The following is a 72,089-nucleotide window of genomic DNA, read 5'->3' as shown; positions in this document are numbered from 1 at the left end:
TTCCTAATCACTTCCGGTTCATTACATAACACCCAATGCAGCATACATAGAAACATAGAAATCCTACAGCACAATACAGGCCTTTCTGCCCACTAAGTTGTGCAGAGCATGTCCCTACCTTAGAAATTACTAGGCTTACCTATAGCCCTCTACTTTACTAAGCTCCATGTACCTATCTAAAAACTTCTTAAAGGACCCTACCATATCCGCCTCCACCGCCGCTTCCGGCATCCCATTCCATGAACGCACCACTCTCTGTGTAGAAAACTTATCCCTGACATCTCCTCTGTTGTTACTCCCCAGATCCTTCAAGCTGTGTCCTCTTGTGGCAACAATTTCAGCCTTGAGAAAAAAAATACCTCTGACTATCCATACGATCAAGGCCTCTCATCATCTATCAGGTCACCTCTCATATTCCTTCGCTCTGAGGAGAAAAGACCGAGTTCACTCAACCGATTCTCTTAAGGCATGCTCCCCAATCCAGGCAACATCCTTGTAAATCACCTCTGCACCCTTTCTATGGCTTCCACATCCATCCTGTATTGAGGCAACCAGAACTGAGCACAGTATTCTAGATGGGGTCTGACTAGTGTCCTATATAGCTGCAACATTACCGCTCTGCTCCTAATGTCAATTCCACGATTGATGAAGGCCAATACACCATATGCCCGTAACCACAGACTCAACCTGCGCAACTGCTTTGTGCGTCCTATCGACTCGGAGCCCAAGCACCCTCTGATCCACCACACTGCCAAGTTTCTTACCATTAATACTATATTTTGCCTGATAGAAAAGAACGCTGAACGACAAACTCCTATGAAAAGCTATTTCGGAAGAGTTCAACAAGCTCACGCACTTGGCATTAATTACCAACAGTTTTTTTTTTTCATAATCGACCTGAATGTTGAACTCTCTCATGACTATCCTAACGTAGCCCTCTTAACATGCCTTTTCTATTTGCCATTTTAATACGTGATGCGCATCTCAGCTCATGTTGGGAAGCCTGTATATAACTAACATTAGGGTCCTCTGACAGTTGCTGTTTTTTTTTAGGTCACCCCACAAGGATTCAACATTTTCCGATCTTTGCCTCCTCTTTCTACTGGTTTGATGCAATTGTTTACCATCAGAATCACGCGACCTTCTCTGCTTGCCTTCCTATCTCTCAGATCGAACATGTAACCTTGGACATTCACCTCCCAACTATAGCCATTCTTCACCCTCTGATTTACTGACGGCCGTAACTTTGTACCTTACAATCTGCAATACTGCAGCATGATCATCCAATTTTAGTTATGCTCCGCACATTGTGATATAACACTTTGAGAACGGTGTTTGCTGCCGTTTTCTGATTCTGCATCCTTAATGCACTGTTATTCACACTGCTCACAATATTCTCCTATTATTGTCGTGCGCTTCCTTACATTTGACTGCACGCTATTCTTGTAATTTTACCAACATCTTATTCTGAGTCCCTTCACTCCGATGCCTACCCCACTGCCAAAATAGTTTAAACCATCACCAACAGCTCCAAAAAAAAACTTCCCGGAGAATAATAATTCCCCTCGGGTTCACTGCTACCCGTCACTTTTGAACAGGTCACACGTACCCCAGAAGATATGCCAATGTTCATGAGAAATAAACATATTCAGAAAAATTGACTATTATGAAGAAACAAAAATGGAAAATCTTCACGAACAGTTTTAACACAATATTCCTTTCCGTGAGTGTCCAATGAATATCAGATTTACGTAGCATGATTTTTAAAAAAAAGAACAGCTTAATATCCGTAAACATTATAATCAGTAGCACAAGAGCTAGAAAGAAAACAAACAGGAGACAAGAATAATGCTATCCAAGAAAATAAATCAAATGCTACACTCCGAAGCACTGGTGAACATAGAATTAAATCAACAGAGAAAACATTGGTGTGTAGCCTCCGCAGAATGCTGATAAGCATTGAGTGAAATAAACATCGCTCATAGCAGTAAGAGGTTGAAACTGTCCTTCACTGCTTTCGGCAATTGGTTGACACAGGTTTTCAGAGCCTCACGACATATTCTATCGGTACCCTCTGCGTTCCGAGGGTTCACCCTCTTGTAAGACGGCCTCACATCGAGACAAGGATGAGATGGTTATCAGTCTTCAGAGCTGTAGTTATATTCTCCCTCTTAAAGTGGAGATAGGCGGCGTTGAATTCATCTGGTAGTGAAGCATCACGTCCATTCATGCTATTGTGTTGGGCTCCGTAGGGAGTAATGTCTTGCAAACAATGCCAGAGTTGTCGTACATCGGATGTCGCCTCCAACCAACCTCGTTCGAAATTGTCTCTTCGCCTGAGAAATTGCTCATCCCAAATTATAACTGGGTTTGTGCTAGAGACCTGTATCGCCGGACTTGAATACCACAGACCGAGCTTTCAGCAGACTGCGGTCCTCTTGGATCATCCACGGCTTTCAATTTGGGATTGTACACCAAGCCCTTGTAGGCACACACACACCCACGTAGGCTCTAATGAAGTCCGAAACTACAGCAGCATACTCATGCAGATTCGAAGATAAATCCCTAAATCCAGTCCTGTACACAGATTGAAAGCAGTTCTGAAAGTGCTCCTATACTTCACTTATTAATACCTTCTTGGTGCTCACTACCGGTGCTGCAGTCTTCATTCTCTGTCTATACTCAGGGAGTAGAAGTATATCCAGGCGATCAAACTTCCCGAAGTGAAGGCGGCTGCGGTAAGCTTTCAGAATATTTCATGTATTTGTGTGCAAGGTGGCGTTATCATTGGTCATGATTTTGTTCTTCGAATAGCAAAATTTCTGTGCAATTCTCAGTTAAATTCAATCCATCTGCTCTCGTACCTCAATGCACGATTTCTGTACAAATCTGGTAAGCCATGAACATTCTATTTCTCTCCTTCCTGATAGAATAACGATGGATGCAAACGCTATTCAAATACCCCAAACTTTCTGACACCATATTGAACAGTTACTGCTTCAACACTTCTGCAAACACCGATTTACTTCATTTTTTGTTGAAACCCCTTACTGTAAAATCCTGTCTGAATAATTTTCCCAGGAGACCAAATAATTCGTCCTTTTGCAGTGGTAATAACCCTTACCCATGATCCAGAAACTATTTAAAATAAACTATATGTTATTATCAATACACAGTACATTTCATAACTACTTTGGCAGGTCATGTGTCAGGAACCAGCGAGGCAGGTAACAGCGATAAAAATGATCAAACAGTCGTCGACTCTGGCCAAGGCTCTACATCTGGACCTGATCAAGAACCACTGACGAAAACGACGACTGTCCATTAATTTCCATGGATACGGTTTGACCGATTGATTTACTCCAATATTTTGTATGTATATTGCTGGATTTCCAGTATCTGCAGTTATCTCTTGTTTAAACCATGCAACATCCCATTCACGGGTGCAAAGAGTGGGCTCAACTAACACAAATAAAGAAGTACTCCCAACTGACTCTGAAGAAGATGAAAGAACTTTTCCGCAGAAAGCTTTTATTGACAAAACAGATTCGAACTTAAAGTACATGGTTTCTTATGACTGATTGAACTGTAGTCTCTTACAAGAAAGAAACATTTCCGAATGATGATTCTGAAATGTTTGCAGAGGTCTTGTATTTGAAACAGCTGATCGATCTATATTGACCGTTTGAAGCGTTTGCTAATTTGGCCTATTTACTAATTTGACACTGAACCAATAACCAAATTTAGGCTGTTCGTTCCATTGCGTTTGCTCCGCCGTACAATATGGCCTATTTATTATCCCTCTCAAACCCATTCGCGGACCTTTTCCCTGTATCTATCCACGCACTTATTACTCAATAACCCATCATCATCCGCTTTAAGTATACACCAGGACATGCCCGCCAGAGCTATCTATGGCAATGATTCCGCAGATCCCCTACCCTCTGGCTAATTAAATTTGTCCTGATTTCTGTTTTAATGGACGCTCTTCGATTCTAAGGCAGCGCTGTCCGTTCCTGGACTCCAATACTATAGATACATTGCTTCCCCACCCACTCCAATTAGGGCATTTTACATTTGACATGTTTCAATGAGATCCACCATCAGTCTTCTGAACTCCAGCAAGGACACACCCATTGTCATCATACGCAGCTCATACGTTAACCCGTTCATTCTCGTGAAAATCCTTTGCAATCCTTTGCAACCTCTTCAATAATAGCTCAACTTAACTTGGAACTGCTCATATTTGTTCTCATTATTTGAGAATTTTGCCGGTAGTGTTGTGTTCGATTGGTCTTAATCATTCCTGACGAACTCTAACACCCATCCCACAATCTCTCAGACACTACCATCAAGAAGGAGTTACAGGAGCATCAAAATTTGGACAGACAGACTGCGTAATGACAGCTTCCCTCGGGTTGTTAGAAAAATGAACACCTTCCAAAACAGAGATCTTCCTACTAGTGCAGTGAGTTGTTTACTTTTAACTGTACGGTTGACTATTTACCTTTTATCTTTTACCTGTCTTGAGCACTACGTGCACTTTGAATTATATTGTAATTGTAGCATCCATGTGGCCTATTTATTTTACTTGAGGACCCGTCAGCTCATGATAAATGGCTATCCGACTTAATTAAAAGTATTCCTGCTTGAGTACTGTTGGGGAGGTGGATGGCCTCCCTGGGGTAAGAAATAGAGGTGACACCTCTGGCACAGTGTCTGGACCTATGGCTCAGATGGGTATTGAAAGAAAGAGATTGGCTGCAGTCATAGTGATAGTTAGGGGGTCAGTTAGGTGATTCTGTGCATGAAGGAAAGAAACGCGACTGCTAGTTTGCCTCTCAAGCGCCAGGGTCCGGGATGTTTCTGACCGCGTCCACGATATATTGAAGTGAGAAGGTGAATAGTCAGAGGTCGTGGTACATTTTGTTACTAACAGCATAGGTAGGAACAGGGAGGAGGTCCTGAAAAATAAAAGACACAGGGAGTTAGGAAAGAAGTTGATAAGCAGGACCTCAAAGGTAGTAATCTCGTGGTTACAGCCTATGCCACGTAACAGTGAGTATAGGAACAGAATGAGGTGGAGGATAAATGCATGGCTGAGGAATTGGAGCAGAGGGCAGGGATTCAGATTTCTGTATCATTGCGACCACTTCTGCAGCAGGTGTGTCCTGTACAAAAAGGACGAGTTGCATTTGAACCCAATGGAGACCAATATCGTGGAGCGAAGGTTTGCAAAGGCTATTGGGAATAATTTAAACTAGAATTGCAGTGGGGTGGTAACCACACCGAAGTGACGGAGGAAAGAGATGTTGCCACACAAATGGAGAAAGCTTGGAGACAATTCAAAAGGGAGGATTGGCAGGGGATAGAGGAGGGACGCACTCAGTCCGATAGATTGAGATGCGTTCATTTTAATGTGAGGAGTATTATGAATAAAGCGGATGAGCTTAGAACATGGATCAGCACTTGGAGTTATGATGTTGTGGCCACTACAGAGACCTGCCTGGTGCAGGAGAAGAAATGGCTAGTTCAGGTGCCAGACTCAAGATATTTAAGAAAGGATAGGAGGGAGGTGAAAAAGGTGGGGGCGTGCCACTATTTAACGGGGTTAGCGTCACGGCTACAGAAAAGGAAGAAATGGAGAGGTTGTCTACAGAGTCTCTGTGGATGGAAGTTAAGAACAGGAAGGCATCAATAACTCTACTGGGTGTTTTTATGGACCACCCAGAAGTAGCAGGGACTTCGTGGAGCAGATAGGGAGACAGATTAAGGAAAAGAGTAATGTTAACAGGGTTGTAGTGGAGAGATTTTAATTTCCGAAATACTAATTGGCATTTCCCGAGAGTGAGGGGTTTAGCTGCGGTAGAGTTTGTTAGGTGTTTTCAGGAAGGTTTCTTGACTCGATATGTAGATGAGCCTACAGGAGAAGGGGTTGTACTTGATATGTTATTGAGAATAAACATAGTCAGGTGTCAGGTCTCTCAGTAGAAAGCATTTTGGAGATAGTAATCACAATTCTATCTCCTTTAACATAACAAAGGATAGGATTAGGAACAGCCACGTTAAGGAACCGGTTAATTGGAGTGTGCTGTCTTTACGACAGTTATTTAGTTTATAATATTTTCGCTTAGTAATTCATTCAATAGTATTTTCTAGTTAGAATTAGGAGTGTTTAAAGTATATTCATTGCATGTAAAATATATCGGCATGCGATGACGTCACATCCGGTTTCGCCGCGTCTTGTGGGAAAACACCGGTTTGAAATTAGCGCGAGGGTGGGGGCTTTCCACGAGGCTCACCTGAGCAGAAGTAGTTTTGCAGGCATGAGAAATCACAGTGAGAGCAACGCTGTAAGTTAATAGATAATCGATATATTGAACTAAGATGTTAATGCCGATCCTGTTAGAAGTAACGACGGTAGATAATGTTTATGCTTTCGTTAGTTAAAGAGTCGCGGATAGTTTGCATGGAAGTGTATTTAAAGTAGTCAATGGAGCAGGTAAACTCTCCCTGTATACTGCACCTTAGTGTAATGTAGTTATAGTCACCTTTGCAAGTATTTACACTTGAAATGTGATATTAAGGAAGGAACAAATACTGTATCAATCTTGTATTGTTTTATCAACAGTTTTCACCATATGTTAATGTGAAGAGTGAACAGTAAATGGTTAATCTTACTGCGATCTGGTTTCATTGACTGTGGTTTATCTCGACGTTAAATTCGACGTTATCACTTACACGCGAAGGAGAACGTGACATGGAGTAAGGGGAACTTTGAGGCTAACAGGCAGGAACTGAAGTGCATAAATAGGAAACAGACTTTCCCATGGAAACTTTAGGCAGAAATGTGGCAAATGTTCAGGGGAAATTTGCGTGGTGTTCTGAGTAGGTACGTTCAAATGAGAGATGGAATGGTTGGGAGGGTACAAGATCCGTCGTACACAAAGGCTGTTGTAAATTTAGTCAAGAAGAAAAGTAGAGCTTACAAAAGGTTCAAAAAGCAAGGTTATAATATGAGTCTAGAGGATTATAAGGCGAACAGTGAGGAGTTTAAGAATAATATTATGAGAGCCAGAAAGTGCAATGAGAAGGCCATGCCTGACAGGATTAAGGAAAACCCCAAGGCATTCTACAAGTATGTGGAGAGCAAGAAGATAAGAGGAGAAAGAATAGCACCAATCATGTGTGACAAAGAAAAGTGTGTATGGAACCGGAGGAGATAACTGTACTTAATTAATACGTTGCTTCAGTATTCACTACCGTAAAGGATCATGACGATTGTAGCAACACACACAAAATGCTGGTGGAACGCATCAGGCCAGGCCGCATCTGTAAGGAGAAGCACTGTCGACGTTTCGGGCCTAGACCCTTCGTCAGGATGGCGATTGTACGGAGGATCTGCAGTGGACGAAAAAGCTTAAGATTGTAAATATTACGAAACAGGATGTGCTGGAGCTTTTGAAAAGCATCAAGTTTGATTAGTCACCGGGAGCGGATGTACCCCAGGCTACTGTGGAAAGTGAGGGAGAAGGTTGCTGAGCCTCTGGCAATTGCTTCATCAATGAGGACGGAAGAGGATCCGGAGGATTAGAAGGTATCGAATGTTGTTCCCTTTTTCAAGAAAGAGAATAGGGATAGATCAGGAAAATATAGGCCAGTGAGTCTTATTTCAGAGTTTCGTAAGTTGATGGAGAAGATCCTGAGAGGCGGGATTTATGTAGGTTTGTAAAGGCATAGTATGATTAGGAATAGTTAGCGTGGCTTTATCAAAAGCAGGTCATGCCTTACGAGTCTGATTGTTTTTTTTTTCAGAATGTGAGTAAACACATTGATGATGGTTGAACCGTAGATGTCGAGTATATCGATTTTAGCAAGGCATTTGATAAGAGGGCACATGCAAGGCTTATTGAGAAAGTAAGGAGGTATGGATTCCAAGGGACATTGATTTATGGATCCAGAACTGGCTTGCCCACAGAAGACATAGAGTGGTTGTTGACGTGTCATATTCTGCATGGAGTTCGATGACCAGTGGTGTGCATCAGGGATCTGTTCTGGGAACCTTACTCTTCGTGATTTTTGTAAATCACCTGTTTGGGGAAATGGGGAGACGGCTTAATAAATTTGCTAATGACACAAAGTTGGGGATGTGGTGATAATGTGGAGGGCTGTCAGAGTTTACAATGGGACATTTATAGGATGCAAAACTGGGCTTAGAAGAGGCAGATGAAGTTCTATCCAGATATGTGTGAGGTGGTTCATCTTGGTAGGTCAAATGTATTAATGGTAAGACTCCGGTCAGTGTGCAGTTTGAGAGGGGTCTTCGGGTATGAGTCCATAGGACCCTTAAAGCTGCTACGCAGATTGAGATTGTGGTTAAGAAGGCATATGGTGCATGTCCTTTATCAATCGTGGGATTGAGTTTAAGAGCCGAGAGGTAGTATTGTAGCTATATAGGACTCTGGTCAGACCCCAGTTGGAGCATTATGTTCAATTCTGGTCGCCTCACTAGAGGAAAGCCGTGGAAACCATAGAAATAGTGCAGAGGAGATTTACAAGCTTGTTGCCCGGACTGGAGAGCACGCCTTATGAGAATAAGTTGAGTAAACTCGGTCTTTTCTCCTTGGAGCGAGGGTGGATGAGAGGGACTTGATAGAGGTGTACAAGATAATGAGAGGCATTGACGTGTCGATCGTCCAAGGCTTTTTATTCAGCGCTGAAATGGCTAGCACGAGAGGGCATGGAATTAGGTACAGAGGTGTCAAGGATACGTTGTTTTTTACGTTAGAGTGGTGAGTGCGTGGAATGGGCTTCCGGCGGCTGTGGTGAAGTCGGAAACGATGGGGTCTTTTAAAAGTCTCCTGGATGGTTACATGGAGCTTTGAAAAATAGAGGACTATGGATAAAGCCTAGGTAGTTCAAAGGTAGGGACATGCTGTGCACAGCTTTGTGGGCCGTAGGGCCTGTACTGTGATGTATCTTTTCTGTGTTTCTATGATTCTCAATAAGTCACTTTGAAAACTCTCCTCTTACAGAATCGGAGCGCGCAAACAGTTGCTCTCCTTTCGCGACCTGGATGACGCTAATCCTTCCGAACTGTTAAACCACATGCTATCTCCTCCGGGGACATACCATCTTCGTTTCCTTTACAAGAATCATTCTGCACGAAATGACTGATCAGGTATGCACAGTCCTCGTTAATACATACCTCAAGGTTTATAAGGAGATTGATAAAATGGCGGATCGTCTACTCTCAATCAGGCAGAGCTGCATCGTTCCCCCTCCTATCCCTGCCTCAATTTGCTGTGACATCATAGACTCCAGCAGACTCACTTTCGCGGTTCCGAAATAGACAACGCACGATAATATGCTATTACAAAACTGTCTTCACACGAGTGCCCAGTAGTGCCGACCACAGCATCGGCTCGACAGTGCAAGCACATTGCGATATCAAAGGTCTGGGAACACCATGGCGTCTCACTTCCATGGTGCTCTATTATTAATTACGGAGACAATTTCAGGGCGATGCATTCTACGTGACACCTGTTCTCAAGTAAATGTGCTGCCAGTATTGACAATTGCTTATAAGGTTCTGAGCGACGAACGGTGGACAAACTTTAGGATATGAAGCAAATGGAGGGGTACGAACTGTGTGCATCAGGGTGTGATCAGTGTAACGTGGTATTATGTTTTTACCTTACCTTGCACTGTAACGGAAGGGTGCTTGCCTCACGGTTTCTGGCAAAAGGACGTCCAACATTTGTCAATAATCCCGATATTTCCAAGATGTCAAAGGTACATTTAATTTTAGAGAAAAGTATACAGCACAGTATATATCATGAAATGCTTTTTCTTCGCAATAATGCACGAAAATAGAGGAGTGCCCCCAAATAATGGATGACAGTTAAATTTTAGAACCGCAAATCCCTCTCAGTTTCCTTCCCCCCGTACGTAAGAGGCAGCAAGCAACAATCTGCCCTTCCTTCCCACCTGCTAAAAAAAAGCATTGGCACCCGTCACGGACCCCTCGAGCGGAAGCAGAGCAACAGCAAAGACACAGACTTGCGGTTACCCAAAAACTACTTGTTCACCCGGTATTCGACATATCACAGGCACTCTCTCTTCCTATTAAGGGAGAAACATGTCTCCGTTTTACAACGAGAGGGGCAACAGAACTAATCAACTCGCTGGTTTACAATCTTAAAAGTCTGTTAGTCCCTTTTCCCGAGTTCTGCGCCCATCCTAGATCACTGGACACACAGCTGTATGTCTTCTGACTCCGCCGACCACACAGCGACGTTCTGCCGTGACACCGACTTTGAATCTGCCTCTCTCCAGAGCCATGAAACCTCGATCCTCCGAAAGGGAGATAAGCTCTTCGGCGGAGAATTTCGGGTGCCGAACGAGAGCCATCCATGAAATCCTAAGAGTTGATTCCAATACGGTAAAGCACCGTATTTAACATGTATCTCCAGGTCAGGGTCTCCGAAATAACCCTGAAAGGTAAAAAAAAGATAAATATTAAAGTTGGAAATACAGTTGTTTCCGAATATGCACGCAAAGGAGTCGCCGTTAGGCGCTATTATTCTTCCAGATCTCCTACCCTTTCCAGATTATCACCCCTTGATTGCAGTAAAAAGGTAACTGTGTGACACCCACAAAAAAAGGGAAGGGGCAGCCAGTGCAGATTATCCCCGTGGGTCTCCTTCCATATTAAGTACATTACTTTGAATACTGTTGAGTGAAACGACTTCACAAGGGCGGAGGAGGTGTGGGTGGGTGGCACAGCGAGCAGGTCTCTGGCACTGAGTTTAGTGTTGTAGCTCAGAAGAGAAGAGATATGAAGAGGACTGCATTTGTGATGGGAGATTCCATAGTCTGAGGAACAGATACTAGATTCTATGGGGCAGGAATGTGCCACCTGTTTAGCATGTCGCCTCCCAGGTGCCAGGGTAAGAAATGTCACAACTGGGGTCCAAGGTATTCATTCTAAAGGAGGAGGGGAAGCTGCCAGAAGACTTAGTACATATCGTCACCACTGACGTACTTAGGAAAGGTAAGGAAGCCCAGGAGAAAGTTTATACGGAGCTACGTAGAAAGCTGAAAAGTGAGATCTCCAGGGTAGTCTTCTCTGTGTTGATGCCTGTGCCACGCGCCAGAGAGGGCAAGAATAGCGTGATTTGCAAGATGAATGTGTGGCTGTGTAGTAGGGGACAGAGATTTGTTTTTTTGTATCATATGGATCTCTTCTGTGGAAGCTATCACATGTACAACAGTAACTGATTGCATCTGAATACAAATATCCCTGTGGGTAAGCTTGCTAGAAATGTGTAAACTAAATTGGTTGGGAACCGGCGTGATAGGGCTGAGGATAGCGCAGTTAGTTTACAACAGAGGAAGTGTGCAGTGGGACTGCTAGCAAACACGGGCTGATGCAATGACAAAAATGCTGTCGACACGATGAGCTACACTGATAAAGGGGGACAGAATCGAAAAGGGAAAGGAACGCAGGAATGAAGGTGTTCATCTGAAGGCGGCACATGTAATAAGGCTGTTGAACTTGCAGCACAGTACAGAATGGCATGTATGATGTGGGCATCACAAGATCGTTGCTGAGAGAAGATTATACCTCGGAGCTTAACGTCCGAGGACACTCATGTAGCAGAATAATAGGCAGGTACGCAAAGAAGTGGGAATCTCTCCTGGTTTAAAGGAAACAACATCTAAACATCAGAAAGAGGTGAAATGCGGTCGGGAGGTATAGGATTATTTTCTTTTAAAAAAAAAGGCACGGGGCATATAAGCAGACCTCCAAGTAATAGCAGAAGTGTTCTTTACAAATGAAAATGGGACATAGAAAAAACAAGCCAAAGGAGCACAGCTAATGTAGTCATTGGGGATTTCAATACGCTGCTAATTTTGGAAAATAAGGTTAGTGTTGGATTCCTAGACGGGTAACTTCTAGAAAGCCGAGGAGGTGACTTTCTAGGGCCGCACGCGGCAAAGTCCACCAGGGGATCATATATTCTGGATTAGCTGTTGTGCAACGAACAGAAATTTATAAGAGGGTCTAAGCTAAAGGAGGTACAGCTGAGGCAGTGATCATAATAGTGGAATGCACTTTGCAATTTAAGTAGGAGAAGTTAAAATCAGATATATCAGTATTACAGTGGAGTAACGGGAATTAGAGTGGCATGAGAAAGGAGACGACAAACATTGATAGAAAGCGAACAACAATGACTGGAATTTTCTGAAGCAATTCGGAAGGCACAGGATATAGAACATACATACATATAGATACAGGACATAGAACATAGAAACGCTACAGCACAATACAGGCTCTTCGCTCCACAATGCTGTGCCGAATATATTCTTACTTTAGAAATTAACTAGGGTTACCCATAGCCCTTTAGTCTTCTAAGCTCCGTGTACCTCTACAAAAGTCTCTTAAAAGTCTCTATTGTATCCCCTCCACGACCGTCGCCAGAAGCCCATTCCACGCACTCAACATTCTGTATAAAATACTTACCCTTGACATCTCCTCTCTACCTGCATCCAAACACCTTAAAACCGTGCCCTCTCGTGTTATCTATTTCAGCCCTGCGAAAAACCCTTTGACTATGAACACGATCAATTCCTCTTATCATCTTATACACTTCTATCAGGTCACCTTTCATCTTCCGTCACTCCAAGGAGAAAAGACCAAATTCACTCAACCTATTCTCATAAGGCATTATCCCCAATACAGTCAACGTCCTTGTAAATCTCCTCGGCACCCTTTCAATAGTTCCTACGTCGTTTCTGTAGGGAAGTAACCAGAAATGGGCACAGTACTCCAAGTGGGATCAGACCAGTCGAAGACAACTGTAATATTACTCTTTGCTCTTGAAATCAATCCCACGGTTCATGAAGACCAATACACCGTATGGCTTCTTAACCACAAATTCAACCTGCGCAGCAGCTTTGAATCTCCTATGGACTTGGCCCCAAGATCCCTCTGGTCCTCCACCCTGCCAAGAGGCGTACCATTAATACTATATTCTGCCATCATACATGACCAACCAAAATGAAACACTTCAAATGCAAGGCTGTGTCTTCGCTATCGCTTTGCTCACGCTGACCGCTCGGTGGTTGTGCTGATGCTTGTTCATTTTTTGCCGGTGGGGGGAGGGGAGATTGTTGCTCGCTGCAGCTTATGTGGGGGGGGCGGGGTGTGCGAGCTGGTGGAGGGGTACTTTGGGGTTCCTACGTTCCTTGTCGTTCCTTGTTTGGAGCACTCTTTGTTTTCGTGGATGCTTCCGAAGAAAAAAGCATTTCAGGATGTATATTCTATGTATTTCTCTGACATTAAATTGGAACTAGGTCACTTTTCTGGGTTGAACTCTAGCTGCCACTTCTCAGCCAAGTTTTGAATCCTATTGATGGCCCGCTTTAACCTCTGACTGTTCCCCATACTATCTGCTTCAACCCCAACATTCGTTCATCAGCAAATTTACTAACCCCTTCCTCCACTTATTCATCCAGTTCACTTACAAAAATTACGAAGATAAATGGTCTCAGAACGGATCCTTGAAGCGAACCATTGATCACCGACTTCCGTACAGAACAGGAGCCCTCTATATCCACTCTTTGTTTTCTCTGGTTAAGGCAATTCTGAATCCACAAAGCAAAGTCCCCTTGCATTCCATGCCTCCTTATTTACTCAATAAGTTTGTATGGGGTATCTTATCAGAGGCCTTGAAGAAATCCAAGGAAGAAGACACATTCTGAAGGCAGGATGACGCAAGTGTGGCTGACAAGGGATTTTAAAGCCAAAATAAAAACCAAAGAAAGGTATATAATACAGCAAAAATAATTGGAAATTAGGGGATTGAGAACCTTTAAAAACAGCAGAAAACAATTAAAAAGTCACAAAGGTTGAAAAGATGGAATACGAACATAAGCTACTTAATTGTATTAAAGAGGAGAAAACTTGTATTAAAGAAGTTAAAATAAGTTTCTTCTGATATGTTAAAAGTAAAACAGAGGCGATAGTCGAAATCGGACCGCTGGAGATGTCGTTATGGCGGATAAGGAAACGCGGATTAACTTCACTATGGAAGACACTACGGTATGGCAGATGTTCAAGAATCTCAAGAGGCAGACGCGAGTGAAGTTGTCATTATTAGGAAGCAAGTGCATGCTATACTGGAATATCTGAATCTAGATAAGTGTAAATGAACCAGATGTTCTGAAGTAGGGGGCTGAAGAGTTTGTGCAAGCATTAGTGAAGATCTCTTAAGATGAATTGTACTCCAGCGTGATCAGGGAGTACTGGAAATTTGAAAATGCCTCTACACACCTTAAGAAGGGGAAGCCGAAGAAGAAATTTCAGGAAAGTTAGTCTGCCTTCAGTGTTCGGGAAGTTGTTGGAGTCGACTGTAAAGAATGCTGTTTCGTGGTACTTGGAGGCACATGATAGAAGAGGTCAAAGTTAGCATGGATTTTGTTACTGTAAAATCTTTCATGCAATATCTGTTGGAATTCCTTGAACAAATAATATGCAGGCTAGACAAAGGGGGAATAGAAAATATCATGGACCAGGTTGATCAGACAGACTTTGAGAACATGTCACATATGAGGCCACTTAACAAGTTAAGAGCCCATGGATTTACAGGAAAGAACATAGGCTGAAAGTTAAGGACTGGGAATAAACTGACATTGTTGAGGTTGACTACCGGTGATAATTAGTGTTCCACAGAGGAATTTGTTCGGACAGTTTCTTTTCATCTTATGTGTTACTGATTGGATGAAGGAATTGATTGTTTAGTCTACAGGTTTGCGGGGGATACGCATTAGGTTGGGGTGTCGTCGTACTCAGGAAGCAGTGAGGCTCCAGAATTAATTAGACAGATTAGGGAATGAGAAATGTGGTAGAAAGAATACTGCGTCGGGAAATGTATGGTCACGCACATGGATAGAAGCGCCTGATGTACATGGCCTGTACCCTGTACTTCTCATTGAATCTTAACTAATGTTAAAGGGCTTCGAAAATGTAGATTTGGAGACGTGTTTTTTTTTCATATTCTGCGGGTGTCTAGAATAAAGGGACGTCAAATTAGAACAGTAAAGAGGAGAAATTTCATTCACTAGCAAGCGTTATGTCTGTGAAGTTCTTTGCCACAATCAACTGTGGCGGCCATGTGATTGGGTAAGGGACAGGGTGAATAGTTCTTCATTAGTTAAGGCATGAAGGGATACCGGGAGAAGGTAGAAGATTGGGGCTGCGAGAAATGGATCAGGAATGTTGAAGGGCGTAGCAGACTCAATGAGCGAAATGACCTAATTCTGCTCTTGCATTACTAATGGAACGCCAACAGTAGCACATCGATTTGTAAATTCACCAACTTGACAGTGGAAATTCACCTGAACAGTTCGCAATAGCATTAGCAAGCACGAAGCTGAATGGATTCCGTTTGGTGAGAATGGTTTTGCTCAACACCGGCCCCCTAGGCCTGAGTCGACGTAGAAATAACAGCAGTAGTAGTAGTAGTCCTGAAACTGATGAACATGAAAATACCAATCATGCTACGTTGAATTGGAAGGCACTATTATGGCCATGTTACAGATTCATTATTATTATGGTTCTCACATTGTTTTGTATCGCCTATCCGTCTTATTCAACAATCACAGGAGATCTGAGCAGGTATATTTTAAAGTGGAAAAATTGTTACACTGCGACTGTTCCACTCCTTCGAACTTCATGACGTCCAAGTCCAGTGGCACGAGCAATACTCACAACCTGGAGATTCCTTGGCTGCAGTAGATGGCCAACACTTCTTGTCTTTTCATACATTGCATTCTTCACGAAGCGTTGCAGAACCGCACTCTTGCCTGGTAGATCTCACTGTTCATCACATCCACCCTGTCATTCAGAGCAGACTTCGGATTCTAAGACAGGCATGTCGTACTAATATTAATACAGCAGCGGCTGCCAGGTAGGAGGCAAAGAGTCGGAATAAAGTAAGACGTTTCTGGTCGGCTGCCGATGACTACTGGTGTTCCACAAGGGTCCGATTCTTTTTACGTTCTTGTGAATTATTTGGACGATGGAATTTATGCGTTTTGCAAAGTTCGCAGACTATATGAATATATGTGATATGGCAGGTAGATTTGAGGAACTAACGATGCTACAGAGGACTTAGAGAAATGAGGAAATTTGACAAAGAATTTGCATATGAAATATAGTGTTGGGAAGTGCATGGCCATGCAGTTTGGTAGACGAAATGAAGGGACTGACTGTTTTCGAACAGGAGCGAAAATGCAAAGAAAGTTGAGAGTCCTTGTGCAGGATTCCCTGAAGGTTAATTTGCTGATCGAATCTGTAGTCAGGTGGGCAAAGGCAGTGCTAGTTTTAATTCCAAGAGAGCTAGAAAATAAGTGCAAAGATAGAAAGGTGGAACTTTATAAAATATTGGTGAGCTTTACTTGGAGTTCTGTGAGTGGTTCATTGTTTGTATTCTCCAGAATGCAGAAGAAACCTATGGAGTGGTGCAAGAGCCTAATAGAGTCGATGCCGAGAGGATGCTTACTATGGTGGGGAACTCTAAAACTAAAGGATACCGCCTCAGATAGAGAGATATGAAGAAGAATTTCCTTAGCTATGTCATGAATTGTGTAATTCTTTACCATGTGTTGATGTATGTTTAAGGCAGAGGTTGATAGATTCTTGATTGGGCAGGGCATGAACGGATACGGGAGAAAGCAGAAGACTGGGGCTGCGTGGAAACTTGGATCAGCCATGATGAAATGGCGGAGCAGATTTGATGGGACAAATGGCATAATTCTCCTCTTATACCTTATGGTTTTATGGTCCTATCATTTCCCTCAGACAAAACAATGCTCATTACCCCTCGTTAACCCCCATCTGACCAGGAGAACGGATATATTATCTCGCAGACTTCTCTTAAGTAACTTACTTCCACAAGGTATTTGTTGCATTGTTCTGTAGTTTCCATTAATTTGTTTGTACATTCTAAAGTCTCGGAATAACATTCACTGCTTTTCGATATATAACACTGCAGCCATTGGAAGCGATAAAGCAGGTATCTCAGCCAGGTCTCTCGCAATTTAATCTTTAGTCTCACTGAATCCCTGTGCGTAATGAATCTTAGTAGTCACTCTCCTTGGTCAGTTTTTTAGTTAACGGTCACTTCACGACATTAATGTGATCTTCGGGAAATACACAACTCCACTGAGGCTACTTTTCGACGTGCCATGGTACTGACGCAATTTCCTTTAGTAAATGTAGGAGAAAAATATTCAGGGGTACATTGCCCATATTCTGATTTCCATTAAACGAATTATTCTTTCTTCTGTGAAAAGCGTTATTCACTCTGCAGCACCCCGCCCCCCCCCCCCCCCACACACACACACCTCTAATAGAACATACCTTTGGAATTTACTTTATCTTTGCGGCTACTGCTACCACATGCAATTTTGTTTGCGCCCCTGATTTACTTCTTCTCTGTACTCATTACATTACAGCAGGGAATTGATTGAATGCAACAGCCTGCATTTTAACGAGGTTTTTCCCCTGGCCAAGACTAACAAATTCCTTGACATCCCGGTTCCTTAAATCGACAAGCCTTGCACAATTTACTTCGATAGTTGTTTAGTTTTGTTCTAGGAATAGCTAGGATTAAAAAAAGAAATGCATGATATCGCATTCCCCTTGATTTACAACATACCTAAAGCAAATAATCAGAATCCTAGGTGTGTAAAGAATGAGAAGCCTAATCTAGAGTCCGGAGCAAGAAGAGATTCTGTTACAACGTTCATAGATTTCCGATTGCCATTCATGTATTGGCAGAGCAAATCTGGATCTCGGAAGGAAAATGTCAATACTGGGTTATGAACAGTTTATCCTGTGTCGTATTCCTTTGAGTATTGCTTCCGTTACTTATTACAAACACGTTTTAATGTAAGCCCTATCCATAAAAGTTCCAAGTCTTTTCTGAAGGTATAAAAGGTAGTTGTATTTCTTAAGTTTATTGCTCTGGTCGAATGAAAAGCATTTACATTTCAGTGAGTTAGCAGCTCTAAAATGTTTCCATAAGACAAAACACAGATTGTGTCTTTACTTTCGGTTTATTTTAATTGAACAGCAAATCCTCGAAGAATGTGTGGGTCGGAAGTGAACAGCTTCTTCATCCCTCTGAGTAAACTATATACAGAAAAGTATTAGTGTTGAAATTGCAGTGGCCCTGGCAGAAATATTTCAAATGGTGATATCAACGGGTCAGGTGCCGTAAGGTTGGAGGATAGCTCATGTAGTTCCGTTGTTTAAAAAAGAGTCGAAAAATAAGCCGTGAAATGATAGGCCGGAAAGTTTGACATCAGTGGTAGGTAAATTATTGGAAGGAATAGTAACAGATAGGCTCTTCAAGTATTTGGATAGACAGGGACTTATTAGTAAAAGTCAGCATGGCTTTGTGCGTGGTAGATCATTTTTCACCAATCTATTAGAGTTTTTCGAGGAAGTTACCAGGAAAGTGGATGAAGCGAAGGCAGTGGATGTTGTATACATGGACTTCAGTAAGGCCGTAGACAAGGTCCCGCATGAGAAGTTAGTTTGGAAGATTCAGTCGATAGGTATACATGAAGAGGTAGTAAATTGGATTAGGCATTGGCTCAATGGAAGAAGCCAGTGAGTAGCAGTGGAGGATTACTACTCTGAGTGGAGGCCTGTGACGAGTGGTGTGCCACAAGGTTCAGTGCTGGGTCTATTGTTACTTGCCATCTATATCAATGATCTTGATGATAATGTGGCAAATTGGATCAGCAAATTTGCGGATGATACAAAGATTGGTGGTGCTGTGGACAGTGAGGAAGTTTTTCAAACCTTACCGAGGGATTCGGACCAGTTCGAGGAATTGGCTGAAAAATGGCAGACGGAGTTTAATTCGGACAAGTGTGAGGTATTGCAGTTCGAAAGGTCAATCCAGGATAGAACATACAAGGTAAATGGTAGGACACTGAGGAGTGCAGCAGTGCAGAGGGATCTGGGCGTACTGATACATAATTCCCTAAAAGTAGCGTCCTAAGTAGATAGGGTCGTAAACAGAGCTTTTGGTACATTGGCCTTTATAAAACAAAGTATTGAGTATAAGAGCTGTAATGTAATGGTGAGGTTGTATAAAACATTGGTGAGACCGAATTTGGAGTATTGTGTGCAGTTTTGTCACCTCATGACAGGAAGGATATTAATAACATTGAAGGAGTGCAGAAAATGTTTACAAGGATTTTTCCGGGACAATAGAAACTGAGTTACAGCGAAAAGTTGAATAGGTTAGGACTTTATTCCCTGGAACGTAGGAGAATGAGGGGTAATTTGAAAGTGGTGCATAAAATTATGATGGGTATAGGTAGAGTGAATGCAAGCAGGCTTTTTTCCACTGAGGCTAAGGGAGAAAAAAAAGAGGTCATGGGTTAAGGATGAAGAGGGAAAATTTTAAAGGGAACAATAGGGGGACTTACGCAGAGAGTGGTGGGAGTGTGGATTGAGCTGCAAGATGAAGTGGTGAATGCGGGCTCACTCTTGACATTTAAGAAAAACTTGGACAGGTGTATGAATGCAAGGGGTTTAGAGAGATATGGCCCAGGTGCTTGTCAGTGGGACTAGGCAGAAAAATGGTTCGGCACAGCTACGAAGGTCTAAAAGGCCTGTTTCTGTGCTGTAATGTTATATGGTTATATGGTTCTAATATATATTCGTTTGCTATTTATTCCCTTCTAGGAACATGTCCATATACTTCGAAGCGTAGTTTTCAAAGTATTTAGCATATTAGTCAAAAGTCTGCAAAGCTCGACAATATAAATTAAAGCATAATTTGGTATCAAATTGCTTTGAGTATTTACTTTCTCATATATTGTCTCAATTCATTTCAAATTAGGCAGTGACAGAGAGACTAAGTGGGTGATCATTCCTCCTAAGTGAGTAAATAGGACAGCATTTGCTAAACCGGGTTGTTTGACTATAATGATTTCAGAGAAGCCCTGAAGAAATATATTTCATAAAAGAATCATTTTACTATAATATTATAATAACATATAAATCCATCAGATGCTTTAGAAGTGGGATGTTAATCACAGTTTGATAGAGGCATTGTTGCATTATAGCTTTTACACATACAGAACATGGAAAAGCAGAACACCAGAACAAATCACTCGGCACACAATGTTGCACCGAGCCAGCCTGAAGCAAATCAAAAAACAGACTAACACTAATCCTTCACTTCTACACAACGTTCATATCCTTCCATCTTCCTTACATCAATGGACCAATGCAAACGTCTCTTAAAAGCCTCTAAAGTAATTACATCTACTATCACACCAGGCGGTCCATTCCAGTTATCGACGACTGTGACTAACACACTTGCCACTCACTCTGACTTTTAACGCATGTCCTCTGGTTAAACACTTAAACACTGGGAAAGTGATTTTCTCTGTCCACTCGATAATGCCTTTCATAAACTTGTAAACATCTATCAGGTCTCCTCTCAGCCTCCCGCCCTCCAAAGAAATCAAACAACACACACAAAATGCTGGTGGAACACAGCAGGCCAGGCAGCATCTATAGGGAGAAGCGTTTTCGACGTTTCGGACCGAGACCCTTCGTCACGACTGAACACAGGGCCTGATCAAGTGTCTCGGCCCGAAAAGTCGACAGCGCTTCTCCCTATAGATGCTGGCTGACCTGCTGTGCTCGAACAGCATGTTGTGTGTGTTGTTTGAATTTCCAGCATCTGCAGATTTCCTCGTGTTTGCCCAAAGAAATCAACCCCAGTTTATCCATCTTTCCCTGTTAGCACATATGCTCTAAACTAGGCATTATCGTACTAAAGCCCTTCTGCACAATCTGCAAAGCCGCAACATCTTTAGTGGGGTGTACAAAACTGTACACAATACTACAGTTGTAGCCGAACACCAGTTTTGTAAAGCTGAAACAGAACCTCATGATTTTGAACTCAGTACCTCGATTAATGGAAACAAGCATTGAATAACCTTACTTATATTAGTCGAAACATTGAGTTCAAAAGATCTCTCCATTCAGCAACACTTTTAAGGATCTGTGTTAAACTCCATCTGGCAATATTCACCCAATACCAGCAAATGATCTATATAGTTATGCATATTCTTCCAGTCTTCTACCCTACCCACAACTCCACCAATAAGCCACATACTTACTAACTCACCTATCGACATTTTCATTGCGGGCATTGATATATATAGGTACTACGTGCAACAGAAGTCCCGGAACAAATCCATGCCCAACTCCACTAATAAAAGTCTTCCTGCTCCAATAAGTCGCTCCGAACACTACACTTTCTCCTATGCGGGAGCTAGTTCTAAATCCAAATAGCCAATTTAATTCTGACTGCATGCATCGTAATTTTCTGAAGTAGCCTCTCATAATGGAGAGTCTGTCAAGCACATTACTAAAATCCATGCAGGCAACGTTCACTGTCCTAACCTCATGAACTCCCCTATCACCGTGTCCAATAACTGAATCAATTGTGCACCGCATGACCAGAAATTTCGCGACAACTGACTTGGACTCGGCGTTCCATAGTTCCCAAGATTTTCCTTTGTTCCCTTCTTAAATAGAAGTACAACTTTAACCAGTTACCAGTCCTTGTGGACCTCGCCTGTGGCTAGAGATGACACGGAAATATTGGTCAAGGGCCCGAAGATCTGGTCTCAGGATTCATTAGAGAAACTTGGTAAATCCCACCAGGAATTAGCGACTTATCCATTTTAGCAGATAGGACATCTTGAGATTAGTGACATGAACGATTCATGCAGGACACAAAAAACTAGGTGACATTCAAGAAAGGGAAGGGATTAAACAGCCAATGCAGTGTCACCCCCCTAGAAAAAACGTATATTACTTAGCATAGGCGTAGTGTACCTAACAGAGAAAGGGACAGTGGTTAGTTTTCTGCTCTGTGTCTGTCATTGAGCCTCAGAAAAGAAAGACGGAGAAAAGGAGCGCTTTCCCGATAGGGAATTAGTTAGTTAGGGGAACGAACAGATGGTTCTGTGAATGAGAATGGGATTCCCGGATGGCATGTTGTATTCCTAGTGCCAGGGTCCGTGATATCTCGGATCGAGTCCTGATCATTCTTGTGCGAGGCTGAACAGCCAGAAGTTGTGGCCCTTTGGTAAAAATGACTTAGGTAGGACCAGTGACAAGGTTGTACACAGAGAATTCAGGGATTACATGCTAAAATAAAGGGCAAGACCTCTTGGTTTGTTTTACCTTCACTGACTAACTGAGTCAGCTCAACCAGAATAATGCGTCAAAAAGTAGCAGATCAGGATATATAATTATGTGCCCCGTTTTAGCAGTTGTCGGAATCCCAGTAAAAACAGCGGATTCTAACAATGAGAGAACGAAAATTGCTTTATATTTGTCCATTTTCAGATATGTGTAAACTGCTAGCAGCATTCTATCGCTTAATTGCCACGCTGGGGATTGTGTTCAGATGTATAAAAATGTCCTAGATCGCATTGTTCACCACCTACCACAACAGTGAGGCAATGCATGAACCAGCGAACGGTCTCGTGTACTCTGTTTATTACCCCATACTTGCAGCTGCCGGTATTCCTGGTAAGACGTTAAGATGAAATTTCAATTGTGCGTCTTCGTGGTGCTTTTGGTTACTCATGATGCATACCTTGGTTATTGCTCCTCTCTAAATGTGGTTCGCAGGTCTCTGTCTCATCACTAATGCAGAATAATCGACAAGCACTCAAAACCTATAGGAACGGAGTAAATTTCTTCACATCGTGCTAGATCAGCATATCGACCGGTGCATCGGCTCTGAACATTCCGTGTTACGAAACGAACACAACTGATAATCCACATTAGTGTTCTCTCATAAGCAAGTATACTTCCTCAGCATTTGTCCCCTGGTGAATTTACAGAGATAGGAAACCCTCCGTGACCCCTTGTGGTTGTCTGTGAAGAAACATTGAATGATGCTAATAATTAAGGTGATTTTCCAATGTCCACTTCTTCCAAGAAAACATTCTCAAAAAGTTAACAAGCTGTAAAACAAAACGTTTTTGCTTCAGAGCATTTTATTCTAAATTGGAAAATGCATGTACTTATGTTGGCTTAAAGATGGTATATTGCTACAGTTGAATCTGGCTGTGCCGGGAAGGGGATGTACAGCCAACACAAAAAAAAATTCGAGAAACTTTGCAGGCCAGACAGCATCTGTGTATGTGGTTTGTATTTCAATGAAACCAGAATGGATTGTGGAAAGAAATGCTCATAGTCGTTCTATTCTGGCAGGCAAAAACCGATTCAAACTAAATGATGTACAACTCATTGGTTGCTTTGCCATTCTTGGGAGCTGAGGATATGACGCTTAAGTATATGTCAATTTAATAATAAGACCGAAGACCGAAGGATATCTTTGAGATAGAGACTGAGTTCATCCAATTTTGGAAGTTCCATTAAAACCACAGAGCCTTGCAATGGCCGGGCAACGCCAAAAAACGAGAGAAACGGATATATATATATATATATCCAATAACATTTATGGTTGACACCATTGTTTCTAAACCTAACCATATATTTATCAGAGTGCAGTTTTTCTTTCTAAACCAACGCCATTTTTCCAGAACTGGATTTGAGTGGAGTCGGAATGGGTTGCTATTGAATCATGCTCGAATTCGATGTACAATTCATTTGACGCTCTGCTATGTTTATAGAAACACGGAATCGTCAAACACTCTCGCTGGTAGTTCGATGAACATAGATTATTAAACAGCAGGTTGAAGCTTTTGCCTAATGCTTCCTGTTTTCAGTGGAGGAAGATGGAGGTGTTGTTGTACTCAATAAAATTGTTGCTTAACATAGAAAATGATTTTTTTTCCAGACACTGGCCAGCCAACAAGAATGTGATAGAAGATGCGCAGGTTACGAATTTAATTCAATTAACAGTTTAATTCTTTCGCTCCGTTTATACATGCTACCTCATCTGTTGGGCTATTCAATATCGGTCTCATATCACTTCACTAGCAATTACTACAATGTACTGACAAATGCAGCACTATCAAATGTGCCCTGTCCTTTCCTTTCAATGCTATTTTGAAAATGTCAAATTACGGATGTCGACGTAATCTTTTGTACAGAATGACAGTGATTTGTTTAACCGTATCTGTTTTGTTTCAGCTAATATCGCAGTAATAGTGACCCTGTCCCGTGGGAAATGCGGCCTCTCTAAATGTATCAGTTGCTACCTGGTTAGTATGGCAGCCTCAGACCTACTTGTCGTCATTACAGGAGTGATACTGAATACGATTGTTGGCATTTACTTCCCAGGTAGTTTCATGTCCATAACGCCAATATGCAGCAGCAAAATCGTCCTTATTTACGCCTCGATGGACATTTCCGTTTGGTTGACGGTTGCCTTCACATTCGATCGCTTTGTAGCAATTTGTTGCGGCAAGCTGAAGACCAGGTACTGCACAAAGAAGGTGTCGGCCACCGTAGTTGGGGCAGTTTTCACGATGGGTTGTTTGCTAAACATCCTTTGGTACTTTAAATTTGAACCGATGCACGTTATCAACGGTACACTGTGGTACTGTCACACAAAAGCCAGCTTTTACACCTCTCCAGTGTGGGTAATATATTCTGCTTTTCATTATATCGCAACCCCCTTCCTCCCTTTCTTTCTCATCGTGTTACTCAACGTCCTGACTGTTAGATTCATTATTGTGGCAAGTAAAGCACGCAAAGCACTCCGCCGACACAATCACAATGATCCTGAAATGGAGAACAGAAAAAGGTCCATTGTTTTACTTTTCGCCATTTCCGGCAGTTTTGTTCTCCTGTGGATGATATTTATCATCCATTTCCTCTATTATCGAATCACAAACACGTTGGCATACACGGGTTATGATGACCCCGTGTTCATCTTGGAAGAGGCCGGCTACATGCTCTTGCTCCTGAGTTGCTGCACAAACACTGGCATTTATGCAGCGACTCAGCAGAAGTTCAGAGAGGAGTTAAAAAATTCACTGAAATATCCATTCAAACAGATCATCACATTTCTGAATAAGCGGCAACCTTGCCAATATCGGTAAACAAGACTGTGGTGTGCGCACTAAACGAAACGAAAAGACAAAGAAAATCTTGGAGTCTGGTAGAATTTGTCCCACAAACCTTTCAGGAACAATCGTAATCAACAGCGTATAGTACAATATCTCGCCTTGGCAAGCAAATGCACAATAAACAACAGTAATAAAGAAGAGCAGCAAAATGTTAAATCAAATAAAACATGAATTACCACAAGAGCAAAAGAGAAAACAAACTAAAGATCAAAACAATGCTATACAAGAAAATAATGAAGATCTCACACCACACGCCGCCACCCCGCCCCCAAGCACTGATGAAAAATAGAATCACTTGAACAACTGCTGCACAATCTAACTAAAACGAACAACACAGTCTTAGACTATACAGACTACAAATAAGACAGGTATGTAGACGAAAACATCCGAAAATTCAACACATGATAACAGAATACATTGGGTAAAGACCTAACAAAACGATACTATGTGCAAAAACTGCTAATTCTCTTGACAATATTATTTTACCAATATAGCTAGTAAAGCTTTTCACATTTGAAATACTACAAACAATGACCTATTGCACAACAGTAACAACGGTGCAGTGCAATCGCTCCAAAATAGGGCACAGATTAAAATAGCCCCAAAATTAAGAGCACAGCAATGGCAGAAGAGATTAAGATTCAAAACGGAATCTTTCAGAGAAGGAATAGTCCACGTAATGGTTTATCAAATAGATATATCGAGCAAGAAAGTAATGAAATATGGGGAACTATATGTTCCAGATAAGGCACGATCCGCCGTTCAAAGGCATTGTAGAAATAATCAACGCACTACAACAAACGTTTGGTGCATGCAACATCAGACTACGCGGGTACATGATGTATATCAGACAAACAAAACACAATTGGCAGATCTGGAACAATGAAAATAGGTAATACAGTGTACTGAAACTCATTTCGACGCAGTAAAGCGTCACCAACCCGAGCACCGATATACCAACAAACACAAACGATCAAGTAGCAATCAAGATTAAGGAGGGAAAATATCATTCAGAGAACTGAAGAAAAGCGAACACATGAAGGTACGATGGATATGCTTCAAATGGTTGGAATCACGCATCCCGCAACTAATTACTCTTCACCTAGATAACCGCAATATAATGTGGAAGAACAGAAACGATGCCACAAGGATATAAAATGGTGTAAAGAACAACTGTTAATGGATTCTGTAATTCTAAATCAAGACCGGCAGAAAATCAGAAATATCTCCTTTTCATATATTGACTGTCGTAAAGCATTTGACTCTGTCCCATATCATGGTGAATTGAAGTTCCTGGCACACACTGAGTACTTCCAAAATTCCTTTAACATCTGATGAAGCGTTGCCATACTGTAACCACTCGATCTATTGCATTAAAAAACAATAAATAACACCCAACGTTATCAAAAACCGATTAATTATCCAGGGCGATTTTCTAAAGCCACTATAGCTCTGTTTAACTTCAAACCCGCTATATCATGTACTAAATCGGACGAAAATAGGCTATCAAAAAGGGGAAAAAGTCAAACGGGATAAACCCTGCAGCTGCTGGATATCAAAGCAACAAATACGAAATGCTGGAGAACCACAACAAACGAAGGAAAAGAGAAATTAGTCAACGCTTCAGCGTTTCCCGAGATCCTTCATCAGGACAGGAAAAAAAAATAGAAGTCATATCAAGAAAGTAGGGAGGAGAAGGAAAAGGGAAGTACAAGATAATAGGTGAAACTGAGAGAGGGGGCAGGGTGAAGTAAAGACCTGAGAAGTGAATTGAAATAGTTAACTGGGTGGAGAAAGGGAAATCTGATAGAAGAGGAGAGAAGGCCTCAGAAGAAAGTGACAGGGGCGACTAGAGAGAGATGATGGCATGTTAAGGAAAACAGGAATGGGGAAAGGTGAAGGGGTGGGAGTTATTACTGGAAGTTCGATGCATTGATATTCATGCCATCAGGTTGGATGTTATCTATCCTCAATCTTGACATTTCTTCTATACATGGACTATTTGAAATTAACCGTTCTTACATGAGTAATGCTACACAATTAATTCAAATAGTAAAATTATTTTCCAAAGACATAAACATGAACTGTGTACTAGGTTAGTGCAGAATATTAAACATAAAGACATATGCAATACAGCTAGTAGAATATAAAACAGATCAGCAGATAAATAACCTTTGTTGGATGAAAATGATTCATATATGTATCTTGGATTTCAGCAAGCAAATGGATTGCAGTGAGATAATAAGAATATTGTCAGCACCAGTTTCTTCAAAGCCTATGAAAACTTGTGAGAGTGGAAAATCAGAATCAGAATGGGACTCAATATCACCGACATATGTCGGGAAAAGTGCTGTTTCTGCAGCAGCAGTGAATTGTAATAAATAATAATAAACACTGTCTATTCAGAAATCTGATAGCAGAACGAAGCTGTTCTTTATTCTTTGCGTGTGAGCCTTCAGGCTCTTGTACCACCGTCTCGCTTCTAATAATGAGAAGGGGGCGTTACCTGGGCATTGTGGATCCCTAATGATGGATGCTGCCTTTTTGAAGCATCATTATTTGAGAATGTTCTGGATGCTACAGAGGCTATTGTCTGTGACGGAACTGAATGCTCACGATTTTCTGCAGCTTATTTTGTTCCTGTGCAGTGTCTAATCTCGCCACCCGCAGCACCACCCCCCCTCCCCCACTTCCCTCACCGTACCAGGCGGTGATACGGCCAGTTATAATACTCTCCAAAGTACATCTGTAGAAATGTTGCTGACATAGCAAATGCCACAAAGTCCAGATGACATACAGCCGCTGTAGTGCCTCCCCTTTAACTCCATTGATATACAGGGCTCGAGATAGATCTTACAGATGTTGACATCAAGAAATGTGAAATTGCTCACGCTTTCCAATTCTAAACGATCTATGAGGACGGGTGTGTATTCCCCAGTCTTACCCTTAATGAGGATTGCAATCGTTGGTCTTACTGACGTTGAGTGCAATGTAGTGAAGTATAACCACTGTTAATCTTCCAGCTCTTGAGCAATTTCCTCTTTTATTTGATTAACAGTGAGGGAATTTTTCCCTCAAAAATTCAGAACTGAGTAATGAAATTAGAACGCCGAAATGGCAAAAGAGTTTGAAGAAATTACATAAAATGCAATCTTAATAGCAAAAATAGCCAGCCTAATTGAATATATAGAGGATAACCCGAGGAGGAATATTCACCGGAAGGCTAATGAAATACTAAGAAAATATAATGTCCATACAAGATTATATCTGCCGAAAAAAGCAGGGTATGATTTATGGACAAACTTAAGCAAAAGTCTGGTGCATACAAAGCCAGACTAAATAGATACATCAAATGCTGCAGATGCAGAAAACAGAATTATCAGTTCAGAAACAATGAAAAACGGTTATATATGGCATTGAAACTAAACTTGATGCACCAAGATGCCATCAGGCCGAGCACAGAATACTAACAAATCCGGAGATAATACCCACAACTGAAAAAAGTACTGGAAGTAATCGAATTAATATTTTTGTTATAAACACTTATTTGCCTTCATCCTTACCGATTAATGGATTTTTTCTTAAAAATCCTGAATAAGTGCCTTAATTTTAGACTGAAGGTAAAACATAATGTTACCTAAAGGGAAAATCACGAATGATCTATCAAAGTGTGATCCTAATACTTGCTTACAAATTACAAATAAAATTATAACATCATGTACTCCGCAATCAATCACCACTCGATTAGATAACCGCAATATACTTACAGAAGAGCAGAAAGAATGCTATAAGGATTGACAGGATGTAAAGAACAACAGATAATATATATTGCAACTCTAAATCTAGCCCGACGGAAAAGCAGAAATCTTTCATGTTGCTAAATTGAATACCAAAGGTATTTGACTGACACATATATTTAATAGAACTTCTCAATATATTTATAAACTACAACAATACTTGTGGAATTACTGCAATATCTGATGGAGTATTGACGTACTGAATTCCACCTATCTATCAACAACCAATAAAAGAACAACCACCGCAATCACAGGAAACAGAGGTGTTTTCCCAGACGACTCTGGAATACGTTTCCTTATATCAGCTCTAATTTACTGAATCGGCCTAAAATAGGGCATCGAATCGAAAAGAACGCAATGCCTTAACAAACTTATTATACATGGGTGATTTGAAATTATATGTTCCTTCATCAGTTAAGGTAAACAAATTAATTCAAATAGTAGAACTATTTTCGAAAGATATAAACATGAGCATTAAAAATAAAGAATGGTGCAACAAGTAAAGAAAATAGATCACAGCGTGATAAGTACGGAATGTACTTCAAGGCTTCCAGAAATCTGCCAAAGAACTCAGCAATAAAAATATAGCAAATTTTACAAATACATCCGATTTGCAGATATTAATGTATTCTTTTGGCAGAATATACTGGTCCAAAACGGATCTGGATTTTTTGACTGAGAAAAATTAGAACTGAAATGACAAATTTCAGAAAAGAATATGTACATCGGAAAACGCTTACATTAACATTGCATAGGACAGAAAGGGGATGATGAATAACAACCATTAGAAATCCCCCCTGCCATCCGAGAAACTTCTAAGAATATACATTCATCAGCGACATCAAGAATCAACACTTCACGCAAACATATGCAATTCCCATAAGAAGAATACACAACTAAAATTCAATGAGACCACAACCGAGGAAATGAAGACAACATCACCATTCAAGAAAAGATTAATAAATGGAACAGCATGACGTTCAAAGGAAGCGTCAAACTCCTGGCTCAAAGTTGGAGACCTCTTAGCAAAAACAGAAAGGAATCCCGGAGCAATACGGGAGCAGGTGATGAATAGAAAAACAAAATCAAAATACAGAACAAAAGAACAGCAAATTTAAGATGATAAAATTAGAAAAACGCAAAGAAAAAAACAGCAACAATCCAGGACACTACAGGATCATGTAACAGTTTAAGAATACTTGATATGTTACTCAGTGTCAATCAAGTAGCAAAAATTATTCATCAGAATGTTACATCAAAATACAAGCCTACAAATGAGATTAAATTTCACTATAAAGAAAGTCTGATCCAGTTCCTGGAATCCGATTATCACAAATTATATTTTGACCGATCAGTTATTACAAATAGCAGAATCAATAATAACCGTCTAGATATAATAATAAATGATAAACATGCAAGAACAACTTAATTTATAGATATATCCATTAACAAACAGACACAACATACAGAAATCAACAACCGTATAACCATATAACAATTACAGCACAGAAACAAGCCATCTCGGCCCTTCTAGTCCATGCCGAACTCTTACTCTCACCTAGTCCCACTGACACGCACTCAGCCCATAAATTCCTTCCCTGTGAAAATATATTTATCCAATTTTACTTTAAATGACAATACCCAGCCTGCCTCTACCACTACTACTGGAAGCTCGTTCCACACAGCTACCACTCTCTGAGTAAAGAAATTCCCCCTCGTGTTACCCCTAAACATTTGCCCCCTAACTCTCAACTCCTGGCCTCTTGCTTGAATCTCCCCTACTCTCAATGGAAAAAGCCTATCCACGCCAACTCTATCTATCCCCCTCATAATTTTAAATGCCCCTATCAAGTCCTCCCTCAACTTTCTACGCTCCAAAGAATAAAGAACTAATTTGTTCAGTCTTTCCCTGTAACTCAGCTGCTGAAACCCAGGTAATAAGGGGAAACTTTAAAAATATTCTGAATGAAAAGAGGAAATTGAAAGGTTTTGGACCTCTAAAAAGATATACATTGTTCCGATAGTAATATATAAAACTAGCGTCATTCCAAAGTCACTACAGAAATGCATTACATAATAGGCCTACACTGCCCAAAATCCATGTACATCTTCAGAAAGTGCCAATACTAAACACCAGCAGAACAGTCGGAAAGTTCTTTGCAATTGTAAATAAGAATGTTTCGCTATGACCGTATCTCAGATTTTTCGTGCATCAACTGAGAAGAAATAAAGAAAAATGCCATACCATAATCATAATCATCATAATATCTGATGAAATGTAAGAACTGAAATGACAAATGTCAGAAAACTTTGCAAAGACTAGATAGTGCGTGGATTCACGCTATTTAGTGCAGCCGGAAAAAAAAAAGAAGAAAAATTTACATTAAAAAGCTACACAAATGAGATAAAATTGCTAAGAATGTGTTTTCATCAGCCAAAACAGGGTTCAACATTTCACACAAACATGTGCAATTCTGATAAGCGGCACATGCCACAAAACATAAATGAGACCACAACTCAGATAAATTAAGACATAATTACTATTGAAGGAAAGGTTAACAAATTAAAGAACATGACCCACTCTGGAAGACATCCACACGATCTGAGCTGACCAGCTGTCGACAACGAACATCCGATTCAGATTTAGATACCTCTTCCCAGAAAACAGAAGTGTTGTATGTGATAATATAAGATCAAGAGGTTAACACAAACATTTGTTGAAAATACAACATAAGAGACAAGCAAATTCAAGACGTTAAATACAGAAAATGAAAGCAGAAACCATAAACTGTACAACACACTCAGGAATCTTGCAGATCCTTCACTAAATCTGATTACTGTACTTGCATAGGCATTATCATTTGCCAACCTTCATACACCAAAACCTTGTTCTCAAATAAAACCTGAAAAACAGAAACAATATCTTATCATGAATGTAAGCCTGAAACAGATTTAGAGTCAGACTTCCAGAAATTACATTACGATCTGTCCGTTATTACACACTGGACAATCCGTAAAACTGTCGGGATATAATAATACAGGATAAACAATTAGAAACAACTTACTTATTCGATATGGGCATTCCACGTACGCATACCTTATATAACTCGACAAATGAAATAAAGCAGAAATATGCTGAATTAAAGGAGGAAACTGAATACCTTTAGAACATGAACAAGGTATACATTGTCCCAAGAGTAATATATACAAATGGCATCATGCCATGGGCACTACACCATAGCTTTAAACAATTAGGGCGAAACAACAATATCATGTAAATCTTCAGAAAGCCGCAATGAGCTGCTGCTTTTGATAGACAGCAACAACATGCGTGTAGATTTGTTGTACAAATACTGCATGCCAGGATTGTGTTAAGAGACAATGAGTTGACATTTGCTGTGGACCTATTGCTGCGATAGGCAAGTCGGACAGGTTCTACGTCTCATTTATGTCCGGAGTTGGTATATTATTCGTCAGAAACTCCACATAAATGCAGCTGCTACGAGAAGATAATTCTTGAGGTATGTCACCATGTTCTTCCTGAGTACCAGTATAATTGAAGCCTGGTTGAAGCAGATGGGTCTGCATACTGCCAAAGAGAGGTTACAGTTCTCAATGAACAGTGTAGCCAATTGATCTCTTTAATTTTGGGCTTCATATATAGACTGGGCCATCGGATTTTCTTGTGTACACCCTCCTGAAGGATGCTCGCACCTCGCCCCCACCGATATTATAGGACCATCTAAGGCTGGGTAAGTTCGAGATGGTCGCTCCAGCTTTTGATGGAAAATAAATAAAAGTGCAATAAAGAGGAAACTTCCTAAAATCACTTTCAAGCTGAAGAAAGTATTTTAAACAGAGCTCTCTAGTAAAAAAAATACATATAAAAAAGGCAATAGACATTTCAGCTGTACCATATTAATATATTCTTTTGGCATAATATTTTGGTCCAAAACCGATCTAGAAATCTTAAAAAGAAAAACGAAAAACTGAAATGGCAGAATTTAGAAAACAATATTTGCACACAAAAGCGCTTAGTTTACCGCTATTTATTGCAGAAGGAGGAAGAGGAAAAAGTGACAAAACAAAATTACACGAAAATTTACAGTAGTCAGATGAACGCAGGATGAATTTTCACCAACGAAAACGGTTCAGCACTCTACGCAAGCATATGCATATGCAACACTATACCTAAATGACTGGCGAGCCCCCAAAAATGAAGAAATTATCACTATCGAAGAAATAGTTAACGAAAGGAAAGGCATGGCCCTCCATGGAGGACATCCGAGCGATATTGGAGAATTTGCAGGAGGAAGGCTGAGAGTCTGAACAGGAACGCTGCGGGGGCCATTTTGAGTTTTGCTTCTCATCGGGGTTAAGAGAGGCGGAACAGCGCAGGCGTGTGACGTCGGGCAGTGAAGCGCGGAACATTTGAAATGACAGAAATTCTGATTCGGGTTTAAGCTGCAGAAGGAAATCTGAGAATCAGATCGGGGGTGCCGCGGGAGCCATTTAATTTGTTTTCTTCTCATCGGGATTAAGAGAGGCAGGACTGCGCAGGCGTGTGACGTCGGACAGGGAAACACTGAATATTTAAAAGGAACACAGCTTTACACAGCCGGCAGCATTGTTTGCGCACAGCGGAGTGAGCCGTAAGCAGAATACAGGCTGAAGGGCTTTGGTTCAACGGGCTTAGAAGGAAACGGGCGAGACAGGGTAGGTTTAGATTTCAATTTTTACACTAATTTGAGGAAAGAGGGAATTATCAGTGTGAGGGCAGCCTGTTGTTCTTGCTGTCGGATGTGGGAGGTCCTGGAGATTCCTAGCATCCCGGACAACCACATCTGCGCCAGGTGCGCCGAGCTGAAGCACTTAAGGGACCGTGTTATGAACTGGAGCTGCAGTTCAAAGAGCTTCGTCTGTTCAGGGAGAGTGAGGAGTTGATTGAGAGGAGATACAGGCAGGTGGTCACAGCAGGGCCACAGGAAGCAGACAGGTGCGCCACGGTTAGGAGAGGGAAGGGAAGAGTCAGGTAAAATAGAGCATCCCAGTGTTTGTACACCTTGAAATTAAGTACTCCTATTTGAGTACTGTTGGGCGGGCAGCCTACCTGGGGGAAGCAACAGTGCCCGTGCCTAAAGCAAAGAGTCCGACCCTGTAGCTCAGAAAGGTAGGAAAAGGAAGAAGAAGTCTTTAGTAATAGGACACTCGACCGTTACGGGGTCAGGTAGGTGATTCTGTAGACGCAGTCAGGAGACAAGGATGGTAGTTTGCCTCCATGGTGCCAGGTTCTGGATTGTTTCTGATCGCGTCTGATCCTGAAATGGAAGGCTGAGAAGCCAGAGGTCGTGGTACATATACTTACCAATGACATAGGTAGGAAAAGAGAAGGGGTCCTGAAAGGAGAATATAGAGAGTTAGGAAAGGAGTTGAGAAGAAGGACAGCAAAGGTAGTAATCTCGGTAGTAATGCCTGTGCCATGCGAAAGTGAGGGCAGGAATGGAATGAGGTGGAAGATAAATGCGTGGCAGAGGGATTGGAGCAAGGGGCAGAGATTCAAGTTTCTGGATCATTGGGATCTCTTTTGGGGCAGATGGGAGCTGCACAAAAGGGACTGGTTGCACTGAATCGTAGGGGGACTAATGTCCTGGCGGGGAGATTTGCTAAGCTTACTTGGGAAGACTTTGAACTAGAATGGTCGGGGGGTGGGAATCAAATTGAAGAGAATAGGGCAGAGGAGGTTAGTTCACAAGAACAGAAAGCTTGTAGACATTTTGCGAGGGAGGATAGGCAGGTGATAGAGAAGGGTAGCGCTCAGACAGAAGAGAAGGAAGAAAAAGACGATAGTAAATCTGGTTGCACCGTTTGGGATAAATAGAGTGTACGAGGTGGAGAATTTATTCAGTGCATTTATTTTAATGCTAGGTGCGTTTAAGAAAGGTGTATGAAGTTAGAGCATGGATTGATACCTGAAAATATGATGTTGTAGCTGTTAGTGAAACATGGTTGCAGGAGGGATGTAATTGGTAACTGAATATTCAAGCATTTTGTTGCTTCAGGCGTGATAGAATCGGAGGGTCAAGAAGGGGAGGTGTTGCATTGCTTGTCAGAGAAAATATTACAGCGGTGCTTTGGCAGGATAGATTAGAGGATTCGCCTATGGAGGCTATTTGGGAGGAATTGATGTATTATAGACCACCTAATCTGGAGCGAGAATTAAAGGAGCAAATTTGTAAGGAGATAACATATCTTTGTAGTAAGCACAGGGTTGTGATTGTGGGAGGTATTAATTTTCCACACATAGACTGGGATGTCCATTCTGTAAAACGGCTGGATGGTTTGGAATTTGCAAAATGTGCAGGATAGTATTTTGCAGCATAACTCAGGTGACTGAGGTATGTGTTGGAGAGCACTTCGGGTTCAGTGATCACAATGTCATTAGTTTCATTATAATTCTGGAGAAGAATAGGTTTGGACGCAGAGTTGAGATTTTTGATTGGAGAAAGGCTAACTTTGAGGAGATGCGAAAGGATTTAGGAGTGGATTGGGACAATGTGCTTGATGGGAAGGATGTAATAGAGAAATTGAGGTATTTAAAGATGAAATTTTGACGGTGCCGGATCGTTATGTTCCTGTTAGGTTGAAAGGAAAGGTTAAACGTTTGAGAGAGCCATGGTTTTGAATTGATATTGGAAACTTGGTTCGGAAAAAGAGAGAGATCTACAAAATATACAGGCAGCCTGGAATAAATGAGGTGCTCGAGGAATATAAAGGTAAAAAGAATCTTCAGAAAGAAATTAGAAAAGCCAAAAAAAGATATGATGTTGCTTTGGCAAGTAAGGTGAAAATAAATCGGAAGGGGTTCTACAGTTATATTAATAGCTAAAGGATAGTGAGGGATGAAATTTGTCCCTTAGAGACTCAGAATGGAGAGCTATGTGTGGAGCCAAAGAGTTGGAGGAGAATTTGAACAAGTTCTTTTCTTTGGCATTCACTAAGCAGAAGGATATTGAATTGTTTAAGGTAAGGGAAACACGTAGGTTAGTTATGGAACCTATGATGATTAAATAAGAGGAAATACAGGCTTTTTAAAAATAATATAAAAGTGGATAAGTTTCAAGGTCCTAACAGGATTTCCCTAGGACCTTGAGGGAAGTTAGTGCAGAAATAGAAGGGGCTCAACAGAAATATTACAAATGTCATTAGAAACGGTGATGATGCCGGAGGATTGGCGGATTGTTCATGTGGTTCCATTGAGTAAACCTAGCAACTATCGGCCTGTACGTTTGACGTCAGTGGTGGATAAATTAATGGAAAGTATTCTTAGTGATGGTATATATAAATATGTTGATAGACGGGGTCTGATCATGAATAGTCAACATGGATTTGTGCGTGGAAGGTCATGTTTAACAAATCTTATTGAATTTTTGAAGAGGTTAGTAGGAAGTTTGACGAGGGTAAAACAGTGGGTGTTGTCTATATGGACTTCAGTAAGGATTTGACAAGGTTCAATACGGAATGTTGTTTATGAAGGTTCAATGTTTAGGTATTAATATTGATGTAGTAAAATGGATTCAACAGTAGCTGGATGGGAGATGCCAGAGAGTAGTGGTGGATAACTTATTGTCAGGTTGTATGCCGGTGACTAGTCGTTTGCCTCAACGATCCGTAGTGGGGCCACTGTTGTTTCTCATATACATTAATGATCTGGATGATGGGGTGGCAAATTGGATTAGTAAGTATGCGGATGATACTAAGATAGGTGGCGTTGCGGATAATGAACTTGGTTTTCAAAGCTTGTAGAAAGATTTAGGCTAGTTAGAAGTGTGGGCTGAAAGATGGCGTATGAGGTTAATGCTGATAAGTGTGAGGTGCTACATTTTGGTAAGACTAATCAAAATAGGACATACATGTTAAATGGTAGGACATTGAGGAATGCAGTAGAACAGAGTTATCTAGGAATAATGGTGCGTAGTTCCTTAAAGGTGGAATCTCATATGGGCAGGTTGGTGAACATAACTTTTGGTATGTTGGCCTTTATAAATCAGAGCATTGAGTATAGGAGTTGGGCTGTAATGTTAAAATTGTACAAGGCATTGGTGAGGCTAAATTTGGAATATTGTGTACAGTTCTGGTCACCGAATTATAGGAAAGTTGTCAACAAAATAGAGAGAGTACAGAAGAGATTTGCTAGAATATTACCTGGGTTTCAGCACCTAAGTTACAGGGAAGGGTTGAAAACGTTAGGTCTTTATTCTTTGGAGCGTACAAGGTTGAGGCGGTACTTGATAGAGGTATTTAAAATTATGAGGGAGATAGATAGATCTGCGTGGACAGGCATTTTTTTCCATTGAGAGTAGGGGGGATTCAAGAAGTAGTAAGATAGTTCACATTTCCCCCTCCCCCAATACTTTCAAATCTCTTACTATCTTTCCTTTCGGTTAGTCCTGACGAAGTGTCTCGGCCCGAAACGTCGACAGCGCTTCTCCCTATCGATGCTGCCTGGCCTGCTGTGTTCTACCAGCATTTTGTGTGCGTTGTTGGGATGTGAACGGGGTTTGTTTACGTTGTCCCAAAAGTAATATATACAAATGGTATCATTACAAAGTCACGACACAACAGCATTCAACAATTCGGCCTACAGACCAATAATTATGCCAATCTCCAGAAAGCCATGATACTAAACACCACTAGAACAGTCCAAAAGTTCTTAGCAATTAGGAAACGTGTGCTGACAATGCCCATCCCTATGGTTTTACCAGCTTGGGCCGAGAAAAAAGAAATGATACTAAGTCCACTTACAACTGAGTGAATAAAGCAGCTAAGAGAAGAAGAATACGCATGTAATTCAGAAATAAACATATTCACAATAATTGTATATTATCGATAAACAGAAATTGATCCGTACATTACAGCATGCAGGAGCAATTCTCATCAACAGTGTTTTTCCACATTATCCTTCATGAAAATGAATGTTCAACGAAAGCAGATCAACGTAGAATAATAATAAAAATAAACTTAATACAGTTACGGATATGGCCCATGTGTCTCTGAAGTAGGTCGGTAGTTTACAAAGTTTAATGCGAACAACGCTTAACGGAAAATAAAACAAAAACACTCGGTTAAGTAGGGCTGTTGACTAAAACGCTCAAATGGAAAATGGAGCCTACACTGCTACTGAGAAGAACTTTAAGAATAAAACGAATACCGCTTGTCTTCAGAATCAGTTGACTCGACAGTCCAATGTCTCCGGTAAGGCAAAATGCAGACAACGAAGTGTAGATATGCGCAAGTCTCGACGAATAATACGGCGGAAATAATACAGTTAAATGCTATCAGAATCAAATAATAATACCGAACATGTGCAATGGCCGAATCAGCTGCTCTGCCGAATTCATGGTGTTGACAGCGTCCCCCTCTCTAGGCGCAGCCCCTGAGGCGACACAGACCTGTGTTTTGCGGAAGTCCCGGGTGAGGGATTCGTCCAAGATGTCCTTCAGTGATGTTGCTGTATGTGTCATTGAGTGCACTGATAGTATCTGAGTCAAACAATGTTTCTATAGAGACAGAAACAAAAGCCTATACAGAGGTATCTCGACAAATGATACCATGAGAGAAATCATTTTTGTAAGTAGAATCCTCCAATTGGAACTAATCGGGCATCTGCTTCAATAATAAAACTAACACTCTGTCCGTTAGCCTATCAAAATAAAGTTAAACCGGAAGAACCAGGAAACCGCATTGCAAAGCGAGTTGCTCAAGAAAAACACAAGAAACATTTAAGCCATTAATAACTGTTGATAAGAAACAATTGACAAATTTAGGTGATCTAAACACCTCAGAGCCCAATGCTCCAACTTTCTGCACAGGCCAGAAGTCACTATAAGACCCCTTCCCTACAGTTGGCATCTGATGTCCCAGGAAGACCCGAAAACTCCAGATCCAAGGTTGAGTAGAGAAACGCTAAGTGGAAGGCAGGGAAAGCTAGAGAGGCAGGGATACTCGGGGATCTAGAGAGACTGAAATACCTGGGAAACGCAACAGACAGAGAACGGGAAATCCTGAGAGTCCTGGGAACCACAGACTGAGAGACTGGGAAGAGCCTGGGAGGTCTGGGATTCGCAACAGACTGAGATCAATAGACATCGGGCGGGGCAAAGAGGGTAACTAGTGAGACCTTGAGGAGGGCAGGACATTGAAAACATATAAACACATTGACTAAGCCTCGGAATAATTCTGGAAAAAAAAAAGCAAAAACTTGTGAACATAGAGAAATGTCCTGGGGAAATCTTGATAACATGAAACTTGAAACCTGAAACCTGGAGAAGGGACCTTTTCAAATCTTGCTCATGGTATCTTACCTTTCAATTTTTTCCCAGAGGCAATTAGGATATATTCTCTATTTTACAGATCACAACAGCATGGACAATATTCTTTCATCCCTAAGCTAGCTGGATCCCTGTAGATCCGTTTAAATTTGATACATGAAACTTCAATCATTCCAATTGTACTTTCATCAGGAGGTTAAAAATACTCTTGATAAGGTAAATCCAGCCAGCAGTGAGCTTCTGGATTAGGGCTCTTCCAGACTTTACACGATTGACTTGAATGGTGATTTGTTGAAACAATTGATAACCTTGCTTGAAGCCCTCATTGGTTCTGCAGATCTGAGGCACGGAGGACAAAGCTGGGGACCTGGGTACTTGCGACTTGAAAAACGTGGAATGGATAACGGAAAAACTCAACATAGATGAAAGAAGCTCGGAATGTAGACTCGGGACTCTCTGAATGTAGAGTCAAGATATGCACACACAATAAAGGCACTGTCTCCACAAGCCACCAATGTCAAAACGACACTGTTCAAACTTTGCTGCTCGATTCCTTGTCAAGATCTTTCTGTCAGGATAGATACAGAAGCAAGAGTTTATACATCGGAAGTACAACTGTCCGTTGTTGCCTCGACGTATCACTCTGACCAATGAATCTCATGACCAAGATCAGCTGTTCTCTGCCTGCTGGGTCCATCTTTGTGTGGTCGAGACTTGCGTTTATGTCCCACGTGCGGAGTGAGAGACACTGAAGCAGACCGATAGTTCACAGACTTTAATGCTAACAGTGTTAAAGGAAAAAGAAAACAATAAACGCCAGGCCAAAGGGGGCCGTTAACTACAGCTCTCAAATGGAAAACGAAGCCTGCACTGCTGAAAAGAACAACGGAGAATAAAACGAATAACGCTAGACTTCGGCGTCATTTGACTCGACAGTCCAATTTCTCAGGCAAGGCGGAATGCAGACATCTAAACGTAGCTATGCAAAATTCTCGACAAATACTACGACGAAATGAATGGTGTTCAATACTATCTCAATGAAATAATAATTAGCTGCCAGGTGTATATTCACAAGCGCAATTGCCGAATCTACTGCACGGCGGAATCGGTGGTTCTGACAAATACCAGTGGATACATTAAACCAAACAAAGCATGAAGTAACACAACGGCGAGAAACAAATCGACCGAGAGCCCAAAACAATGCTATACGAGAGTATAGCGAAAATACTGTTCTGCTAAGCCCTGATGAAATAAAATTACTTCAACAGAAAACACATATAGAGCATCTTCAGAATGCCGATGACGACACTGAGCGTAAATTACCTTACATTTAGCACCACACTAATGGCACACATGAGCACTGACGCAATAAAAACTCCCTAAATAATAAAACAAAACAGGTCATCATACCTTGCGAATTGTTTATACTCTCAACAACATTATATTACGTCAATAATTCAAAACACTTGAAATATTTGAAGATCTCATGCAATAGCATATTGCTCAGTATTTATATCAGTGCTATGCAGTGGTTCATCATGCAATGATGAAGTGCTTTGGGAGGCTGTTCATGGCTAGAATCAACATTTTCCTCAGAAGGGACCAAGTCCCACAGTATCGCCATAATTGGGCTGCGGCAGACATAATCTCAATGGTTCTTCATGCGGCACGAGACCACCTAGACAATACAAACACCTATGTCAGGATGCTAATCATCGAATATAGATCAACGTTCAACAGCATCATTCTCACAGTCCTGATTGAAAAGCTAAAGAACCTCTGTACCTCCCTCTGCAATTCGTTCATCCACTTCCTGGCCAGACCGCAACAATCTATGCAGATTACTGATAAAATGTCCTACTAGCTGACGATAAACACTGGCACACCTCAGGAATGTGTGCTTAGACCACTGGTCTACTCCATCTATACCAAGACGAGGGCATACGACCAAACCTTCATAGATGTTTCATAATGGAGGCATGAGAAAATTCAAGTATCTGGATGTCAGTATCTCTGAGGATCTAACCTGGTCCCAACATACCCACGCAGCTATAACGAAGGTAAAACAGTGGCTAGATTTCATCAGGGGATTGAAGAGATTAGGGGTATCACCTAAAGTACTCGAAATCGCCTGCACATGTACGGTGGAAGGCATTGACAGGCTTCATCGTCTGGTATGGGGTGGGTGTGGAGCTGCAACTGCACATGTTCAAACGAAGCTACCAAAAGATGTAAAATTAGATAAATACGTCACTGGGTACTGGCCTCAGTAGACTTTAAGATATCTTCAGGGAGCAGTGCTTCAGAAAGTCGGCGTCCATTATTAAGGACCGCCATCGCCCAGGACATGCCGTCTTCTCATTGTAATCGTCAGGAAGGTACAGTAGCCTGACGGCACACATTCAGCACTTCGGGAACAGCTTTCCCATTCTCATTCCGATTTCTAAATGGACATTGATCTAACGAAAACTACCTCACATTTCTATTCCTGTTTTTGCGCTATTATTCTTAATTCAGCTGATTAATATGTATATCTATATATACTGTTGTAATTTATCCCAAATTTTGTATATTCGTCATTTGTTGCTTTGTACTGCTGCCGCTAAGTTTACATTTCGCCATATGCTGGTGATAATAAACCTGACTCTGATTCTGAAATGCAAAAATTTGTAATGAATTGAGAAAAACAAACTTTAAAAAGAGATTTTCAAAGGAAATTAAAATCTTAAGAGAGAGGTAGCCGGCTGAATCGAGTACACATTCAATAGCACGAGCACAAATTTCAAGAGAAAAACGAAGGAAATACAATATACTGTAAGATAAATATAGTGATATGATCCTTACCTAAAAAATTCACTGCAGAATTTATAAATATACTAAAGCAAAATCTCGGTGCATATTAAGTCAGACTACATTAATACATGTAATCCTCCAAACGAAGAAAAATGACATCAGTTCAGAAAGAATTAAATAGGCTTCTTAGACAAAAAGGCATAGGAGCAGAAATCGTCCATTTGGCCCATTCAGTCTGCTCCGCCATTACATCAAGGCTGATCCATTTTCCCTCACAGCCTTCCACCCGCTTCTCTTTATGCCCAGACCAATCTTGAATCTATCAACCTTTGTTTTAATACAGATGCTGACGTGTCCTCCTCAGCTGCTTATGGCAGCACAATCCACAGATCACCACATTCTGGCTAATGAATTTCTTCCTCATCTCCGTTCTAAAAGGCAGTCCCTCTATTCTACAGTATTGCAATCCGGTCTTACATTAGAGTCTTACTTTACAATCCCAATATTGCAATCATGTTCTCCACATCCATTCAATCAAGGCCTTCCACCTTTCGAAAGGTTTTAATGTCACCCCTCAATCGTCTGAATTCCAGTGAATACAGACCCAGAGCCATCAAACACTTTTCATAAGACAGACAGCTAAAATCTGAAACCATTTTTGGGAACCTTCTTTGAACCTTCTCTAATTTGACTTAGAGAAGTGCTTACAACGTTCCAAGTGTGACCTCACCATTCTTTATTAGATCTATAGTTCCCAAGATTTTCCATTGTTCTCTTCATAAATAGAAATACAACATTAAAAATTTAGCAGTCCATTGGGACCTCGCCTGTGGCTAGAGATGACAAGGAAATATTGGTCAAGGGCCCGACAATGTGGTCTCATAATTCATTAAATAACCTGGTCTAAATCCCACCAGGGGTTAGCGACTTATCTCTCTTAACAGATACGACTTATAGAGAGTAGTGACATGTATTATTCACAGAAAACTATGTGACATTCAAGAAAGAGAAGGGATTAAAGAGCCAGTGCAGAACCATACCCCTTAAAACCTATATAACTTCGCATACTTTAGGGGTGCTGTGCCTAACAGAGGAAGGCACAATTGTTAGGTTTCTGCTCTGTGTCTGCCACTGAGACTTGGAAAAGAAATGTGAAGAAGAGGAGCGCTATGTTGATCGGGAATTAGTTAGTTTGGGGAACAGACAGGAGGTTCTGAGGATGAGAACGAGATGCCAGAATGGTATGTTGTATTCCTGGTGCCAGGGTCTGAGATATCTCGTATCGTGTCTTGATCATTCTTAAGTGGGAGGGCGGGGGGGGTGGGGTGAACAGACCGAAGTGGCCCTTTGGTAACAATGACTAAGGTAGGCGCAGTGACAAGGTTGCGCACAGGGGTTTCAGGGATTACATGTTAAATTAAAGGGCCTCCTGGGTTGTTTTCCATTTACTGGCAGGGCGAGGCAGCTCAACCAGAATAATGCGTGAAAAAGTAGCAGATCACGAGATATAGTTATATACCCGGTTCTTGCAGTTGTCGAACCGCAATAAAGACACCGTATTATAACAATGAGAGAATGAAAATTGCTTTATGTTTGTCCATTTTCAGTTATGTGTAAACTAGTAATAGTGTTTTGCCGCTTAATTGCCTCGCTGGGGATTGGGTTCAGATGTATAAAAATGTCCTGGGTCGCATTGTTCACCACCTACCACAATAGTGAGGCAATGCATGAACCAGCGAACGGTCTCGTGTACTCTATTTATTACCCCATACTTGCAGCTGCCGGTATTCCTGGTAATGTATTAAGATTAAATTTCATATGTGCGTATTCGTGGTGTTTTTGCTTACTCATGATGCATACCTTCAGTTATTGCTCCTCTCTAAATGGGGTTCTCAGATCTCTGTCTCATCAGTAATGCAGAATAATCAACAAGCACTCAAAACCTATAGGAACGGAGAAAATTTTTTCATATGATAGTGATCAACATATCGATAGGAGCATAGGCTTTGAACATTCCGTGTCACGAAGCAAGCACAACTGATAATCCACATCGGTCTTCTCTCATAGGCGGGTGTACTTCCTTAGCATTTGGCCCAGGTAAAGTTACAGAGATTAGAAACCCTCCGTGACAACTTGTGGTCGGCTCATGGAATGATGTTAATAATGAAGATTATTTTCCAATGTCCATTTCGTCCTTGAAAATATTCTTTAACAGATAACAAGCTGCAAAAAAATTGCTTCGGAGCTTTTTTTTTAATTGGAAAATGTATATACTTATATAGGTTTAAAGGTGATATATTGTTGCAGTGGAATCTGACTGTGCTGGGAAGGGGATGTACAGCCAACACACAAAAAAAAAATGCTGGAGGAACTCAGCAGGTCAGGCAGCATCTATGGAAAGGAATACAGTCGTTGATTTATATTTCAAGGACACCAGAATGGATTGTTAAAATATATGCTCATAATCGTTCCATTCAGGCAGGCCAAAACAGATTCAAACTGAATAATGTATAACTCATTTGTTACTTTTCCATGCTTGGGAGCTGCGGATATGACGCTTAAGTTTGACGCTTAAGTATATGGCAATTTAGTAATAAGACCGAAGACCGAAGGATATCTTGGAGATAGAGACTGAGTTCGTCCAATTTGGGAAGTTCCAATAAAACTAAAGAGGCATGCAAAGGCCGGACAACGCCAAAAATGAGAGAAACAGATATAACTTTCCAAAAAGAACATTTATCGTTACACCATTGTTTCTAAACCTTATCATGAATTTATTAGAGCACAGTTTTTTTCTTTCTAAAACAACGCCATTTGTCCAAACTTGGATTTGAGTGTGATCGGAAAGGTTTGCTATTTAATTATACCTCAGCTGGCTCGAATTCGATGTACAATTCACTTGACGCTGTGCTATGTTTATAGAAATAAGAAATCGTCAAACACTGTCGCTGGTAGTTCAATTAACATAGATTAGTGACAGCAGGATTGAAGCTTTTGCCGAATGGTTGTCGCTTTAAGTGGTGAATGACGGAATGTTGCTTTACTCTATAAAATTGTAGTTTAAAATGGAAACAGTATTATTTTCAGAAACTGGTCAGCCAACGAGAATGTGATGGAAGACGATTTTAATTCACTTAATAGTTTAACTCTTTCCCTCCTTATACACACGCTACATTATATGTTGGGCTATTCAATGCCGTTCTCATATCACTTCATTAACAGTTACTGCAATGTAATGATAACGTCACCACTCTCAAACGTACCTTATACTTTGCTTTCAATTCTATTCAGAAAATGTCAAATTACTGATGTCGACATAATCTTTTGTACAGGATGACAGCCCTTAGTTTAATCGTATCTGTTTTCTTTCAGCTAATATCGCTGTAATAGTGATCCTGTCCCGTGGGAAATGCGGCCTCTCTAAAGGTATCAGTTGCTACCTGGTTAGTATGGCAGCGTCGGACCTTCTTGTCGTCATGACTGGAGTGATACTGAATAAGATTGTTGGCATTTACTTCCCAGTTAGTATAATGTCAATAACGCCAATATGCAGTAGCAAAATCGTCCTTATTTACGCATCGATGGACATTTCCGTTTGGTTGACGGTTGCCTTCACATTCGATCGCTTTGTAGCAATTTGTTGCGGCAAGCTGAAGAACAGATACTGCACGAAGAAGGTGGCGACCGCCGTGGTTAGGACAGTTTTCACGCTGGGCTGTTTGCAAAATATCGTTTGGTACTTTAAATTTGAACCGATGCAGGTTATCAACGGTACGCCGTGGTATTGCCACACAAAAGCTAACTTCTACACCTCTCCGCTGTGGATAATATATTCTGTTTTTAATTGCATCGCAACCCCCTTCCTCCCTTTCTTTCTCATCGTGTTATTCAACGTCTTGACTGTTAGATTCATTATTGTGGCGAGTAAAGCACGCAAAGCACTACGCCGACACAATCACAATGATCCTGAAATGGAGAACAGAAAAAGGTCCGTTGTTTTACTTTTCGCCATTTCCGGCAGTTTTGTTCTCCTGTGGATGATATATATCATCCATTTCCTCTACCATCGAATCACAAACACGTTGACCTACACGGGATATGATGACCCCGTGTTCATCTTGGAAGAGGCCGGCTACATGCTCTTGCTCCTGAGCTGCTGCACAAACACTGGCATTTATGCAGCGACTCAGCAGAAGTTCAGAGAGGAGTTAAAAAATTCACTGAAATATCCATTCAAACAGATTATCACATTTCTGAAAAAGCGACAACCTTGACAATATCGGTAAGCAAGACTGTTGTGTGCACAGGGAACGAGAAGACAAGGAAAATGTTGCAGTCTGGTAGAATTTGTCCCACAGACATTACAGGAACAATCTTAAGCAGCAACGTATAGTACAATATCTCGCCTTTGCAAGAAAATGCAAAATAAACCGTGGTAATATAGAATAAGAGAAACATGTTAAATCAAATAAAACATAAATTACAACCAGAGCTAAAAAGAAAACAAACTAAAGATCACAACAATGCTATCCAAGAAAATAATGAAAATTTCATATCACCCGCACCCCCCCCCCCCCACCAAGCACAGATGAAAATAGAATCACTTCGACAACTGCTGCCCAATCTCACTGAAATCAACCACACGGACTTAGAGCCTCTGCAGACTGCAAATAAGACAGGCATGAACACAAAATCATCCGAAAAGTCACCAAATTCTAACAGCGTACATTGGGGAATAACACAATAAAACGATACTCCGTGCAAAAGCATGTCATAGAAATTAGCAACATTTTCCAAATTTTCTCAAAGAGATTTTATTACCACAATATTATAGGAAAGATTTTAACATTTGAGGCACTGCACACAATAGCATATTGCACAACAGTGACAACGGTGCAGTGCAATGGCTCCAAAATAAGGCACAGATTAAAATAACCCCAAAATTAAGAGCACCGAAATTGCAGAAGAGATTAAAATTCAAAACTGAATCCTTCAGAGAAGAAATAGCCCGCCTACTGGTCTATAAAGTGGATATATCGAGCAAATAAGTAAGCAAATATGAGGAACTGTAAATTCCAGACAAAGTACGATCCGCCTAACAAAGGCATTGTAGAAATGATCGATGCACTAAAACAAAAGTTTGGTGCATACAACGTCAAACTAAGCGGGCACATGAAGTATGCCAGACAAACAAAAAACAAATTGACAGCTGTGGAAAAATGAAAATAGTTAATACAGTGTATTAAAACTTTATTTCGATGCAGTTAAACGTCAGTAACCCTAGCACAGAAATATCAACAAACACAAAGGTAACACACAACCAAGTAGCAAGCGAGATTAGTGAGGAATAAAGAAAACATTCAGATAACTGAAGAGAAGTGAACAGCTGAATGTAAGGTGGATATGCTTCAAAAGGATGTAATCATGCATCTCGTAACTAATCACTCTTCATCTAGATAACCACAAAATAATGCAGAAGAGCGGAAACGATGCCACAAGGATATAAAAGGGTGTAAATAACAACTGTTAATGGATTCCGCAATTTTAGATCCAGTCCGGCGGAAAAAAACAGTAATTACTCTTGTTATATTGACTCTCTAAAAGCATTTGATTCTGTCCCATATTCATGGTTAATTGAAGTTCATGAAGTACATCGAATTCTTGCGAAATTCCTTTGACATCTGATGAAGAGTTGCCATACTATAAACACTCGATCTACTATATTTTAAAAAAACAATAAATAACACCCAAAGTTATGAAAAACCGATTAATTTTCCTGGGCTATTTTCTGAACCCACAACAGTTTTGTTTAGCTTGTGTAAGCAAACAAGCTCAGAGGGTGTACAGAGTTGACCCTCTGTGAATTATGCTGCTAATAAGAGAGAGAGAGAGAGAGAGAGAGAGAGAGAGAGAGAGAGAGAGAGAGAGAGAGAGAGAGAGAGAGAGAGAGAGAGAGAGAGAGAGAAAGAGAGAGAGAGAGAGAGAGAGAGAGAGAGAGAGAGAGAGAGAGAGAGAGAGAGAGAGACAGAGAGAGACAGAGAGAGACATGGTTTAATATTATGACTCCTTGGCTGATTGTTTACCTTTGCTCCAACGACACTACTGCCGGCTTGAAAAATTCTTGCAGAGGTAGCAGGTCGGGGCCGGGTTGATGGATAACCTGTGCCCTGAAAGGGGAGATAAACAGCAGGTCTGCTAAGACACAGGAGACACACCACGGGACACTGAAAGAGCGTTGTGCACCGACGTGAAGGTGGGGGTTTGAAGGATCCGATTCGGAGAATCGATCAGTGGCTCACTGTGCGTGAAAGTGCGACCGGTGGGGAACTGTTTTTGTGTCCACCCTGGCCTGGATGACAGGCCAACCACTGAAGAACGGTGGCACGTGGTATGGTCACAGTCGGTGACCGCAACAGGAAGACAACGGGAAGATCGGCGGCAACGGCATGACCTCTCTCTCTCTCTCTCTCTTTCTCTCTTTCTCTCTCTCTCTCCCTCCCTACCCCCTAACGGTTCACCAGCAACTATCTCGACCTAAGCTAAACTGAACTGAACTCACTGAACTCTTCACCATCGTAAGACTATCCATTTACCCCTAGACACTGAAAGATCTTGGTTTTGATTCCTACTTTCACACGTTTGTATATATCATTGCTCACCCTGTTTCATATATTTGCATTTTATAGTACTGTATTACTTAGTTTGCTAATAAACACTGTTTAGTTACAGAAATACCAGACTCCAACATGTATTCCATTTCTGCTGGTTCGGTAACCCGGTCACGGGGAACGTGACAAGCTTTACACCCTCTCTATAATTTACTAAATCGGACAGAAATAGGCTATCTAAAAGGGGAGAAAAGTCAAACGAGAGAAACCTGCTTCTGCTGGATATCAAAACAATAAATACGAAATGCTGGAGGAGCTCAACAGACCATGGAAAAGAGAATGTTGTCAACGTTTCGAGCCGAAATCATTCATCAGGACTGAAAGAAGTTTACAAGTCAGTGCAAGAATGTAGGGAGAAGCAGGAGAAGAGAAGTACGAAGTAGTAGGTGATGATGGGAGAGAGGGAAGGCTAAAGTAAAGACCTGGGAAGTGAATTGAAAGAGATAACCGGGGTGGGAAAGGGAAATCTGATAGAAGGGGACAGAAGGCCACGGAGGGAAGTGAAGGCGGCTACCAGAGGGAGATGATGGCATGTTAAGGAAATAGGAATGAGGAAAGGTGAAGGGGTGGGGGGCGTTCATGTTCATGGCCATCAGGTTGGATTCTAACCAGAACAATTCTTGATATATTTTTTCTATTCATGGAGGATTTGATATCATACGATGTTTCATCAGTGAAGCTACAGCATTTAATTCAAGTAGGAAAATTATTTTCCAAAACTATAAGCATGAACTTTGTACAAAGTAAGTACAGAATATTAAACGTAAAGGAATGTGCAATACAGCTCGTAGAACATAAAACAGAGCAGCAGATAAAAAAACATTCATTGGATGAAAATGATTCATATATGTATCTTGGATTTCAGCAAGCAAAGGAAATGGATTGCAGTGAGAAAATATGAATACTGTCAGCAGCATTTTCCTCAAAACCTATGAAAATATGACAAAGAGGAGAAAATCAGAATCAGAATCGGGTTGAATATGATCGACATATGTCGTGAAATGTGGTGTTTCTGCAGCAGCAGTAAATTGTAATACCTAATAATAAAAACAGTCTCTTCACAAATCTGATAGCAGAACGAGGCTGTTCCTTATTACTTGCCTGTGAGCCTTCAAGCTCTTGTACCACCTTCTTGCTACAAATAATGAGAAGCGGGCGTCTCCTGGGCGATGTGGGTCTCTGATGATTGATGCTACCTTTTCGAAGCATCATTATTTGAAAACGTCCTGGATGCTATGGAGGCTGTTGTCCATGACGGAACTGAATGATCACAATGTTCTGCAGCTTTTTTCGTTCCTGTGCAGCGTCTGATCTCCTCATCCACCCCCCCCCCCAGCTTCCCTCACCATACTAGACGATGATAAACCAGTTAGAATACTCTCCAAAGTACATCTGTAGAAATGTTGGTGACATACCAGATCTCCACAAGCTACTAATGACATACAGCCGCTACATTGCCTTCTCTATAACTCCGTTGATACATAAGGTCGGAGATAGATCTTAGAGATGTTGAAATCAAGAAATTTGAAATTGCTCACCCTTTCCACTTCTGATCGATCTAGGAGGATTGGTGTTTGCTCCCCAGTCTTACCCTTAATGAGGACTACAATCTTTTGTCTTACTGACGTTGAGTGCAAAATAGTAAAGTATAACAAAGGTTCAATCCATAGTAACACATTGTTTTGGCATTATTTCTTGATCAGAAAACGATATGGAAAATTGTAGTATTTACTCTCAGGGATACACAGCAATTTTTATGTAAATCATCAAAAAGCAAAAATACTAAACTCCGTTAGAATAATCTAAAGATCTTAGCAAATGAGAAATGAGTGTGTATGCCGATACGGTACATCAGTTATTAATAAACTGAGATGATGATCATGATGATGATGATGATGATGATGATGATGATGTTTTATTATTATTATTATTATTATTATTATTATTATTATTATTATTATTATTATTATTATTATTATTATTATTATTATTATTATTATTATTATTATTATTATTATTATTATTATTATTATCATTATTATTATTATTATTATTATTATTATTATTATTATGTCCCACAGTAATATCTATGTAATTTTTTCAGAAAGCCCCAATGACAGACACATAGTATAGATCGAAGCTTCTTAGCAATTGACAAACCAGCCTGCTTCACTATACCTGTACCTCAGGTTTTAACAGCTTGAGCTGAGGAAAAACAAAAATAATAATTATATCAATAATACTATGGGACAGGTAGCAGCACCGGAAATAGTGAACAGGACGAGATGACAGCATCAGCCTCTAGCAGCGGGAGGCAGAACTTTACGAAAACTTAGGACGGTGAGCCACCTGGATGCATAGACTCTAAGGACAGAAGAGGGACTAGGGCTTTGATTTGGGCTCTTCAGGGCGGTGTGCGATCAGCGGCATTGGGTCCATGAGAACAGATCCGCCGGTGTAACATCAGCCGAGGCCACTCCGTTCTGAAACAAATCCAGACACATCTGTACGCAGATTGGGTAGTGCTCTGCTCTTCGACTGTTCTCCATGTTGGAAGCGGCTGAATGTAAAATCTGGAAGTAGGTTTAAAATGAATACCGTATCAACTTAGAAATGGAGATCTTACTCTGGAATAGAGTGATACAGTCACTGCCTGGAGACCGACAAAGCACGACTGGATCTGGCGCAGGACATGACTGTAAGCGAGCCACTACAGGTGCCCATTTGAGTAGGCAAGCAGACACCGGGAAACCCGAAAAATATTCAAAGTAGCCCATCAATAGGACAGGCTGCCCTGCTGCAAGTGTTTCTCGGGAGAGCAATTCATTTACAACTGGAACATTTCAAGTAGCTAGGAGAAGGCATCGCATGAAATAGTCATTTGAGTTATACGCAGTAACTTGAGACTGATATGACAGCATACAGGGATAAACTTCAGCAACAGTTTAGAACACAATGTGGTCCGACGCAAGTGAAGAAAAGATCAACCAGGAGTGATAGTACAATAAAAATAACTTAATCTCTATAGACATGTTGAATCAAATAAACCACGACATTGTACAGGAGCTCGAAGGAAACGACAATACTATGAAAGAAAATAATGAGGATGCAATCCACAGAAGCAAGCATGAAGGTACAATTATTTCAACTTCTTGATAATTAGTTATCAACAGGAGGAACACACTTCCAGAACCTATGCCGAATGCCGATGAGAAGCCGAGCTTACAAGCAAATTTATCCTGATAGTTTAAAACCACACTAACTGAATGTATGGGCATTGACTTTACATACCAAAATAAAATACGTCACCAAACTTTGCAAATATTGTTAATACCCTCAATAATATTTTATTACCACAATATTTAGGAAAATACGTAACACTTGACAAACTACACACGATAATATATTGCGAGCTTTAACAGCAGTAAAATAGGTCCACAATAGATGCGGTCATCACAAAATCAAAACTTAGTAATGAACAGAGAACACCGAACTGGCAAAACAGTTTGAAAGATTTCATAAAATGAAACCTTAAAAGCAGAAATCGCCAGTCTAATGGAGTATATAGAGAATGACCAGAGCAGGAATATTCAGAGGAAGGCTAATGAAATATCAAAGAAATTTAAGATCCATACAAGATTACATCCGCCTAACAAAAGCAGGGTAGGATTTATGGACACACCTAAGCAAAGGTTTGGTGTATATAAAGCCAAACTAAATAGATATATCAAATGAAGCAGATCATAAAAGCAGAATTATCAGTGCAGAAACAAAGAAAAACCGTTATATAGGGTATTGAAACTAAATTTGATGCACCAAAATGTCACCAGGCGCAGCAGAGAATATCAACAAATCCAGAGATAATTAACTTTACTTTTAAAAACTTTTTAAACAAGACGATGCACAATCAAGTAGCAAACAGATTAGGGAAGCCAAATAACGTACACACACGATTGAAGAAAGTTACAGTGGATATGCTGAAAGGGCTTAAAATTACACACAAGTGAAAAAGTACCAGAAGTAATCGAATTCATACTTTTGGTATAAATCTTAGTTGCCTTCATCCTTACCGATTACTGGATATCAGCACTTTTATTAAAAATCCTGAATAAGTGTCTTAATTTTTTGACAGAAGGTGAAATATAATGTTACCTAAAGGGGAAATCAGAAAAGATCCATCGAAGTGTTTTCCTAATACTTGCTTACAATTTATAAATAAAATTGTAATATCATGTATTCCGCAATCAATCACCACTCACTTAGATAACCGCAATACACTTACAGAAGAGCAGAAAGGATACTATAAGGATTGACAGGATGTAAGGAACAACTCATAATCGACGCCGCAGTTCTAAATCAAGCCCGACGGAAAAGTATAAATCGTTCTTGTTGCAATATTGGCGACCGAAAGACATTTGACTGTCACATATATTTAAGAAAACTTCTCAATATATATAAACTACATCAATACATGTGGAATTACTGCAATATCAAATGAAGTATTGACGTACTGAATTCCACTTATTTATTAACATCCAAAAAAAAACGACCACCGTAATCAAAAGAAACCGAGGCATTTTAAAAGTCGACTCTACAAGTGTTTCTGTCCAGCTTTAGATCAGCTCTAATGTACAGATCGGCCGAAAATAAGCTATCAAATCGGAAAGAACGAAATGCCTTAACAAACCTTTTATATATGGGCGAGATTAAATTATATGTTCATTCATCATTTTAGGTAAAGCAATTAATTCAAATAGTAGACCTATATCCGAAAGATATAAACATGAACTTTGGACCGGAAAAATGCAGAACATTAAAAATAAAGAAAGGTACAATAGAACTAATAGAATATAAAACAGAGCAGTGGGATACAATGCAGATAATTGCTGAATATGGAACATATAAGTATTTGGAATATCAACATGCAAAGAAATTAGATCAAAGCGTATAAGTACAGAATGTACTTCAAAGCTTCAGAAAATCTGCTAAAGAACTCAGCAATAAAAATATAACAAAGGCAGCAAATACTTTCACTGTGCCGATATGAGTGTTTTCCTTTGGCATAATAATAATTCCAAACCCGATCTGGAAAATTTACCTAGAAAAATACAAATTTGCCTCGCCTTACCTGTGTCTGGAGCCTTGCTTCGCCTATCCTGTGTCCGGTGCCCTACCTCCCCTTGCCTGTGTCAGGACCTTTACCTCGCCTTCCCTGTGTCTGGAGACTTACCTCGCTTTCCTGTGTCTGGAGCTTCGCCTTGTTTGGAAATGACTGCTCATGTCCACGCCTTCGCTAGGCAGTTCCGGCTGTTTTTCCGCTACCTAGCGTTGAGAACTGTCTCGTCGTGTTTATTGTTATTTGCAATGTGCCTCGGTCATATGTCTTGCATCCAAGGAGGGATCCCGGCTCTGTGTTCTGTGTTATGAATGCCTACACTACGTCCTGTACCCAAGGAGGGGTCCCGGTTCGGTGTTCCATGTTCCAGTTACTCTGTTGGCTTTATGTCTTCGTCATATCCATGTGCCTCGACCAGCACAAGAGTACCTTGCCCAGCCCGGTGCTGGGATTCGATCCGGACCGTTGACTCCTTGTTTTCCTTAATCCCCCTTTTCCCGTGTCCATCGGTTATTATAAACAATTTACACTCGACCGAACCGGTAGCATCTAAGTTCTCGGCTTCAGCCGTTTGGTGCAAGAGCGTGATGGAGCGTTAACGAAGTTACCGAAGCCAGTGCGACTTCAAGTTATTTAGCAGGAGCCAACTAAGGTTCTTGCCGGAGCAAGCCTAGTCTCCTCCAGAAGCAAGTACCAGCAAGCCGCCTTCCCTTGCCAGAACAGGTCCTAGCAAGGTTAACGCGCCAGGGTGAGTCCAGAACTCCCGCTGCTTGGAGCAAACTTGGGTCCAGTTATAGTACGGTCCGTTGGTTTTTCGTCTCGTATCCAGCTCAGTAGGCAGGCCTTTTGCCGCTACTCGAATGGACTGTCGATGCGTGGTCTCCGTATCCATAGCCTCTATCTAAAAGGGGTCCCGGCTCTGTAACCTAGTATGGACCTGACCCTGTGTCAAAAGAGTCCCGACTACGTCCTGTGTCTCAGAAAGTTTCCAAGCTCAGTGGTTCATGTCCTGTGCCTTGTGTTCCAAGCATCAAGTCCTAGCTCTGGTGTTCTAAGTATTGCTCTGGCTCCGGTGTTCCAGGTCCCAAGTCCTGGCTCGGGTTTTCCACGAACTAAATCCTCGCTCTGGAGTTCCATGTATCGTCCTGGCTCTGTGCTCCAAGTATCGCCCTGGCTCTGGTATTCCCAGTATCAAGTTCTGGTTCTGGTGTTCACAGTATCAAGACCTGTCTCTGTTGTCCCAAGTACCAAGTCCTGGCTCGGGTTTTCCAAGTACCAAGTCCTGGCTTGGGTTTTCCACGAAGCAAATCCTCGCTCTGGTTTCCCATGTATCAAATCCTGGCTCTGTTCTCCAAGTATCGCCCTGTCTCTGGTATTCCCAGTATCAAGTTCTGGTTCTGGTGTTCACAATATCATAACCTGGATCCGTTGTCCCAAGCATCATGTCCTTGCTCTGCTGTGCCGTGTACCAATTCCTGGCTCGAGTGTTCCACGTCCCAAGTCCTGGCTCGAGTGTTCCACGTGCCAAGTACAAGCTTCAAGGCCCGTCTTCCGAGTACCAGCTCTGATCCTCAAGCTGCAAGTCCTGACTCCCAGACCCTGAGACCCTAGTCCCAGGCCTGAGTCCCCATCCATTAGGCTTATTCCTGCTTCCTCTTTGCTCTCCTTGAATTCTCTCTGCTCTATCCTTACGTCACGGCTTTCCTTGTAAAAATTAATGAACTCTTTTTAATTAACCTTACAAAACGTGTTTGTGTCCTGTACTTGGGTCCTCCTCCAGGACCCTTGCCCCTCCGTATTGTGACAAAGTGTGACGTATCCAGAACTAGAGGGCAGAGCCTCACAATTGTGGGTGACACTTTAGTCTTAGGTAAAAAGAGCATTAAATCTGTGGAATGCTCTGACATAGACTCCGGTGGGGTCCAAGTCGGTTTAAGGTGGATGTTTTCCTGATCGGTCAGGGCCTCAAAGGGCATGGACAGAAGTAAGGTGCATGGGGCTGAGTGCGATCCAGGACAGCAGACATGATTGAATGGCCGAGTAGTCTACATAAACAGAATGATATAATTCTGTTCCTTTCTCTCTCTTTTTTTTTAGATTGTATATGATAGAAGCATTTCATTATCCATACTTCCTTTCACGTCTTTTGTGGCGCCTCGCAAACGCAGGACTCGAACCTCCGTCGGGTGCCCCGGGCAGACACGCGGTAGTGCATTTGGAACTACCCGCTCAGAGCAGACGTTCCGCGGACAGTCTGACGTCACGTCCGCCACTCGGGCCGCAGGGGCCGATGGGAGGGGAGATTTAAGCGCACGATTTTGAAACAGTAAAGGTATTCTGAATTTAGCTCTTTCTGCCTCCGTGTGTTACTTTAGTTGATGACCCCGACCTTCCAGTCGGTATCTGGAGCCGGCGACTCTGTGACCAGCCATGAGTTCGAGAAACTCGCACAGCGTGGTCTCTCTGAAGTTCCCGACATTCTGGGCCACTCAGCCGCACGTTTGTTTCAAGCAGGCTGTTTCCCAGTTCAATATCAGAGACATAGCCGACTTCACGCGGTACTACTACGTGATCAGCACGCTCGACCAGGAGACGGCTGGCCGGATCATCGACTTTCTACGCAAGCCCCAACGGAGGACAGGTACACTAAGCTTGAGGCGCTCCTGATTCCTACCTTCAGACTCTCCCGCCGTTCCTACATATGGACGGCTTGGGCGGCCGCACGCCTTCCATGCTCATGAATGATATTCTGGCGCTCATGGACGGCCATAAGCCGTGCCTTTTATTTGAACAATTGATCCCAGAGCAAGTGTCCAAGGACATTCGCCTCCTCCTCGCGAGTGAGGATTTCAGCGACCAGAATCGCGGCTAAAGCAGACGTCCTTTGGCAGCGCAAGAAACGTGGAGCAGCCTCCATTGGCCTAGTCACGATCGGGGCCCCAAAGCCCAGGCCCAGCAAACAAAACGGTCGAGACCCACGGGTAAAAAAGACAAAAGTTCGGAACAATGGTGTTTCTATTACCAAAGATAGGGCTCAGGCGAACGCCGCTGCCGTCCACCATGTGCTTTTCCGGGAAATGCAGGGGACAGCCGTCGCCAATGGCTCCTTTACCTCGACACTCGACACTCCTGGCGGTGCGTCCTGATAGACACCGGAGCCAAAGTCAGTGTATTCTCCCCCTCGAACATGGACACTCGTAACGCCGTCCCAGGCCCCGAACACACCGCTGCAAATGGCACCAGTATTCGGACGTCCGGCCCGCGAAATATTCCACTGCATTTGGGGTCCAACCGCTTCACTTGGACTTTCACGTTGGCAGCGGTGTCACAGGCACTACTAGGGGCAGATTTCCTACGAGCCAGCTGTCTCCTGTTCGACCTAAATGGCCGGCATTTGGTCCACGCCGAGATGTTACGGACTTTGTAGCTCGGAGAAGCCAAGCTACCGGACCTCCACCTAGTTTCCGTGACTTTCCTGGGTAATGAATTCGCCAGCGTGTTGGCGGAATTCCCCTCCATAGTGACCCCGTAGTTCTCCATGGCCGAACCCAATTGCGGCGTGCAGCACCACATCCCCATGCAAGGAACGACGCTGCTCGCCCGAGCTCGCAGGCTCCATCCCGTCAAGCTCCACCTTGCCAAGGAGGAGTTCGGTAAGATGGAAGAGATCGGAATCGTACGCAGCTCAGACAGCCCGTGGGCATCCCCGGTGCACATGGTGCCCAAGTCCGCAGGGGGATGGTGGCCCTGCGGAGACTATAGAAGGCTCAACGAAGCTACAATCGCCGAGAGACATGCAGGAATTCACGGCGATCCTGCAGGGAGCCATCTTTTCGAAAATCGACCAGGTTAAGGGATAGCATCAGATCGCAGTGCACATCGACGACGTGCCCAATAGAGCCCTCATCACCCCATTCAGCTTGTTCGCATTCGTGAACATGCCATTCGGTCTCAGGAATGCAGCCCAAACTTTCCATAGGCTCATGGACTCGGTCCGATGTGGACTGGATTTTGTTTTCATTTACTTGGGCAATATCCTGGTGGCCAGCAGTTCGCACCAAGAGCACGTTGCACATTTGTGCCAGCTCTGCCAACGCCTGAGCGACCGCGGACTGGCGATGAATCCGGCGAAGTGCCAGTTCGGGCTGACGGATATCGACTCCTTGGGCCACAGAGTCAACCGAAATGGCGCACATCCCCTGCTAGACAAGGTCCCGGCCATCCGCCAGTTCCCCAAGCCCTGCACGGTCAAGGGCCGGCAGGAGTTCATAGGGATGGTCAACTTTTATCTTCGGTTCGTGCCGGCGGCGGCACACATCATGAGACCGTCATTCAGCCTGATGGCCAGCAAGGCCAATGAAGTGGCATGGGACGCGAAGTCCACAGAGGCGTTCGAGCAGGCCAAGGACGTGCTGGAGAAGGCGGCACTCCTGGTGCACCCGAGAGTCGATGTGCCCACGGAGTTAACAGTCGACGCTTCCGACACGCCATTCGGCAGAGTCCTGGAGCAGCTCGTCGAGAGCGAGTGGCGACCACTCGCTTTCTTCAGCCGACACCTACGGCCACCAAAGGTGACGTACAGCACTTTCGACAAAGAGTTGCTAGCGCTGTACCTGACTGTCCGGCATTTCCGGTACTTCCTCGAGGGAAGGGAGTTCACCGTGGAGACGGACCATAAGCCTCTCACATTCGCATTGGCCAGAGTATCGGACCCATAGTCGGATCGGCAGCAGAGGCAACTGTCCTATTTTTCAGAACTCACCACGGACGTCCGCCACATCGCAGGGAAAAACAAAGTCGTCGCCGACACGCTGTCTCGCCACTGCCTCCACTCAATAGGCATATCGTCCGCAGGAATAGACTGTGCAGCACTGGCGGAAGCACAACGGTCGGACACGGAGATCCCAGCTTACCGCACCGTCGTTTCGGGGCTACAGTTGTACGACGTCTCCACCGGCCCGGCAGCGGATCGACTCCTGTGTGACGTGTCTGCTGGCAAACCCCGTGCCGGGTGTTCGACACGCTGCACGACCTGGACTACCCGTCCATCCGAGCGTCCATCAAGCTGGTAGCGGACAGATTCGTCTGGCACGGTTTGCGCAAACTGGTCGGACACTGGGCCAGGACCTGCGTACACTGCCAGACAGCCGAAGTACAGCAGCAGGTACAGGATCCGCTCCAACACTTCCAGACAACGCACAGGAGGTCCAAAATATCCAACAGGACATCGTCGGCCCCTGCCAGTCTCCCGGGCGCCAGGTATATCTTTTCCATGGTCGACAGGTTCACCAGATGGCCGGAAGCCATACCGCTGGCAGACGAGTCCACTGAGTCCTGCGCCAGGGCGTTCATTGCAAACTGGATCGCCAGGTTCGGCCTCCCAACGAACATCTCTCCGAGAAAGGGGCTCAGTTCACATCTGGTTTGTGGACAGCACTGGCGCAGCTCCTGGGCACCCAGCTGCATCACACCACAGCATAGCATCCTCAGTCCAACGATTTTGTAGAGCGATTCCACCGGCACCTCCAAATGTTCATAAATCCTGCTTTTCAGGATCTTCTCCAACTGCTTGCTCAGTACTGAAGAACGGTACAATGCTCTATAATAGTGTCGTTTATCTCCACTCCATTTCCTGGACAAGGGATCAAAGTTTGCAAACTTCCAATCCTCTGATACTTCTTCCTTCTGTATTGATGATGCAAAGAACTTCGGTACAGGCTCGGCAATCTGCACACTCCTTTTCTACAGCAGTCAACGGTATACCTCATCCAGTCCTGGCGACGAATCTAACGCTCCAGCACGTTCTCTTTCTGAATATCTATACGATCGAGCGTTTCAGTCCACTGTAAGTCATCGACGCAATTGCCGAGGTCCTTTTCACTCGTGAATACTGAAGCAATGTATGCAGTACGTACTTCTGCTACCTCCTCTGGCTCTATGCACGTTTCCACTCTCGCTCCTGTTTGAGAGAGAGAGAGAGAGAGAGCCATAACAATATACAGAAGAAAGTGCAATCTTACTCAAGTATTTCCTGCATGTAGGTCATCATAACTACATACCAATTAAAACTCCAGTCAGCGTTTCAAACAATGTCACCATTACATCCCAACTACGGTAGTGAATACATTGATTTACGAAATCTGATGTGCCAGATATTTCCTTCACAAACTTTTCTGTGACGCGACTTTCAAGGAAAGGAAAGGACCTTTATTTCTTAATCACTTTTTCATATCACAGTCATTCTTCGCAGTTATCATTGCGTTATTCTTCACAGTGAAATTAACATCATGGTTTTCCTTCCAAATCTACAACGTCTCACACTTGCCTGCATTAAGTTCTATCAAGCAGTTTCTGTCCATTTTCCGTATTAATCATGTCCTCTGCAAGCTTTCACGTCATTCCTACCTGTCCATTACGTCCACAAGATTGGCGTAGTCTGCAAAATAACAGATCCGAATAATCACATTATCATCCGGATCGTTGATACAAATGACAAGTATCAACGGACCCAACACATATAGAAGTTGTTTTTTTTTAAATATATAAATGAGCGTCATCGGACAGGCATGGTACCAGTTTTATTCCCAGGTTAGGCTCATTGAAATTTAAAACTCAAATGTTTAGGGGTTGTGTGAGAGGCCTTCTGACGGATAGAAGGGGATGAGCATGTCGAGGAGTTACTCAATTAATTGGAGGCAGATTTAAGAATATAACTTAAGCATCAAGTAGACAGTTGTACGTAGGGGCCTGGCTTAGAGGTACGTGGGCGAAACGCCCAAAAATCGCAACGATTATGTGGCAACGTGATCGACATTGGCACTTAGACATCTTGTATTATTTTCTGTTGCAACTCTATTTTGTTTCCAATCCGCATCGATTTGCTTCGGTTCTCTCGAAGCACTTTCCGAACGTACTCAGTTTCTAAAATCTTTCAAACTTCTGCAAAGTTTACCTCACAATAGCTTGGGTGCACAATGATTTAAGGGCACATAACTGATTTATTGAAACTGAAATATTGATCATAATGCTTGTAAAAATCATTAAATTCTTGTAAATCATTAAATTCACTACTTAATGGAAATCAAGCAGAAACGCCAGCTAAATTTAAAATTTTCGTAGGGAACAACCAAAATCGAGTTGTCAAATTGGTTATTGAAAACCATTTTCCAACACAGTCCCTGATTTGAAGACTTTTCCGACCATCTTCAGCTTATTTTCCTTATTGTTCGTATTAAAAAATATCACTTTGTGGTTTTGTAGCGGAGTTCGTGAATCTATTATTTACACAAAGCATGTTCCCATCAATTCTTTTCCCGAAAATATACAATCCGAAATTTGAAGTCGACAAAATTCGCTGCGACCTATTGTTAATGAGACACTTGACCAGATAAAGTCGAATGTCTTCGTTAGGGTAACCGAGCTGCACTTTCCGTTCTGCCCCAGTTGCCATGAAATCACTAATGTTGCATAAACTACTCCATCTCATGAAGCTAAGCAATTATCCGTGTTTTTGCCTCTACTTGACAGTAATTGCATACAGTGGAAGAAAATCTCCACTTCCTTACGCCAGTACTTTGACTCATCGAAACCCATTAATTACACGTTAACTTTTGTAGAGAGAAACATATTTAATTAAGTCCGGAAACTTTCCTTAAATGTAAATCGTGAAAGCAATCTTTAATCAACCAAAAAGCATTCAGTCATCAAGTACTGAAATCGGTCGCTGAGTCTGCACCTTTCAATAATCATGGGATCAGCGAGTCATACAGAACGTATGCAATCCACCGCTCATAGAGATATTTCCGTCAGGCCAACACAAATTCTGACGGTTTACATCACACACCCCTGAAGTTAATATCAGCTCCAACTGATTCTACCTTATTTCAAACCCCAAGCATTATTAGAAACACCAACATACCATCCTTTGCTTTGAGGTGGTAGTAATCTGGAGAACTTTGGAAAAACCCACGCCGTCAGGGGATAAACGTATGAGTCCTACGGATACAGAGATCGGGATCAAGCTTGTGTCACTGAAGCTGTACTCTGATTATCCTTGTCAACAAACTTTGCTTATGCGTAAGATCACATAAAATCCAAATAATTCAGAGTAGTCCATCAGATTATTTTATCCTATACCACTATCTGCATTGTTCTAAATTCTGATGTTCCTATTGGAGCAAGACTTAGACAAACTGCATTTCATATACTAAAATATAGGACGTCTCTTTGGCCAATTGGCTGATCGTCGTCAGCCCTGTCCCACTTCCCAGAGTCTTCCGTGAAATATTGTGACACCTGGAATTCACTCCTGTTCGTTTCCTGAGTTCCCGCAACTTTAAAAGTGATTAATTTTATTGTTGTTGTTGTAGTTATTATTGTTATTACTATTACTTCCCCTGATTGGTTTTAAACCGTTGTACTTTAATTCCAAGCACGAGCTTAAGCAGAAACTGAAAAAGAACGAAAAATGCTAGAGAAACTCGGGGTGGAGTTTCAAGATGGCGAAGTAGACATCTGCCTTTTAGGCGCTCTTCATTTTTTTAAGCTATAATCACCCTTTAATCAAATCTTTTCGTACTTAATCATATGGGTTGATATTTATGATTTATTTTTCTTTTTAAAAATAACACTGGATTTAATTTTTTTCAAACTTAAAATGTCTGTACCTAAGAAATCGTCTAAAGACCCTATAACTCTCGATGCAATCTCCAATCTTCTGGATACTAAACTGGATACTAAACTTGCAAGTCTGGAAAACAAACTTACTGCGAAAATATCGGAGCTTGAAGAAGTCGTTAAATCATTTGATAACAAGCTTCAATCGCAGGCAGCAGTTATTGAACGTCATGAAGAAAAGTTTGCGGCTCTTGACAAGATAATTTGTGAAAAAATACGTACAATCGAAACTTTGGAGGAGAAGGTACGATCGACCGCTAAAATAGTGGAGCAGTATAAGTTTAAAATCACCGATCTTGAAAACCGGTCTAACAGACAGAATTTGCGTATTATTGGATTTCCCGAAAATCTCGAGTCTGATGACTTAACTGAATATTTCTCTAATTTATTGTGGGAAATTTTTGGCGAGGACGTTTTGCGGGTTAAACCTACTATTGATCGTGCCCACAGAGTTTCGAGATTTTCGGCTGCGAAAGACAAGCCACGAGCTGTGATTGTCCGTCTCCATTATCCTCGGGAGAAAGAGCTTTTAATTCGATTAGCTTGTCAGAAAGGTATGATTTCTCACAAAGACAACAAGTTTCGTATTGTGGAGGACGATTCATTCGAGGTAATGAGGGCGAGAATTGCTTTTAAACCGGTGATGGCGGAGGTTCATTCGATTGGACTTAAACAAGCTTTAAGATATCCAGCGAATCTCAGAATTACGTTGAGCGACAACAGTCAGCGTTTCTTTAATACTCCGGAAGAAGAGAAGAAATTCGTTGAAGAATATCGCTCTACTTGTACAACTTGAACTATGTGTTATGTGGAAGAACTTTTGGAGAGAAGACGCCATTCCGTTTTAGGCTTTAACTTATGAAGCTGTGGTATAGCTTTTTATTTTGGTCTGTAGACCTTTTTTATTATTATTATTATCATGATTTACAGATGCTTTTTTAACTTTACTATAATGTCTTTTTTCTTAATTATTTTTTCCCTCTGGATTAGATATACATGTTAAGACTTTGTAATAATGATTTATTTTCTAAGATGTCGTTTCTTCCCATAAGACTTTGCTTTCCGTAAGCGTTTATTTGCCTGTATTTGAGAATGGGACGAATGTTTTGAATTTTTTAACTTTTATATATATATATATATATATTGTAGTGGTTATTGAACCCTTTTTTAATTCTATTTTGATAACCTTTTTTTAAAAAATAAGATTGGTGAATTTGGTCCTTTCAAAATGTCGTTTCTTCTTCCCATAAGTCTTTGAAACGTCATTTCCTTATATTTGAATATGGAATTTTTTTTAAAGGCATATAACACTATTTTAAACTTCAAAGGTTATCCTTTTTTTAGTAATGATTTTTTGTTTTTTTATATTATTTTTTCATTTTGATTGATATATATTCTTGTTGTTTACAACCCTGTATTTATATCTGGGTGTTATATAGTTTCTCTTTTCTTTCTTTTCATGAAGACGCCATCTTGAAAATGGGGCTAATATTAGTGTTAGTTTGTGCGCCTGCCGCTTGTTTTTTTTTCAGTGGGGTTGGGGGAGGGGGAGGGATCTTCTTTCACGCTGTTGCTTTTTATTTTTTTGCTTTTACTTTATGGGCAGACTTTAAATTATTAATATTGTTGAAGTGTCATGTTCTCAGGTTGCTCCTGAATCATTTTTCCTTCTTCCTGATTTATGGGTTATGTGTCTTTTTAACCTTTTATTATATACACAATTAGTATTGGCATGATGGATAAGTCTGTTAACTTTATCTCTTGGAATACTAATTGTTTAAATCATCCGATTAAACGTAAAAAAAAATATTTAAAGTATTCCATAGACTAAATGCTAATATTATTTTTGCACAGGAGACCCATATTAGGAGGGAGGATAATCAACGATTTTTTAGGTTCTGGAAAGATCAACAAATCCACTCGAATTCTACCGCCAAAATTAGAGGTGTGTCTATTTTTATAGACCCTTCAATTTCGTTTACACATCATGAAATTATTTCTGGTCCACAGGGCAGATTTTTGTTGATAACTGGTTCATTTTTTAATCGAAAAGAGGTTCTAGTTAATATTTATGCTCCAAACTTTGACTGCCCTGAAATTTTTAAACGTTTATTTACTCCCCTTCCTAATCTAAATGAATATATGTTGATAATGGCCGGAGATTTCAATTGTTGTTTGAATCCTGCAATGGATAGATCTAAACCTATTCGAATTCTTCCGAATAGATCAGCCTCACTTATTAATTCTTCTATGGTTGATTTGGGAATCACTGAGATATGGCGGTTTTTGAACCCTAAAGATAAAGAATTTTCGATTTCTTCACATGTATATCACAGTTATTCTAGAATTGATTATTTTCTTATTGATCATCGTTTATTAACAGATGTTATTGATTGTAAATATGATTCTATTGCTATTTCGGATCATGCACATTTGAAGTTATCTATCAAGATTTCGGACTTTTCGAATAATACTAGGTCTTGGAGACTTAATGCTACTTTGCTTCAAGATCCAGAATTCATCACCTACATAAAACAGCAAATTGACCTGTTTTTCTCAACAAACTATACAGAAGAGATTGACAGAGGAATACTTTGGGATTCTTTTAAAGCTTTTATCCGTGGACAAATTATCTCATATTCTGTCGGTAAAAGAAAACAAATATATTTAGATATTGCTTTATTAGTGGATAAAACTAAAGAAATTGATAAGATTTATTCCGTGACTCCTACCAAAGAACTTTAGAAGAAAAGAGTTGAGCTTCAAATGGAGCATAGCTTATTATTATCCTCTTCAATTGAGAATCAATTAATTAGGACCAGGGCCCAATTATATATCCATAGTGATCGAACTGGAAAATTATTAGCTAACCAATTAAAAGCTATTTCGACTAAGCGACAAATTATTAAAATTCGTAAACAAGACGGAAATTTGACTACTGATCATAAAGAAATCAATAACACTTTTCAAGATTTTTATAAATCTTTATATCAATCAGAATTTGACGGCGATCTGTCCATGATGGATAACTTTTTTAACAATTTGAATATTCCCAAACTGACAGATGAAGATCGTAGTGTGTTTGATGCTCCTATCTCTCTGGCCAAAATAGGAGAGGCCATCTCATCAATGAACTCAGGGAAAGCTCCTGGTCCTGATGGTTTTATTATAGAATTTTTTAAAACTTGTTCTTCTTTGCTTTCCCCTTGGCTATGTGAAATTTTTAATGATGCATTTGTTAAGAAGAGATTACCTCAGTCTTTTTATGAAGCTGCTATCTCTCTAATTCTTAAAAAAAGATAAGGATCCCACTCTATGTGCATCTTATCGCCCTATATCACTATTAAATGTAGATTCTAAGATTCTTACAAAAATTTTAGCTATTAGGTTAGAAAAGGTATTATCACAGATTATTTCAGAAGATCAAACTGGTTTTATTAGGAATCGGTATTCCTTTTTTAATATTAGAAAATTGATTAATATAATTTACACTTCATCACCCACAATTCCAGAATGTGTTATTTCACTAGATGCTGAAAAAGCCTTTGATAGAGTTGAATGGGTATACTTATTTAACACTTTGAGATATTTTAATTTTAGTCCTAATTTTATATCATGGATTAAACTAATATATCATAAACTGTTGCTTCTGTTCTTACAAATAATTACAGATCTTCCTTTTTTCAATTATCTCGTGGTACCAGACAAGGTTGTCCCTTAAGTCCTTTATTGTTTAATATTGCATTAGAACCTTTAGCCATTGCTATTCGTGAATCTCCTAATATTTTTAGTATCACCCGTAATGAGAAATTATACAAGTTATCACTCTATGCTGATGACTTGTTGTTATATATTTCTGATCCTGACAGGTCTATTCCCGCTATTTTATCCTTGTTGGCTCAATTTGGTAGTTTTTCTGGTTACAAACTAAACTTGGATAAGAGTGATTTATTCCCTTTAAATGCGCAAACTTTATTGAATGAAAGGACACCATTTAAAGTTGTTGATGACAACTTTATCTATTTAGGTATAAAAATTACTAAGAAATATAAAGATTTATTTACATTGAATTTTCTACCTATGCTTTAACAAATTCAACAACTTACTACAAGATGGTCTCCCTTATCCTTATCATTAGTTGGTCGGATTAATGCTATTAAAATGATGATTCTTCCGAAATTTTTATATTTATTTCAAGCTTTACCAATTTTTATTCCTAAATCTTTTTTTGATAACATTGATTCAAAAATTTCTTCATTTGTGTGGCAAAATAAAAATCCTAGGTTAAGTAAAAGGAAATTACAAAAATCTAAAAAAGATTGTGGTTTAGCTCTACCTAACTTTAGATTTTACTATTGGGCGAATAATATTCGTAACTTAATTTATTGGAAATCAGATTTGGATTCACCATTGTGCCCACAGTGGGTAAATTTAGAATGCAATGAGGCACAGGGATATTCTCTATTCTCCGTTCTGGGTTCTTCTCTTCCTGCCGATTTAGTTAAATTCAATAAACAGATATCCAACCCTGTTGTCAAACATACATTACGAATTTGGTTTCAATTTCGTAAATTTTTACTCTGAAAAACTTTGTTCTTGATAGCCCTATTTTACTTAATTTTTTTTTCAAACCTTCTTTGACAGATCAAGCCTTTCGCATATGGAAAAGGAAAGGTATAAAATGTTTTCGTGATCTTTTCTTTGAAGGTAGTTTGATGTTTTTCGACCAACTTTCCAACAAATTTGAGTTACCTAAATCTAACTTTTTTAGATATTTACAAATTAGAAATTTTTTACATAAAATTCTACCATCCTTCCACAATTCAACTTCAATGGACTTTTTAGGTATGATTTTTACCTTAAATCCCTATCAGAAGGGATTAGTGGCTTTTATTTATAATATGAGTATGAAGATACAACCAGAAATATCAGGTAGAATTAAACAAGAATGGGAAAAAGAACTTCAATATAATATATCAATGGAAAAATGGGAAAAAAATTTACAAATGGTTAATTCTTCTTCTATATGTGCTAAACATGCTTTAATACAATTTAAAATTGTACATAGAGCTCATATGTCTAAAGATAAGCTTGCTGGATTCTATTCTCATATTAACCCTCAATGTGACAGATGCCATTCAGATGTGGCTTCATTGACCCACATGTTTTGGTCATGTCCTGCTTTACATAACTATTGGAAGGACATATTTGCTATCATTTCCTCAGTTTGGAATATCGATTTACAACTTCATTTTATTACTGCAATTTTTGGTATACCAAATGAGGATGATAATCAGTTTTCCCCTTCAATTAGACGAATGATTGCTTTTGTAACATTAATGGCCAGAAGGTCTATATTAGAAAATTGGAAAGAAGTAAATCCTCCTACCACGTTCCAGTGGTTCTCTCAAACTATTTCTTTTCTGAGCTTGGAAAAAATTAGAAGCACTATTTTTGACTCATCAATTAAATTTGAAGAAACTTGGGGACCGTTCATTCGACATTTTCATATGAATTAATTTGGCCTCTTCCAGACCTTCTCTTCACTTATCCTTGTTCAGGTATGGAGTTCCGGAGTTTTTGGCACTATCATATACAAATAAACTGTTATTATTGCCCATGTTTGTTTAGTTTAGTATTTTTTATATTTTTTGCCTGTATTTTTATAATTTTTTTTATTTTTCTTTTGATGATTATTTTTATTTTTTTCATATAATTATTATAGACTTGATTGATAATGTACTATGTTTCTATGTTGATATTTTAATAGGATATTGTTATCCTGTTACTAATTCAATTTCAAGTCTTATGCATTTATAACCTATCTATTATTATATTATGTTTCTTTTATATATGAAATTCAATAAAAAGATTGAAAAAGAAAAGAATGCTAGAGAAACTCAGTAGGTCAGGCAGCATCTACGGAAATTCGTTAGCTGTCGACGTTTCGGGACCGTTTGTGCGTATAGTATATTGTTACTGCTGGGCCTTAGTCATTGAGCCTATCCCGTATCGCCTCGTCATTGGCGCTGGGTCACGATTACAGATGCCATCACTTAATTTCATTCATTTTCCTTTCGTTTTTGTTGTCAGTTGATTTCATTGAAATTTCAAACCAAAGTCGGCGGTCAGGTCACCTGAGGTCACGCACACTGCTACTGCTATTATCAGATTGTTTTTGCTTCAAAGGTTTCAAAATTAAATTTTATGTCAGAGAAATGTATACAATATACATCCAGAATTGTTTTTTCTGCATATCCATCCAAGAAAATATAGGAGTGCCCCCAAAGTATGAAAGACAGTTAAATGTAGTAATCACAATGAACGCAGCCCCCCCCCCAAGTTCCCCTCCCTCCCGTGCGTAAGCAGCAGAAGAAACAGCGTCCCCCTCCCCCCACTAGCAAAAAAGCGTCGACACACACCACCGAGCACTCAAGCGTGCAGCAAAGCAACAGCAAAGACATTGACTTGTCGTACCCCAAAGACCACTCGTTCACCCAGTATTCCACATACCACATGCCCTCCCTTTTCCCTAATAAGGGAAAAAAAGTGATGTCTCCGTTTTACAGAGAGAAGGGAGACACAACAAACAGTTCGTGGATTAACGATGTTAACAGTTCGTTGCATCGCTTTTTCCCAGCTCTGTGCCCAAAGATCTCCCGACTATCACACCACACTGTTTTCTCAAAGGGACACCGACCTTCGATCCTCCCGTTTCCAGAGCCACGAGATCTCGGACCTTAGAAGGCGAGCAAAGCTCTGAGGTCGCATCCTTGGCATGTTGTATAATGGTCAGTCGTGAGGTTAATAAGGCAACGTAAAAATGTTCGTCACATCGCACCTAATTAACCCTAAATTGACATAATTTGACATAATTTGAATAAATTGACATAATCAATCTCACTTTGCAAAACATTCTCAAAAATTCTGCAGTTTACTGCGGATTTTGCACGTGGTCGGTGCTGCTCTAATTTAGATCAATATCATCCTTCTGTACGAGAGTTACTAGATGATGGTGATATAAATAGCGTATTTACCGGTTGAGGAGGGAGAATATTGCAGCATTTCGTAACAAGAAAATGGATGAATGCTAAAGTGGATCAGCCAATTCCTCGCACAATGCATGTAAAGAAAACTATAAATCAACATAAAAGTAATCCTACCTACAAAACATGACTGTATCCTCTCATTAAATTTATTTTCAAGTGCTTGTACAAAACCATCATAAAATATGTTGTTGTGGCTGCTGTCACTGTGTCTGCATGGCAGCGCGTTCAGTTCTTAAAGCGATGTTGCAAAAACAGTTCTTCAAAATAGTACTGCAAAAGTTCAAAATGCTTACAGTCCATTAAAGGAAAGACTTTTTAGACAATTTAAATTCTCTTTCACGTCGTGTTGTTGCGGTTCCCAGTCGAACTATACTTTTCCCGGTGAATTTAGAAAGATGAAAATGAAATGGCTTAAAGGCACTGACCTTTCCTTTGCAAAACTGTACCCAATCCTTTCTGCTATTATTCGCAGGGGTTACCACAGTGACAGCCAACGAATTCCTTCCGAATGAAGATCAAACAAGGTCAAACCTGTTTCACCATTGAAATCGACTTCCCTCGATCGTTTAGCTCCCAAACTCCGATCTTCACTCTCCACTGATATTTAACTGGCAGTATTATAAAGAAAATGCTGACGATGACCTTTTAAACTTCAGGCATTAAATAAAACTCCACCTTTCAACCAAACTGCGTTATAATATTGGACCACGCAGTAGCATGGAGTCAAAATGGCAAATCCAGCCACGAACTGCCCCTCCTCACAGGGTGGGGGCCTCCTTTTATACCGTGTTAAAAAAACTGTCACATGACCTCTACTGGCGGGAAAATGACGTCAATCCACCATCACAAGACCACTACCTTAAGTCCAGTATAGCTTCAACACCACTGTCACGTGACAAGTACAAGATACCCACGGGTCCGTAACAACCCTAAAACATCGACATAGTGATAAGAAATGTAGAGGGCAGGTGGCTGGGTATTCCCATGACTATAATACAGAGAATCGTTGCTCAAAGGTACTTAAACAGAAGTTGGCCTTTCACAGTTCAGCTGAATTATTCATTCAACTTCAAAGTAAACTTTAGCGTTCTCTCAACTGATGGCGTTGGATACTGGAAGTTCGGCACATTGTTGAACAGAAATGTTTATTTTTCCTCATACAGAGAAATGTCAATTACTAGAAAAGGAAAGATGCAGCAAACAATACTTGTTTCTATCAATGTATGCAGCGGACGTTAACAAGTACGTTATACTGCGCAACGAAACAAAAAAAAACTGTGTCTTCTTTCTGTTGTGGAAGGATGGGTGACGATTTATCTGAAACCCGCACGATTGCTGTTGGCCTTAACGGAGTGGATACGGTGTCTCTAATTCATTTATTGCCGTGTAATTTGAAAGTTATCCATTTCAGAAACAAGTCATCCCATCCTACCAGCCCACGTAAAAAACTTTACATCTGGGGTACTTTCATTTTCCCAGCTTTATCCCATAGCGCACTGTTTTTCTCATATTCATAAACTAGCCACAAACGTTAAAGGGCTGCAATTGCAGCTAACTCTAACACCTTGTGCGGCAGTTCGTTGGCGAATGCCTTCGTCACCTGTGTGAGCAAGTTGTTTCTCGGTCCGTATTCGGACGTTATCCTTTCATTTTAAATGGTGCCCCCAGGGAGCAAAAAAGACTATGACGGTCCACTCTGTCGTTACTTTATGTTATAATTCAGACTCCTGCGCTTTAGGTAAAACAAGCCGAACCTATCCAGACACTGCTCATAATTCATGCCCTGCCTCCCGAGGAATCACTTTTGCACCCTTGTTAAATTGATTTGGCGACCAGAAATCACTAAAGGTAGCGATCTTAGGGTCTCATCTCTGTTCCACTATAGTCTCCTTCCTGGACAGAGAAAAACCTGTATTATCAGACTTAATGCAAGGATCTTGCTCAATGAAGGTAGAAAAGTTACTGACAAATCACCACTTTCTGAATACAGATTTGAACTGTCATTGGCAACAGAACCATGCTGATCACACCCATCTGCATTGGCGGACTTCTTAGTCATAGGTCTGGTTACCACGCAAGAAGGATAATTTCTAGAATCCATCTTTGGATCATCAGTGGTGGGCTTAGTTGTCAGCTACACAACTGGAACAACTTTTCCCCCTGATAGTTCATTCCCTAACAATACAGAAACCAAACCCACGGCTAAACAGGCTCTTAGTCATATTTTATCAAGTCCTGAAACCAACCCTGATTTCAAATTTATTCTCTGCAGAGGTACAGAAATAACGCCAACCCCAATACCTCGAATAAGATTTACCTCACCAGTGGCAGCCCTGTCCCTAAACTTTAGAACACTGTCTAACGTAATTTTTTTCTGGTACAGGGGTGGACACTTCATTCACTGACACCAATCCCTCTGACACAAAAGGAGTAAGTTCCTTTCTGACTAAGTCAGACATCTCAGTCAGGGGCTACATTCGTTTGAAGGTCCC

At 41.0% G+C, this 72,089-nt stretch overlaps 2 protein-coding genes across 2 annotated transcripts; both read left to right on the top strand.

The window, feature by feature from the left end:
- Positions 1-15,140: 15,140 nt before the first annotated feature.
- Positions 15,141-25,143, top strand: LOC132399626 (probable G-protein coupled receptor 139). The gene is made up of 3 exons (XM_059980241.1): positions 15,141-15,190; positions 21,649-21,764; positions 24,230-25,143. The coding sequence occupies exons 1-3, from the start codon at positions 15,141-15,143 to the stop codon at positions 25,141-25,143; spliced, it is 1,080 nt and encodes a 359-aa protein (XP_059836224.1).
- A 12,976-nt stretch (positions 25,144-38,119) lies between these two features.
- LOC132399565 (probable G-protein coupled receptor 139) lies at positions 38,120-46,362 on the top strand. Its single transcript, XM_059980110.1, has 2 exons — positions 38,120-38,219; positions 45,461-46,362. The coding sequence occupies exons 1-2, from the start codon at positions 38,120-38,122 to the stop codon at positions 46,360-46,362; spliced, it is 1,002 nt and encodes a 333-aa protein (XP_059836093.1).
- The last annotated feature ends 25,727 nt before the right edge of the window (positions 46,363-72,089 follow it).

Source organism: Hypanus sabinus, chromosome 1 (genome assembly GCF_030144855.1).
Source record: "Hypanus sabinus isolate sHypSab1 chromosome 1, sHypSab1.hap1, whole genome shotgun sequence".
Taxonomy (NCBI): domain Eukaryota; kingdom Metazoa; phylum Chordata; class Chondrichthyes; order Myliobatiformes; family Dasyatidae; genus Hypanus; species Hypanus sabinus.
This window is presented reverse-complemented; position numbering and strand designations above follow the sequence as displayed.

What these genes read in the sequence shown, in the direction of transcription:
- LOC132399626 (XM_059980241.1), top strand. Translation starts at nt 15,141, where the DNA reads ATGTCTGTGAAGTTCTTTGCCACAATCAACTGTGGCGGCCATGTGATT. An exon ending in TGTGGCGGCCATGTGATTGG is followed by an intron (nt 15,191 to 21,648) that starts GTAAGGGACAGG and finishes CTTCTTAAATAG; the next exon opens with AAGTACAACTTTAACCAGTT. An exon ending in GGATTCATTAGAGAAACTTG is followed by an intron (nt 21,765 to 24,229) that starts GTAAATCCCACC and finishes GTTTTGTTTCAG; the next exon opens with CTAATATCGCAGTAATAGTG.
- LOC132399565 (XM_059980110.1), top strand. Translation starts at nt 38,120, where the DNA reads ATGGAAAATGGAGCCTACACTGCTACTGAGAAGAACTTTAAGAATAAA. An exon ending in TCGACAGTCCAATGTCTCCG is followed by an intron (nt 38,220 to 45,460) that starts GTAAGGCAAAAT and finishes GTTTTCTTTCAG; the next exon opens with CTAATATCGCTGTAATAGTG.